The 68713-nt window shown below is 55.6% G+C and overlaps 2 protein-coding genes across 4 annotated transcripts; both read left to right on the top strand.

The window, feature by feature from the left end:
* The first annotated feature begins 9119 nt into the window (after positions 1 to 9119).
* NARS1 (asparaginyl-tRNA synthetase 1) lies at positions 9120 to 26846 on the top strand. Of its 2 annotated transcripts, none has more exons than XM_004601708.2 (15): positions 9120 to 9309; positions 9966 to 10048; positions 13242 to 13307; positions 13411 to 13503; positions 14097 to 14186; positions 15023 to 15101; positions 16352 to 16422; positions 18313 to 18399; positions 20541 to 20762; positions 20888 to 21087; positions 21372 to 21507; positions 22459 to 22572; positions 24246 to 24377; positions 24775 to 24906; positions 25761 to 26846. In XM_004601708.2, exons 1-15 carry the CDS (start codon positions 9267 to 9269, stop codon positions 25890 to 25892), a joined length of 1680 nt encoding a protein of 559 aa, XP_004601765.1. In that variant the 5' UTR covers positions 9120 to 9266; the 3' UTR covers positions 25893 to 26846. The 2 variants fall into 2 exon arrangements, with proteins under 2 accessions (XP_004601765.1, XP_054982282.1); XM_055126307.1 differs by having other exon boundaries at positions 9121 to 9309; positions 9969 to 10048.
* Positions 26847 to 33399: 6553 nt separating this feature from the next.
* Positions 33400 to 62350, top strand: FECH (ferrochelatase). Of its 2 annotated transcripts, XM_012934288.2 has the most exons (11): positions 33400 to 33556; positions 38617 to 38734; positions 41924 to 42043; positions 43433 to 43581; positions 46943 to 47077; positions 49585 to 49691; positions 54102 to 54200; positions 55715 to 55822; positions 56323 to 56487; positions 60747 to 60806; positions 61226 to 62350. In XM_012934288.2, exons 1-11 carry the CDS (start codon positions 33514 to 33516, stop codon positions 61358 to 61360), a joined length of 1239 nt encoding a protein of 412 aa, XP_012789742.2. In that variant the 5' UTR covers positions 33400 to 33513; the 3' UTR covers positions 61361 to 62350. The 2 variants fall into 2 exon arrangements, with proteins under 2 accessions (XP_012789742.2, XP_054985144.1); XM_055129169.1 differs by lacking the exon at positions 38617 to 38734 and having other exon boundaries at positions 33423 to 33556.
* The last annotated feature ends 6363 nt before the right edge of the window (positions 62351 to 68713 follow it).

Raw genomic sequence — 68713 nt, 5'->3', positions numbered from 1 at the left:
CATCATGTTATAAGGGAAATATTTGCCTCTCTCTCCCTTATGCCTTCTGTATGTTTTGTCTAGTGGCAATGTCTTGTTCACACAGACACAGAAAGATAGAAAATGCTACGCTTTTGTAATAAATAATTTGGGAGTTAATTAATTTCAAAATACTAGAGTGCAGGTGGATCCTGATAAAATCTTGAGCACCTGTCATATAAACTTGACTGAGTTTTGGGGGCCAGAGAGATAGTATAACGGGTAAGGAGCTTGCTTTGCACACGGCTGACCTAGGTTCCATCCCCGGCATCCCATACGGGCCCCTGAACACCGCCAGGTGTGATTCCTGAGTGAAGAGCCAGGTGTACCCCTGATCAAAAACTTGATCAAATCTTGACTTAAGCTTCAGTTGCCCCGAGATTGGCCTTAATTCCTAACAGCCCAAAATGTAGATTCCAGTCGCAGGCCTGAATGGATGTGGCACAGGCTCTGCGACACCCTGGCTTCCACAAGGGAGGGCTCAAGGGTCGGCAGCAACACTGTTCAGGCTGATCAAGAAGTGCTGTCAGAGGGGCCGGAGCGATAGCACAGCGGGTAGGGCGTTTGCCTTGCACACGGCCAACCTGGGTTCAATCCCTGGCATCCCATATGGTCCCCCAAGCACCGCCAGGAGTAATTCCTGAGTCCAAAGCCAGGAATAACCTCTGAGCATCACTGGTAACCCAAAAAGAAAAAAAAAAGCGCTGTCAGAAGAAGAATGCAGCAATTGACAGGGACCCTAAGGGACTAGGAAATGCCAAAACAAACTAGTCTGAGGCCCGTAGTTTGGGGAGTAAGATGTACCCAGGAAAAGTCACCCCATTTTTTTAAATTTACTTTAATTAATTAATTAATTTTTATTGAATCACTGTGAGATACACTTACAAAGCTTTCATGGTTGAGTTTCAGTCATACAATGATTGAATACCCACCCCTCCACCGTGCACATTCCCCACCACCAATGTCCCCCCCCCCGCCTTATAACCCTCTTCCTGCCTCTATGGCAATTTCCTCCATACTCTCTCTCTCCTTTGGGGCATTATGGTTTGCAATACAGATACTGAGAGGCTATCACGTTTGGTCCTTTATCTACTTTCAGCACACACCTCCCATCCCGAACAATTTCTCCAACCATCATTGACTTAGTGATCCCTTCTCTATTTCAGCTGCCTTCTCCCCCAGCTCACGAGACAGGTTTCCAACTATGGAGCAATATTCCTGGCCCTTCTATCTACTGTCCTTGGGTGTCAGTCTTACATTATGTTATTTTATATTCCAAAAATGAGTGCATTCGTTCTATGTATGTCCCTCTCTTCCTGATTCATTTCTCTCTTTTTTTTTTCTTTTTGAGTCACACCCGGCGATGCACAGTGGTTACTCCTGGCTCTGCACTCAGGAATTACCCCTGGCGGTGTTCAGGGGACCATATGGGATGCTGGGAATCGAATCGGGGTCGGCCGCATGCAAGGCAAACTTCCTACCCGCTGTGCTATTGCTCCAGCCCCTGATTCATTTCTCTTAGCATGATACTCTCCATGACCAACCACTTAGAAGCAAATTTGATGACTTCATCTTTCCTAACAGTTGCGTAGTATTCCATTGTGTAGATATACCAAAGTTTCTTTAACCAGTTGTCTGTTCTCAGGCATTCAGGTTGTTTTCAGATTCTGGCTAATATGAACAGTGGTGCAATGAACATATAGGTACAGATGTCATTTCTACTGTGCTTTTTTTTGTATCCTTGGGATATATTCCCAGAAGAGGTATTGTGGGGTCATATGGAAGCTCAATTTCAAGTTTTTGAAGGAATGACCATATTGTTTTTAAAAAATCCTGGACCAGTAGTCACCCCACTCTAACCTGAGGCCAGAGGACACTTTGGGATTCAATGTAGAGTTACTGACGAAAGGAATCTATGTGTTTCTCACTATGTTTGTGCAAAATAAGTGGTAGTTTATTTATTTATTTATTTATTTGTTTGTTTGTTTGTTTGTTTGTTTTTTGGGTCACACCCGGCAATGCACAGGGGTTATTCCTGGCTCATGCACTCAGGAACTACTCCTGGCAGCACTCGGGGGACCATATGGGATGCTGGGAATCAAACCCGGATGGGCCGCATGCAAGGCAAATGCCCTACCTGCTGTGCTATTGTTCCAGCCCCAAATAACTGGTAGTTTTTAATCAGAAGAAAGTTCAGCCCATCACTATGATTATTTAGTAGATCACCCGTAAAGATGGAGAGAACTCAGCTTCAGTAACTTGCTCTTCTGTGGACATTAGATCTAAGATGTATAGAAAGGATGGACTTAAGTGAAACTTGGCCTCCTGATGGTAGCAGCCTCGATCATGCGGGAAGCCGCTGCTGGGCAGGCTTGCAGCCACAGGCGCAGCCTGGAGGGAACTGGTCTGGCTGTCACAGCCCCACGATGTGGACTTGGCAAAGCAGCTAATGCCACGGCCTGCAGAGTCACCTAGTCTGCTTTGGCTCTTCAGAGCCAACCAGATTCTCCGGCTGCAGTGTCCTACAGAATTGCTGGAGCCTTGATCTGCCGAGTGCTGTGCAGGGGGCGGGAAATGGGGGTGCGGGGGGGGGGGAGGGCAGAGGTTATGTGTTCTCCAAAGGAGAGAGCTGTTCTGTGCCGGTAGGTGTAGTCCGGAAACCTTCCCTCAGCAGCAGGAGTGCTTAGATTGCAGGTTTCCTGGTGGGCTTTCTTTCTCTGTGATCCCCGTGGCTCAGCCCCTGAGTTACCAGTGTTCCGACCACGTTCTTCACTACCCAGATTGCAAAGATCAAGTTTCAGTTGCTCCTTACCCACTACCATCCCGTGACTACTGAGGACAATCCCTTTTCATTGGATGGGCATCACAGAGGGGAATGTGGTAGGAATGTGGTGGAGTCGGGGGTATGTGAGGGCTGGAGCCTTCCTGAGGAGAAATGCTGCAGAAAGCCCCACCCCCACCCCGTTGTCTTCCTGAGATCCCTCCCTGCACTCCTATGCCCTTGGTCTCCCTCATCGGGACTTTCTCACAAACGCTCCATCTCCTGCCCTCTTGCCTAATCCTCCCCAGGCCTTTAACTTTGCACAACCCTTATTTACATGATACATTCTATGAGGCTGCTTAGCCTCTGTCTGAGGCCTAGCAGAAAGGGCATGAGCTCATCTGGGTCAGCCTGGGTGTGAAAAAATCCTGCTTCTAAAGCTTTGTGAGTGGGTGTTTGGTTTTTCCCACTGCAGCTGGGTGGGGATCCTGCACACAAGGACTCGGGTCTCAGTCCCTGTGCAGCTCTCTTGGGAAGGCCTTTTATTTGCACTGACATGTTATTTGACTCAGAGCCTCCCTCGCTGCAGAAGTAGCTGCTCGCCTTCAGTTCTTTCCAACAGGCTTTGAGAGTTTGGCCATTGGGTCTTCCCAGTCCCAGACGCCAGTATGGGTACCTTTATAATCTACAGATACGCTAGTGTTAATCAAGGCTTACTGGGATGGAATTTACCGGCCAGGACTGCAAGATATATAGAAGGGCTCATTCCCAGTTCCTCTCTTAACTCCAATTGCCACTAAAGTTCCAGGAAATCCCAATTTAATCATCACTCTAGAGTGAAGAAGTAGCTCCTTCAATAGCAGGCCACTGAAAATCCTAAATGGGATTCTGATAAAGACAGTTCTTCATCAGTGGAACTATTTAGATTCCAGCACTAAACACAGGTCAAGAAATGGAGCTCAGGGGCTGGAGCAATAACATGGCGGGTAGGGCATTTGCCTTGCACGTGGCCGACCCGGATTCAATTCCCCGCATCCCATATGGTCCCCTGAGCACCGCCAGGGGTAATTCCTGAGTGCATGAGCCAGAAGTGACCCCTGTGCATCGTCGGGTATGACCCAAAAAGAAAAAAAAAAGTGAAACTCAACATCTAGATCTGAAATATCTCTTCAAAGCCTTCACTTAAGTGAATGCTATATTCTTATTTTCACTTGTAAATAGTTCTTCGGTCCAAACTATCTATATCTTTTTATGGGTGTAAGGGATCTCTTTGTAATGGGAATATTTCCACTAATGCTCTACAGTCATTAGTAAATTCCTTCTCAGCTATCACTTGTCTCCTATCCATATTTGTCTCCCCAGAGTTCTGGAACTCCAATGAGCATTTGCTCAGCCATCAGAGAAACTGGCTCCTTTATGACCACCCACCTAGGGAACAGGAGTGGTACCCGAGGGGCCCCAGAGAAACCAGTGCCCAATTGGCAGCAGGAAGTAGTTTCAGAAGAAGAACCTTTGGCCCTCATCCCTAAAAGAATTTAAGGACCCACTCCTAGAGAGGGCAACGATACAGTGGGAGTGGATGGGCGGAGCGCCAGGTGAACTAGCTTAGTTAATCAGTTTAGATATCTCCCACCAAAAAGTATCCAATCAAAACAGAGAAGGCTGGGGTGGGAGATGACAATAGATAAATGGAAGTCCCCGGCCAGGAGCTTTCTCTCTCTCTTTGCCCACTCACCTATGCCCAGACAGACGGCAGAACCAGGTAGGGTCTGTGCGCCTGGACAGAAGACAGAATGAGGCAGGGCTCAAAGGCCTGGGTAGGTAAAAGATGCAGGCAGTGCTCATATGCCCAGACAGATGGTAGAACCAGGAGCCGGGCAGTGACAAGTGCTGGACGGTGGAGCCTCACCCACACACTCAGGGCTGTGGCCAAAGACTTAAGAAAGACTTGTGACAGAGACTGAGAGAGGCCAGTGACAGGCACAGAGCCCAGGGACCTCACTCACAAGCATGTGGCCAGAGCCGGAGCCTTAGGAAAGTTGGAACACGAGGGAACATCTGGGGTATAGTTTGATGACAAAATATCAGACAAGGGAAGTGTACACCGGATAGAGAGTCACAGAGGGTCAAGAATAGGCCACGGTACTGGGAAGGAGAGCAAGTGGCGAGGGCCAGGACTTAAAAGTCCTACACTGGGCCAGGTACCACGGGACAGGATGAGTGATGTTGCATGCACTAGTTATAAAGGAAATATATAATCTTTTTTTTTTTTTCGTTTTTGGGTCACACCCAGCGATGCTCAGGGGTTACTCCTGGCTTTGCACTCTGGAATTACTCCTGGCAGTGCTTGGGGGACCATATGGGATGCCAGGGATCGAACCCGGGTCGGCCGCGTGCAAGGCAAACGCCCTACCCGCTGTGCTATCGCTCCGCCCCCGGGAAATATATAATCTTTAAATATATTTATAAAATATAATTTTTTATTTTATAGTAAAATTAATATTTTTTAAATTTAGGCCCATCTATTCAAACTAGACAATAAACTAACTTTTTAGCCTTCCAAGTTTTGTATGCAAACCTTTCATATAATTCTCAAGAGCCCACCAGCACAGCAGCTCTTAGGGGAAAAGAAACTGAGGCACAGCTCCCCGAGAAATCGGACAAAAGGGATCATCATCCATGCCATGCACAAGAGGACTTCAGGGGTGGGCTTGACTCTTGCCTCATGGGGCTGGTGGGACATGAACATCCGTGCACATAGGTGCTCTGAGCGGACTGTACCATTCCTGACCCGAGCCAGGTGTTTCCTGAGTGCGCGTGGCGTCACTCTTTCCTCGAGCCTTGCTCCCTACTTTACTGAGTCACCCAGGACCCTGAAGAACCAAGCTGCTCAGCCGAGACTCCGAGGTCAAGGAAGAGAGAGAGACCTCTGACCAACAGTCTGTCAGGTCCTGAGGCTATCAGGCAGGACCCGCGGGAGGCGGCGTGTTTGAGATTCCAGCCCAGGGGACACTGAAGAAGCCTGACCATAACAGTGAGAGTCCCAACTGATGCCTTCACTGAAGCTGTTTGGAGAGACCAGAGCGACTGGCCGTGCCCTGCCCAGATTGTTGGGTCAACAGATAATTTAAAAGGAAAACAAACTGTGCCTGGGGTTTGAGGCTAATTTATTTCTTTTCTTTTTTTTTTTTTTTTGCTTTTTGGGTCACACCTGGCGATGCACAGGGTTTACTCCTGACTCTGCACTCAGAAATCACCCCTGGCAGTACTCAGGGGACCATATGGGATGCTGGGAATCGAACCCGGGTCAGCCGCGTGCAAGGCAAATGCCCTACCCGCTGTGCTATCGCTCCAGCTCATTTTTTTTTTGTTTTTTATAATACTGGCTAGCTAACACAGGTGCAGTCTATCTCTGATCTCTTGCTTTGGGGGGGAAGATGGGAGTCAGCTGCCCTGTTCACAGTTAGGTGGGGAACCCACCCATCAGGCCGTGAGAACTGGCCATGTCCAGGTGGATGTCGCCTTCGGATGAGTCAGCCTCTGTGCCTCTGCTCTGTCACTCCCCAGTTTCTAGCTCGAAGAAACTGTGAAGCAACACATATTTGTTGTTTTAAATTCCTGAGATCATTTGCTTTGTTGCCACTGAAAATGGTATCTGGGTAAACAGAAAACATTCTGCACAGAGGGTAAGTCCATGAGATTGAGTCACATGTCCTTGTAACAAATATATACATCCCTCTCGGAGAGCCCGACAAGCTACCGAGAGTATCCCACCTGCACAGCAGAGCCTGGCAAGCTACCCGTGGCGTTTTCGATATGACAAAAACAGTAATGATAGGTCTCATTCCCTTGACCCTGAAAGAGTCTCCAATCGTTGGGAAAGACGAGTAAGGAGAGGCTGCTAAAATCTCAGGGCTGAGTGTCATAGAGATGTCACTAATGTCAACGAACAATGGGATGACAGTGATACAGTTCTTAAAGAAACACCACTGCATTGATATTCTTGCATTTATGTTTACTTTTTATAGGGACCACCCCTCCCAACCCTGGAAGACCTCCAGGGAGACCTGGGTTTTATGCTCAGGAGACCCGGGGTGGGGTGGGGACAACTGAGGATCAAATTGGGGGGAGGGGCTGTACAATGCCAGGGATTCACTCAACCACTTGAGCCCTCTCACCTCCCTGATTGGTATTACTGATTCACACACATGGAGGTTTTCTTTCTTTTATTTTATTTTTTTTACTTAAATGTTTAAGAAAAGTGTTTCAGGGCTAGAGATAGTACAGCAGATAGGGTGCTTGCCTTGCATGCAGCCAGCCGGAGTTCAATCCCTGAGTCCCATGTGGTTCCATGAACCCTGCCAGAATTGATCCCTGAGTGCAGAGCCAGGAGCAACCCCTGACCATCACCGGGTGTGTCCCCTCCCCCCAGATAAAAGTATTTCTTTTAAAACAAGAACATTTCTTTGACTCCAGGGAAGTCTCTTATATTCTACTGTGTTGAGAAGGAAAGCTATGCTTTATTTAGTAGCTGTGGCATGCAAAGCACTAAGTTTCTCTTATTCTTCAGAAATTGGAAGACTGAAACCAGGCAGGGTAGGCAATTCACCCCAGACACACAGGAGAAGGCAGCCAGAATCCCAGGCAGGTTGTACTCCAAGTTCGCACAAGAGCATCATTATAGCCTCCTTAATAGTGATCCTTACACCTTTCAATGAAAATACACCCATTTTCCTAGTTGTTAACACAGAAGTACATCCACTTATGGAAGTCAGAAAGATAAAGGATCTTTATAGATACTTGTCTTTGGGCCACACCTCGTGGTGCTCAGGAACCTCTCCTGGAGGTGCTCCATGGACCGTGCGATGCTGGAGATAGAACCCCAGGGGCTGCGAGCAAGGCAAGTGCTTAGCTGGATGTGCTATGTCTCCGGCTCCCAGTACCTTCATACTCTTCATATTTCAAATCAGGCCATTGCAGGTTAAAGTTGTTTTGTTTTCATGGTGCTCTACGACTTAACTACAGCCCAGACACGGTGCGCGACTCTATTTATTATTTAAATTCCTCGTCCTCCACCATCACCCCATCTGGTGGCTGGAGCTGGAACATTTGAGGATGATGTTAATTTCATAAACTTTTTAGCTTCTGGGGAGTAAGGAGGTGTGGCAAGAAAACCCTGTCCCGCACTGTATGACTGGAACCCAACTTTCATTTTTTTTAAAAATCCTTTTGAATTGGATCACAGCAAGATTCAATTACATAGTTACAAGGTTGTTGATGATTGGGTTTCAGTCATACAGTGTTCCAACACCTGTCCCTTCACCAGTGTACATTTCCTGTCACCAATGGTCCTAATTTACCTCTGGCCTCTATAACAGATGCTTCCTCTCTCCTCTTTCCTCTCTCTCCTTTTGGGCCTTATGTGAAATTCAACTTTGAAACTGTGTCTCACGGTTCAATAATGAAAGAAATTTTAAAAAAAAAGGAAAATTTAAAAATAATAAGAGAAAAGAAAGAGAGAGGACAGAGAATAAAAGCAAGAAAAAAAGGTGATTCAATAAAATAAAATTTAAAAAGTTAAAAAATATTTTTAAAAACAAAAAAAAAAGCAAGCAAGTAAGCAAGCAAGAATACCCTGTTCTGGTTTGCCTCCAGCTGGGGAGGAAGGGAGAAGAAAGGAAAGGAGAGGGGAGGGTAGGGAAGAAAAAGAAGGAAAGAGAGGAAGAAAGAGAGAAAGGACGAAAGAAAGAACGAAAGAAAAAGAAAGAAGGAAAGAAAGAAGAAAGAAAGAGAAAGAAAGAAAGAAAAAGGAGAGAAAGAAAGAAAGGAAGGATGGAAGGAAAAAAGAGAGAAAGAAAAGGAAGAAAAGAAAGAAAGAAGGAAAGAAAAAGAAAGAAAGAAAGAAAGAAAGAAAGAAAGAAAGAAAGAAAGAAAGAAAGAAAGAAAGAAAGAAAGAAAGAAAGAAAGAAAGAAAGAAAGAAAGAAAGAAAGAAAGAAAGAAAACAAGCAAGCAAGCCTTATTCTGGGGGCTGGAGTAATAGCACAGCGGGTAGGCCGTTTGCCTTGCACGTGGCCGACCAGGGTTCGATTCCCAGCATCCCATATGGTCCCCTGAGCACCGCCAGGAGTGATTCCTGAGTGCAGAGCCAGGAGTAACCCAAAAAGCAAGAATGCCTCATTCTGGTCAGCCGCACAGGAAGTCGCCAAACCCAGGAGGAATGGGTGGGGCCAGAGCACAGGCCCTCAGGGGCGCCGTCTCCCAAGAGCCTCTGCTCGGGGAGGCGGGGCTCCACACCCGGAAGTGGCCTCTGCCCGACCTAAAGATGGCGGCGCCGGCGCCGCTCGCCCGCGTCCCGTAACCAATGGCGCCGCGACGTCCGGTGACTCACGGGGCGCCCGCGGCCCGACGGTATTATGATGCAACGTCCGAGCGAAGGAAGCGGCCAGTGCATGCTGGAGTGACAAGGCGGCGGCGTGCCGTGGGGGGATGTCCTTGGAGGTGACCAGGGCTGTCGCAGAGATGGTGCTAGGTGAGCGGGGCCGCGGGGCGCGGCCGTCGCCCCGCACGGCCCCCCTGGGCGTCCCGGGGTCACCGTGGGCACCTGGGGGGGAGGGGAGGGCGCGGGGCCCGCACTGCGCGGCCGGGGCCTCCCGGGATCCGAGACCCCCGCCCTCCCCCGCGTGCGCATCCCCGGGGAGACCAGACGGTGCCGCCGGCCCAGGGGACCCGGATCCAGCTCAGGCTCCTCGCGGGGGCGCGCAGGGGGGACTCCCGGGCCCTGGCCCCCAGCTCTCGGACCTCTCCGGGACCCCCGATTGCCCTCTCGGGGTGGTTTTCCCGTCTAGCCCGCGAGAGCGGTGCCTCGAGCGAGAGCGACTCCCCCGGGGTCCCCCCCACCCCGCCCCCCACCTTCCAGGCGACGACGACCCCTGGGGTGCCTCTCTGGGCCCGGCCACTGGCTTTAGTTCGGGGGGCGCAGGTGGATGCAAGCGGCAGCATGCACCAGGGGGTGCCAGGTTCACTTTGAAAAGGCACGCGTGTCAGTAGTATGTTTCCGTGCGCCGGGTGCCCTTGGCGCAGGGTGGTGGGGGAGTGTATCCCCTCCTTTGGCGGGTCCTTGGTGTCAGTCATGCCTGCCCTGGTGCGGTGCCCCCAGGACTAACTCCGTCTCCTTGTCTAAACCAGCAGAGCTGTATGTGTCCGACCGCGAGGGCAACGATGCCACGGGGGATGGAACCAAGGAAAAGCCCTTTAAAACCGGCCTGAAGGTACAGTCTCTCGGATGACTTGGCATTGATTCGTGATTTGTGTCAACTGTTGGGTGGCCCGCTGAGAAATTTTGCGTCCAGCATTAGATTTTGGAGAGAATTCCCGGAGAAGGAAAAGTATGGAAGGTGCACGTGGAGGCGGCTGGTAGGGTGTCAGGTAACTTGGAGATTTCCACATGGTATCTCTTTCCTTCTTAACCTGACAACACCTCATCTCAGGATTTTCCCCTGCCATGAGTTAGAAGGCTGGTTCTCCCGTTAGTGTGAACAGGAAGTCATCTGTGCGCAATCACATCGAGCTTTGCTGCATCATCGAAGTCCATTCTGGGAAGACCTGATTTACATAAGCACCCCAAGAATGGACACTTGTCTGAGAGCACTCGGGAACCCCGGACCTGGGAGACTGGGGTGGATCTCAGCAGCACCCTTATTCCTGTGCTGCATTTCTCAGGCCCGAGGGCCCTGGCATGAATGAGTGTAGCCTGGTCTAAGCTAACTCGAATGAAAGCCTGGTGCAGGCAGAGGGTACTTGGAGGGTCTCCAAGACTGAGAGTGAGTCAGGTGACTGCGCCAGGTAGACACGGGGCCATGGCATCGCCTTTAAAGCTGGAGCTGGAGTGGTAGTACAGCAGGGAGGGCGCTTGCCTTGCACGCGACTGACCCAGGTTCAGTCCCCACCATTCCGTATGGTCCCCCAAGCACCACCAGGAGTGATCCCTGAGCATCACTGAATGTGCTCCCTGTCCATGGACAACCCCCACCTCAAAAAACAAGCTGCCTCCCAGAATGATGTAGGCAGGTAGACAGGGAAGACCCCTCCTGAGGCAATGGCAAAGGCCAGCCTGCAGAAAACAGGAAAAAACCGGAACTAAGGCCTGATAAGACCCTCACCTGGCTCCAGCAACACACCCAGAGAAGCTCCTGCAGGAACAAAAGGCCCGGAGAGGAATTTCAAAGAAGACCATCACCAGTCCCCAGCCCCCCTGGTAACCTCCTTAGCAACGGACTTTGACCTAGGTAGAAGCCCCATGTGGGGGCAGGTTAGAGAAACCCTATAAAGGCCACCTAGAGCATATGCTGCCCGAGCACATGTGTTGCCCGAGCACTTGTGGCGCCCGCGTCTCCCCACTTGAGATGTGGACTTTCATGCTTTCGTGTCCGATACTGGGATCTGTCTGGGGGCTCTTTCTCCGCCCTTGGAGAAGCCCTCGTTCTCTCTTGAGCGCATCTCTCTCTCTCTCTCTCTCTCTCTCTCTCTCTCTCTCGCTCTCTCTCGCTCTCCCCCTCTCCCCCTCCATACCTTCAGAAACCCTCCAAATAAAGTCTATTTACTTCGATGCTTGTCTACTCCTGAAACCCCTTTCTGAGAGGTGAGACAAGAACCCAGTAACCCTGGGTCCCAGTGGCCGAGACAGATGGGGAGAAAGTGACCGTCTCTCTCCTCCCCGCTTCACATAAGCCACCCGTGGGGCCCCCGACACCAGGGAGAGCTGTAGTATTGCGGGTAGGGTGCTTGTCTTGCACAAGGCTGGCCCAGGTTTGATCCCTGGTACCCATATGGTCCCTAAACCCAATGCCAGGAGTACCACAGTGCCTGGGCCCCTCCCGACCAACAACACCAAAGCCCCAGCAAGACCTCAAGTGTTTCCGGCTGCCTTGAGGAACACACCCTGTGCCCTCCTTGGCCAGGGCCGGGGTAGTTTTGGCCCACATCCGGTTTCCCGTCTTCCCTGCCTGCCCCGCCCCCTTTTGTGCCAGCTGCACCATTCGTGTGGGTTACCATCGAGGCCCGTCTTTGGGAACCTCCTCTTCTCTTGCCTGTCAGCGCTGTCTGCTTTGGTGCGTCGCTCACTTTTTCGCATTTAAGGGAACTCTTTCTCTTCCCGGCTTTGCTGACCCCCCGGAACCATCAGGGACTCGGGTGGTGGTTGCACCAAGGCTCTGTAACAAGCTGCTTGGGCTCAGGAATTCTAGTTTGGGGTTGGATTTCAGGCTTAAGGAGGCATCAGTACTGACTGCCCGGGGCGGGGGAACCCGAATGCTTGAGCAGCACCCAGGTCATGGTTTAAGATGCGTATAAAAGGTGAATTCTGGGGGCTGGAGTGATAGCTCAGCGGGTAGGGCGTTTGCCTTGCACGCGGCAGACCTGGGTTCGATCCCCAGCATCCCATATGGTCCCCTGAGCACCGCCAGGGGTAATTCCTGAGTGCAGAGCCAGGAGTGACCCCTGTGCATCACCGGGTGTGACCCAAAAAGCATTTAAAAAAAAAAAGGTGAATTCTGGGATGTTCTTAAAGTATTGCAATTTCTTACTCTGTAGCAATCTGAGTTGGAATTAATGTTGGCAGAAGTATTTGTCAGGTCTGGCAGCTCGCCTTAGGAAACTTAGGTTAATAAGTTTCAGAGCTTACAACTGGAGAGGAGTTATTTACATTTCTTGGTTAACAGTAATGGGAGAAAATGTGTAGGAACATTTGAAGCAGTTCATCAGTATCTCTTTGTTGTACAAAATCATGGCGCTACCTGATGTGTCCTAGTATTGGTTAAAAAAAAGAAAAGGAAGAGAAGGAAAGATACAGAGACCTAAGGAAAAATAAAAAAGTTAAGTGAAACTTTGCCTTTGATATATTTCACTATGTTACTGTTTTGGTGTTTTTGTTTGTTTGGGTTTTTTTGTTTTTTGTTTTTTCTTTCTCAGTAGAAAGATTTGGAGACTTGGGTTTCTTTGCTCACTTAAAACCTTGCGGGGGTGGGGGGGCTGGAGTGATAGCACAGCGGGAAGGGTGTTTGCCTTGTATGCAGTCGACCCAGGTTCTGTTCCCAGCATTCCATAGGGTCCCCTGAGCACCACCAGGAGTAATTCCTGAGTGCAGAGCCAGGAGTAACCCCTGTGCATCGCCAGGTGTGACCCAAAAAGAAAAAAAAAAAAAAACCTTGCCAGGAAACTACCTTCTGAGTCACCATAATTACTGGAAACCTTTGGGAAAGGGTCTGAGTGCTTCTACTTTTTTTTTTTTAAATAGTCTTAGTATTTCAACCAGGCAGGTAAAATTTTGAGCATGGGGATTCTTACATTTTCTTCTTGTACTTGATTGTCTCCTAAGTGATTGAATTTGTGGATTGAATAAGTGCCTTGCTCTGATTCGAAATACTGCACAGTACTAAAGAAATTTCCCTTCCCTCCCCCTTCCAGGCCCTGATGACAGTAGGAAAAGAACCGTTTCCTACCATTTACGTAGATTCGCAAAAAGAAAATGAGGTAGGACCAGAGACACACTTGACATACTGGGTGTGATAGATCCATTTTTATCTGAACATGGATGTTGGGAAAAACTAAGTGTCTGTCTCGTGTCTCCCCCTAGCGGTGGGACATCATTTCTAAGTCACAGATGAAGAACATCAAGAAACTGTGGCACAGGGAGCAAATGAAGAGTGAATCGCGGGAGAAGAAGGAGGTGAGAAGTGCCTCTGACCTTCCTGGAGCTAAAAACGCAAGACGTGGGCCTGGGGGGTAGTTCGGGGCGGTGGAGCTCAGCTTGCATTGTGAGGCCCGAGTTGAATCCTGAGCACCACCGTATTAGCCCCAGTGACCCCCCCCCTCCCAACCCCAGGAACATCACTTCTGGGGGCCCAAGTGCCAATCCCTTAGACCCACAAGGCCAGGTCAGAAGTGGCCCCTGGGCCCTGGAACACCTCTGGGGAGGGGACCCGAAGGGCTGGAACAACCTGGAGTTCTAGTTTTGATCCCAGTCATGACATGGTCCCCTTCCACGAGTGACTCTTGAGGGACAGGAGCTATAGCACAGCGGGGAGGGCATTTGCCTTGCATGTGGCCAACCCAGGTTCGATCCCCGGCATCCCATATGGTCCCCCAAGCACCGCCAGGAATAATTCTTGAGTGCAAAGGCGAGAGTAACCCCTGAGCATCGCTGGGTGTAATCCAAAAAGCAAAAGAAAAAAAAAAAAGAAAGGGTGACCCTCAAAACCAGACCAAAAAATAACACCAAAAGTTAACCACGCTACCATGTTGCCCTGTCTGTAAAATTAGGCTGAAGACAATCTGCGAAGAGAAAAGAACCTGGAGGAAGCAAAGAAGATCACCATTAAAAACGATCCAAGCCTTCCAGAGCCGACATGTGTATGTGAGATGCGTGCAGTGGGGCGGGCGTGGTACTTGGGGTCCCACACGTGTGCCCTGGGCGCGCGCTGGGCTTGTTATTCCTGGGCTCTGTTCCTGGGCCCGGCTCTCCTGCTTTCCTTTTAGGAGGGATGATGAGAAGGGCCTTAGGGTTAGGCTGATGCGCCCCGGGCTTCCTTGTGTCCTAAAGGTTTACAGTTCTATGTCGGGCAGAGTCCTTCTCGGGTAGAAGCTGGCAGACCGGGTGCCCGGCTCCCACGTGTCGGCACAGCCCCCTCCCCCAGCATCCGGGTCCTTGCTACAGTGGGTCAGAGTCCAGGATCTTCTGAACCCTTTCATTGCAGTCAAAATTGTGATTTAATGAAACTGGACTCCTGTTCACCAGCAGACCAGTGAAGCTGTCCACCCGGCTGCACTCCCCCTGTCATCTTGTCTGCTATACCTCCTTCCTTTCCCCCCACCCCCCATCACACACACACACACACACAGTGACCACCCTGCTCCCTTTCCACAATATTAGGGGCGGGGAGGCTGGGGAAGGGCTTCCGTGGGGTGACTGCTGAAGTAAATTTGTTGATTCTCAAATTTGTTGTTGTTTTTTTTTTTTTTCCAAGACAGTCTCTGAAATTCTGGGGTGTTCCTCATAGGAAAACCGGGTATTTTGGGAACCAGGCCTTTGGGCCGAGGTCTTTTGGTCGTGGCCCACAGGTGCAAGAGCGACTGTATCTTTTCACTGCCGTGAATTTTAGCGTTTTGTGTTGTGTGGCCATCCAGTGGGGACATTGGTCTGTGGTGAAGGGCTCCATCAGTCCGGTGTCATTTCTTCTGACGTACAGGTGAAGATCCATTCTCTGGAGGGCTACAGAGGCCAGAGAGTCAAGGTGTTCGGCTGGGTGCACCGGCTGCGCAGGCAAGGTAACGCACATCCTAAATTCCTTCCCTTTTTTTTCCCCCACGTCCTAAATTTCTTAGCTAATTACTCTAATTCTCTCTCTGGAAGCAACCCTGACTTGCCTAATTAGCATATTGGCATCTGATCCTCCCTCATCTCACACACACACACACACACACACACACACACACACACACACACACACACACACACACACACACACACACACACACACACACCCCTGAGGTTTTAGTTTTCGCTTTCTCCTTGCGTTATCTCATGTGTGCATTACTGTAAGAGATTTTCAAGTCTTTAGTAAAATGCGGTCAGGCCCTGATGAGCTGAGGGGGTCCCTGTCACTCCCACCGAGTGCAGTGACCCTCCCTGCCTCCCATCTGCAGGGAGAGCGTTCCTGTTGGGTTGTGACCCGGGAACACCCCCAAACTCCCCGTAGACATCAGTGGAGAGGTTTGGGGCCACCCTCGGCAGGCGCTGGCTCCTGAGGCAGATGTGTCCCGCCCGGCTCTCAGTGATCGCTCGTGGTGTGTCGGGGATCAAACCCTTGCGAACCACATTTCCAGAGCACAGAAATAAGCTGCCAGATCACGACATAAAGGTGGGCTGTGTTTGGGGGCCCCACCTGACAGTGCTCAGGGGCCACTCCCAGTGCTGCCGGGGCTCGTGGGGCTGGAGAGCGAGCCCAGGTCAGGCCACGTGCAGAGTGAGTGCACGCCTGCTCCAGAATGGTGTCCCGGGCCCAGAAGGTTCTGGAGCCGGGAGACACACACACACACACACACACACACACACGTGCGCGCACACCCATGCACCTGTCCTGTGCAAGGCGTGAGCCCTCCACGCCAGTTGCTGCTGTTTCTCCATGATTATGTGGGTGAGAGCGATCATTTCAGATTTGGACATTCGAGGAAGTGAAATGCTGCAGATTCTGTGCAGTAATGCTTCTGGCAGATCTTTCTTGTGTTTTGTTTTGGGGCCACACCCGCCCTGCTCAGGACTTATTCCTTGCTCTGCTCTCAGGAATCACTCCTGATGGGGCTTAGGGAACCATATGGGGTGCTAGGGGTCGAACCCATGTTGGCCGTGCGCCCTGCCTGCTGTGCTGTAGCGCTGGGCTCAGCCATCGGGTGTTTCAAGGGAAGGGGCTGGCGGGGGCTGCTGAACTTTCAACGTTTAACCTTGGAGCTTCCTTTCTAGGTTAAATTAGGAAATACTTTGAGAACAGTTTGGACAAATACCTCTTTCTTGTTTTCAGGGAAGAACTTGATGTTTCTGGTGCTGCGGGATGGTACAGGTTATCTTCAGTGTGTCTTGTCTGATGATTTGGTAAGTATTTCACTTTAGACTGAACATTTTGAGTTTTTTTCAGTAATGTTTTTTGGAAGTTTTGAGACTTATGTACTTCTTTAAATGGCAAATACAGAAAGCTTCAACATAGAAAATGGAAGGCAACTTAAAAACTGTTTTTCAACCTTTTTTCCACCCCTGGATCCATGAAGATAGCATAAATATTTTGCAAACCACATTAAGGCAGAAATAGACATTACTAATAATAGTATTTATAACTATTAAGGACAACTATATAAGGACTAGAGCGATAGCACAGCGGGTAGGGCATTTGCCTTGCACGCGGCTGACCTGGGTTTGATTCCTCCGTCCCTCTCGGAGAGCCCGACAAGCTACCGAGAGTATCCCACCTGCACGGTAGAGCCTGGCAAGCTACCCGTGGCATATTTGATAAGCCAAAAACAGTAACAAGTCTCACAATGGAGACATTACTGGTGCCCTCTCGAGCAAATCGATGAACAATGGGATGACAGTGACAGTATTTACAAAAATATTACAAAGTAATTTTTTAATCTAACATTGTAAAATAAAATTGTTTTTGTTTTATGGGCTGGAACTGGCAGTGCTTAGGACTTACTCCTGGTGCTGTGCTCAGGGTTCACTCCTGGCGTCTTTGGGGGTCACTTAGGTGCCAGGCGCCAAACCTGGGTGGGCAGTGTGTAAGGCAGGCACCTCACCCCCTGCACTGTCTCCCAGCCCCCTCACGGGAGCTTGTACGCAGGCAGACCACCTGTTAAGGGTCTTGAACCTATTAATATATGCCCACTGGCTGGAAGTTTCTGCAGACCCCCGCATCCACAGACAGTGGGGTGGTGACCGCTGGGACCACGAGCCCTCCTGTGCAGGTCACCTGCTTCTGGCAGGCACCGCAGTGGCCTGCAGTGAACCGGTCAGGTGGGGGGGTCAACTCTCTGTCTCCTGAGTGCAGGGCACACACGCGGCCTGTCAGCTGTCTCTCCGGCCCTTCTTTGTGTTTGTGGTGCCAGGATCATAACCCAGGGCTTTATGTGTGAAAGGCCAGTGCCATACCACTCAGCTAAGGTGATTTTTTTTTTTTTTTTTGCTTTTTTTTGGGGTCTGACCCGGCGATGCACAGGGGTTACTCCTGGCTTTGCACTCAGGAGTTACTCCTGGCGGTGCTCAGGGGACCATATGGGATGCTGGGAATCGAACCCGGGTCAGCCACATGCAAGGCAAACACCCTACCCACTGTGCTATCGCTCCAGCCCCACAGCTAAGGTGATTCTAATGGCATCTCAGGCCTGTCCAGGGTTTTTTTTTTTTTTAACTTATTATTATTATTATTATTATTATTATTATTTGCTTTTTTGGGTCACACCTGGCAGTGCACTGGGGTTACTCCTGGCTCTGCACTTAGGACTTACCCCTGGTGGTGCTCAGGGAACCATATGGGATGCTGGGAATCGAACCCGGGTCAGTCGCGTGCAAGGCAAACGCCCTACCTGCTGTGCTAGAGCCCCCTTGTCCAGGTATTTTCAAGCAACGTGGCCTTATCATGTATATGTATGTATGTCTGTAAAGCATATATTTTCATACTTGTGTATGCTTCTAGAGAGCGAAATCTTCTTTAAAAATAGCTTTTGATTAATGAAAATGGATAGCCAGGATCCTGGCAGCTGGCTCTCGGAGGGCTGACACGTGTGCTTTGCCTGCTGGAGGCCCAGCTTCTGTCCCCAGCACCCACAGGCCCCCAAGTACTTCTGGGAGTGACCCCTCAACAAAACAGGGTGGCTCTCTCCTTCCTGGACCGGCAGAGCAGGTTGCTTGTTTGTAACTAATTCTGTGGCCTCCTCAGGCTAGAGCAGCTTGATGTAACTGTAAGTTTTTGTGCTTTGATTTTTTTCACAGTGTCAGTGTTACAATGGGGTGGTCTTGTCCACGGAGAGCAGCGTGGCAGTGTATGGGACGCTGAATCTCACCCCCAAGGGCAAGCAGGTGAGTGTCTGGAGAGCCTCACTGGTCAGATTTGGGGGTTCCACTCTCTTCATTGGCACTTGCGGTATATCTGTCCTCTAGACAAGAATACTGAACTGGTTCAATTTAGTGTGGTTTTTCTTTTTTCTTTCTTTTTTTGGGGGGGGGGGGTTTGTGGGGGCAGGGGCATACCCTGAGATGCTCAGGTTCCTCGTGGCTCTGCACTTAGGGATCACTCCTGGCGAGGCCCAGGGAACCGTAGGGGTGGCCGGCAGTCGAGCCTCGGTCTGCTGCATGCAAGCTGTGCTTATGTGCCGTGCTGTCGCTCCAGCCCGTACCTTCTCTTTTTCCGGTGAAATATTAGTGGCGAACTCAGGCACTGCCAGCCTTCCAGAATTCCCAGACGGTCGCCCGAGACCATCCTACACCGTCCTAGAACCAGTGGTGTGGATACAAATGCTGTGTGGATTTTTGATTTATTTGCAAATAAAAATAGCCTCCTATTCAGAAAAAACTTATGTTCACAGATCCACGTGTTACCCCTGAGCACTGGCAGGTGAGGCTCCTGAGCACTGCCAGGTGGGACCCCCAGCCCCCCCCAGTTTTAGACAAGAACAGTGGTTTAAAGCTGGAACTTTCCAAATGGTATCGGGAAGCCTCCCCCTCCCCAGTAGTTTCACGTAGTGGATTATCAGAGCTGTCCTTTCCCCCTCGGTCGGGCACACTGTATACTGGCAATCCCTGTTCGAGAAACTGCCATGAGGTTTTGAACAACATATTCGTTGGCTGAGAATGAGAATAAATGTGGGCGGCGACATGACCCTTGGGGCTGGAACTCAGACTGTCCATGGAGGAGCCCCCAGGGGCTTTGTCTGGGAATGGTCCCTTCTCCCCCTTCAGAAAGGAACACCCACGCCTAAGACACTGTCCACCAGAAGTCCCCAGTAGACATGAAACACTGATGAGTTGTTCCAAGTTCATGTCGAAAGGCCCTTCTGATTCAGGCTGGCCTCACTCTCCCCTGCTGGAGACGGGCTTGCAGGTGGGGTTGCTGGTCCTTGGTGCAGTGCTGATGGCACTGGGCAGCGTCTGGGCTGTGGGTGCGGCAGCCAACCTGAGTGCAGTTTCCAAAGAGAAACTTGGGGACCGCAGAACCTGGCGGGAAATCGAGTTTTGTTTGGCTTGGAAACACCCGGCAGTGCTCAGGGCTTACTCCCGCTGGGCTCAGGGGATCAGAGATGGTGCTGAGGATGGAACCGGGCCAGCCGAGGTACCCGGCGAGCACCCTACCCACTGTACTCCCGCTCTGGCCCGGTGACTCTAAGTGAGTCGATGTACCAGATGGTTCAGTTGTTTGCAGCTGTGTGGTGCTTCCACATTGTGGGCTTATGGTTTGTTTTCTAGTTTGTGTTTATTTCTGTTTTGATGATTTTTTAAAAAATTTTTAAATTTTATTTATTTTTCTTAGTGGGGCAGGTGAGTTTGGTGCCATACCCCATCCTCAGGGTAGGGTGCTCCCTGCACTGTTCTGGGGACCGTGTCATGCCAGTGCTGGTGATCAGGCTGGGGCTGCCTGCGTTCAGAGCATATGCCTTTCTGTTTTGTCGGTTTTGGGTTTTTTTGAGCCAAACACAAACTGTGTTTTGGCTGTGTGCTCTGGGATCACTCCTGGCAGTGCTCAGGGGACCATACGGGAGGCTGGAGATCGAGTCTGGCTTGGCCACGTGCAAGGCCAGCACCTTACCCGCTACTCTCTCTCTGGCCCCTCTGCTTCTCTGTTTTTCAAGTGTGTGTGTCCTGAAAACTATGTGAAAACTTAACATTTGAATTTGGGGTCTTTGTTTAGAGAAGTGTCGGGTAGTGATGGCGAGGCTCCGTGGAATCTCGGCTTACCAAAACCGTGGATTGACTGAAAGTGTACAGGGATGTTGGTTTGGGCTGGGGGACAGCACAGGAGGGAGGGCGCCTGCCCGCCCCGCATGCCGCCAGCCTGTGTGTTCCCTGGCGCCGCGTCGGGCCCCCTGAGCACCGAGCCCAGAGTGATCCCAGAGCGTAGGGTGAAAGCCACGAGCAGCTCGGGGTGTGGCCCTGACGCCCGAACAGAACAATAACGGGGCGTGTGTCCGCCCTCCCCTCCCTCCCCTGGCCTCTGACTCCCGCAGGCTCCAGGGGGGCACGAGCTGAGCTGTGACTTCTGGGAGCTGCTGGGCCTGGCCCCCGCCGGCGGGGCCGACAACCTGATCAATGAGGAGTCGGACGTGGACGTGCAGCTCAACAACAGGCACATGATGATCCGCGGCGAGAACATGTCCAAGATCCTCCGCGCGCGCTCCGTGGTCACGCGGTGCTTCCGCGACCACTTCTTTGACAGGGGCTACTGTGAGGTGCGTGCTTCCTCCCGGGGCGTGGGCGGCGGCCTCCCCGCCCGCCTGCACCGGCTCCCCGGCCCGGCCCGACCCGGCCCGTCGTGCTCACGGCGGCGCCCTTGTTGTCCCCGGGCTCTGCGCAGGTCACGCCACCCACGTTGGTGCAGACGCAGGTGGAGGGCGGCGCGACGCTCTTCAAGCTGGACTACTTCGGGGAGGAGGCGTTCCTGACGCAGTCCTCGCAGCTCTACCTGGAGACCTGCCTGCCCGCGCTGGGCGACGTGTTCTGCATCGCGCAGTCCTACCGCGCCGAGCAGTCCCGCACGCGGAGGCACCTGGCCGAGTACGCGCCACCCCCGGGCCCCTGTCCTTGACGCGGTTCAGCACTGGAGAGGCCGTGTCCACGGCAGGGCCCTGTGTCCTTGGGAGGCAGCGTCGTGGCCTTGGGCCCCGGGAGGGGTGGGCGTTAGCAGGCTGCTGGCGTTTTGCCTCTTGGGCTTTAGCCAAGAGGTCTGTGGGCCAATCCTGGTCCTGTGTCCCGGCGGGAACTGGCCCCCGGGGAAGGGCGTGCCCAGGGGGGTGGTGGGCGGGCTGGGAGGCGGCACAGCTGAGCGGGCATCTGTCCAGGTACACGCACGTGGAGGCCGAGTGCCCCTTCCTCACCTTCGAGGACCTCCTGAGCCGGCTGGAGGACTTGGTGTGTGATGTGGTGGACCGAGTGCTGAAGTCACCCGCGGCCAGCATCGTCTACGACCTCAACCCGGTAGGCGCAGGTGCCGGGGTCGAGGGCGCCCCCTACAGGCAGAGCCACCGGGTCCGGCCAGAACCCGCTTCCCAGGTTTTCCCAAGCCCTAAGCGTCTGGCCTGAGCCACTGATGTTCGTTTCATAGTATCTGAGTTGTTTTCGGTGTGTGCGGCCACACAGCGGCCACACAGCGGTGCTCAGGGGCTCCTCCCGGCCCTGTGTCAGGGTCGCTCTTGGCAGACGCTTGCAGGACCCTGCACAGGTGCGAGGACCAGCTTGGGGCTCCTGCTTGTGCTCAGAGGTTGAACTCTCCCCAGCCGCTGTCTGCATAGTATTTTAATTTACACGGGGCGCAGCTCATGTTTTCCTTCTTATTTATCTTTATTTGGGGGCAATACAGCTCGTTGATTTCTGCTCTCAGTTTTATTACTTCTTTCTTCCTGCCTGCTTTGGGCTCCTTTTGTTGGTCGTTTTCTAAGATCTTAGGCTGTGAAGTCAAGTGATCTGCATGGGCCCTTCCTTCCTGAACTTACCTATTTTATTTTATTTTTTTAATTTATTATTATTATTTTTTTGCTTTTTGGGTCACACCTGGCTCTACACAGGGCTTACTCCTGGCTCTGCACTCAGGAATTATCCCTGGCGGTGCTCAGGGGACCATATGGGATGCTGGGAATGGAACCCGGGTCGGCCGCGTGCAAGGCAAACGCCCTACCCGCTGTGCTATCGCTCCAGCCCCAAGAACTTACCTATTTTAGCAATGAGTGACTACTTTGTTTTTCTAGGCCAAAACCAGAAATTTTTTGTTGTTCTTAAAGTGATGTTTGTCGGGGGCTGGAGTGATAGCATAGCAGGTAGGGCATTTGCAAAAAAAAAAAAAAAAAAAGCAAACAAAAAAAAAGTGTTTTGTCTTCAAAGGGCAACCTGAACGTTAATGGTGATACTTATCCTTGTCTCTCCTACTCTTAGAACTTCAAGCCTCCCAAACGGCCTTTCAAGCGGATGAACTACTCGGATGCCATCGTGTGGCTGAAAGAGCACAACATTAAGAAAGAGGACGGGACGTTCTATGAGTTTGGCGAGGTGGGCTCCCTCCCTAGGCCCCTGCGCGTGGCTGTCATGCTCGAAGCGGTTGGCCGGGGCCCCGAGGTGGCCACCGAGGGTGTGCGCCCTGGAAGCTCACGCAGAGCCTTGGCTGTTCTTGGGTTCGACTTTCTGGAGAAAGTGGCGGGGAAGGCCCCCGCCCCCCAGAATGTGCGTTACTGCGTTGGAATTAAACTAAATGAATTGGAAGAAAGGCCCTGAGGGGGTCTGGGCCTGGGGCTGGGGCGGGCAGGCCCTCCCACCCAGCTTGAGGGCCTCTGTCGAGGGACTGTCCCTGGCCTGTCCCCTGTGCCTTTGGCTGTTCCTTAGATTGCATTTGCAAAGCAGGCCGGCTTGGTGGACCGTCAGGAACTATTGCCAGCTCGGGCTTTGGTTCACGGGTGTGTTTGGGGGAAGAGGCTCAGCAGCGCTGCTGGCTACTCCCGGCTTCCCGTGTGGGGGCCCCCGTGGGCCCCCGTAATGCAGAGCTCTCCAGCCCTTGGGCCTGTTTCCCTGCCCCACTTTTGTTTTCTGAAGGAATCTAGTGAGGACACGTTAGTGCTGGCTCTGTGAGTGACCTTGCCAGGCCTTTCAGGCTCCTGGTAGCCACCTTGAGGTCCCAGCCCCTTTTCAGGACCCTGGTGCGACCCCCTGCATCCTGGTCAACGTCTTCCCGGCACTAGGCCATCCCTGACAGGTGCCGTGCGGACGTGTGTGAGTCTGGGTCCCAGACTGCTGGCGAAACCTGCTCCTATACTAGACGGATTCCAGGCCGCACCCTCACTGCCCTTTGCCGCCGTGTCCCAGCCCATCGGAGAGTCTTGCCCAGTTCCCTCCATCTGTCCGTCAGCCTTTGCAGGGACAAGAGTTCTCTGTTTCAGCCTGAATTCATGTGTGCTTTAGCACAGGGTGTTTGGAGAGAGAAACACGGATTGGATTCATTGCCAGCATCTAACACTCCTCGGGCTCACTAGCCTGTGTGCAGCGGCACTTCGTAATTGGACGTTGGTTATTTGCTTTGGAACTGTGCCTCCCCCATACACCCCCCCGCCCCTGGCTGGCGTCCTGATGGAGTCTAACTGGGCAGAAGCTGTGGAGGCAGCTCGGGAAGGCGAGCTGGTTATCCGTGCCTCACGGGGCCGGGTGGACCTGCTCTGCTTTGGAGCAAGGCATTACTGGCCACTTAAGAGTGGACGCTATGGGGCTGGAGCGATAGCACAGCGGGTAGGGCATTTGCCTTGCACGCGGCCGACCTGGGTTCAAATCCCAGCATCCCATAGGGTCCCCTGAGCACCGCCAGGGGTGATTCCTGAGTGCAGAGCCAGGAGTAACCCCTGTGCATTGCCGGGTGTGACCCAAAAAGAAAAAAAAAGTGGATGCTATGGAGTGACCGTGGCAGTCACTAGGTTCTGTCCTGCTTGGGGTTTGGGTTTCGTTCCCCAAGCCGCGTGTGCTCCGTTTGTGTTGGTCCCCAAAGCTCTGCCGTGGAAGGACGCGGACCTTTCTGATGAGCTCGTTCCGCGTGTGTCCTCAGTGCGTGTGGTTTTTAAGTGTTTGGTTTTGGAGGGAACGTGTCTGGGGGGAATCCCCGTTCCCCGCCCAGGGTCGAGGTGCTGCTCCCACTCGGCCGCCCCTGCAGCTGGCGATGCCAGTGAAGCCCCCTCTCCCCTCAGGATATCCCGGAAGCGCCCGAGAGGCTGATGACGGACACCATTAACGAGCCCATCCTGCTGTGCCGCTTCCCCGTGGAGATCAAGTCCTTCTACATGCAGCGGTGCCCTGAGGACGCCCGCCTGACGGAGTCTGTCAGTGGGGGACTCCGGAGTCCTGGCTTTGCATTTTGGGGCGCATGCGTGAGGGAGGTGGATGGGCCACTCACCCGGCAGTGCTCTGGGGAACCTGCCAGGCCGGGCGGGGATGGACCCCGGGACCCCCACATGTACCGCTTGTGCTCCAGCCCTCTGAGCCGCCTCCCCTGCCCTTAATTTTGCTTCTTCAAGGGGTGGGGGCGGTGGCTGGGGAAGGTGACAGCTTGTGGCCGATACTTCATTGTCCAGAAGCGGGTTCGTTCTTCCCTCTCAGGGCATGGCCCGCGCTGCTCAGTGCTCCGTGGGCGGCATGAGCACAGTCTGGGCTTTCCCCGGGCCCGGCGTGCTCTGACCGCCTGGAGCTGACCGCTTCTGCTTCGTGCTGTCTCCAAAGGTGGACGTGCTGATGCCCAATGTCGGCGAGATCGTGGGAGGCTCGATGCGTATCTGGGATAGTGAAGAAATTCTGGCAGGTTATAAACGGGAAGGAATCGACCCCACGCCCTATTACTGGTATACGGACCAGGTAAGGCCGCTTTCAAAACACAAGCTGGCTCGCGCCTCTAGCCCTGTTCTCCCTTGAACCCGGCTGTGCTCAGGGCTTAGTCCTGCTTCTCACTTTGCCCAGGCCTCACTTCTGGGGATGCTCAGGGAGTCGTATGTGGTGCTGGGATCAAACCAGGTCTGGTTGCGTGCAGAAGTACTTGACTCCTGTACTTTCTCTCTAGCCCACTACTATGTCTTTAAAAATCAGCTGGCAGATTCTGTCTTCTATCTAGTACCATCTTTCATTTTCCTCTGAAATAGACACTGACTTAGGATTTTTTTTTTCTTTTTGGCTGGGGAAAATGGGCCACACCTGACAATACTCAGGAATTACTCCTGGGGGTATTGGGGGACCACATGGGATGCTGGGGATTGAACCAAGGTCGGAAGCATGCAAGGCTAACACCCTACCCACTGTACTATTGCTCTGTCTCCTTGACTTAGTTTAAAGGTGAGAAGTCTCGGGGGCTGGAGCAATAGCACAGCGGGGAGGGCATTTGCCTTGCTCGCAGCTGACCAGGTTCAATTCCCAGCATCCCATATGGTCCCCTGAGCACCACCAGGGGTAATTCCTGAGTGCAGAGCCAGGAGTAACCCTTGAGCATCACTGGGTGTGACCCAAAAAGAAAAAAAAAAAAAAGTGAGAAGTCTCTTTCCCAGGGCGATCCCGAATCCCTGACTTGTCACGTGTAGTTATTTCTTCATGATCCATGTAGGTCTGTGTAAAAGTTGATGTCTGAGTGACAGTGAGGTAAACTTGCTTCATAGTCGAAAGTCTCGACTCCGGCTGATGGATTTCGAAACTGAGTGTTTATTCCTCTTGCTCTCTGACAGAGAAAATACGGCACGTGTCCGCATGGAGGATATGGCTTGGGCTTAGAGCGATTCTTGACCTGGATTCTGAATAGGTATCACATCCGGGATGTGTGCTTATACCCTCGATTCGTCCAGCGCTGCAAGCCCTGACCGCTGTCCCCTCCTCCGGAGCGTTTGGGAATATGTGCAAGAAGGGAGCAGCTTGCCTCTGTGACGCAGAATAGACCCTGGTGTTTGCCCCCCACCCCACCCCGGGGCATGTCCGTTTCTGTCTGCTGGTTCTGCACTGCAGAAGCCGTCCCGATGACCCGGCTGACCAGGGGCATTGATGTTTTCTGTTTGCGAAACAAGATTCGTTAACACAATTTGGGGAACACGTTCACGAATACGTTTGCGCATTTTACCCAATGATAGGTTACCTACTTGGTGTCCTGTGTATCATATTCGATTAAACAGTTTTCATTGCAATCTAAGACATTCTATAAAGTCATCTGTCCTTTGGTGTGCAACTGGAATTTTTTATATCATTGGATTGTATTGATGAATTAGACATCTTAAGATGCGGGAAATTGGCACTATGGTGTAAAAATCTGCTACTGTTTGAACATTGTAATTCAATAGTAGATACCGGGATCAAGTGAATAGTCCTTTGCATTAGATTAATCTTTAAAAAATCTGTATAGCTGCTTTTAATTCTCAGGCATCCGAGTTGGCCTGGAAGGAGCTATAAAAATGAAATTGCCTTATTTGAAGTAAAAGCAATTCCATTTTAAGCAGGGGAAGTTGTGGGGTGCTGTGATCAACAGCATATTTCCTAGCATCGGTTCAACTCGAAAGAGGCAGGCTGATCTCTCTTTCCTTCTAGCTCCTTAATAATTAAGAATAAATAAGTTCTAAGACAAATGGCAGCTGGAATAATGATGGCTGTGACATTTGAGTCATCCCTTCCCTGTCCTCAGACTTCATCTGTGCTCCCTGATTAACTCTCAGCAGGCTCATTGAATGACTTCCTTTAGATTTGGTTAATTCCTCCCCAAAATGCATGTCGTGTATTCTCAATAGGCTGTATTCCCAGCAATCAATAAATGCACAGGCGGAAAACTCCTTGCTGCTTAATTTATTTTAAGCTCAACATCTCTGTCTCTCAAGCCTTTTGCATTTTTAAGAATCTTTTTAATTTTCACGAGCTGTTTATTTGAATTTAGATGTTACTAAATTTAGTAGATGTGACGTTCAGGAGTACTGGAAGGAGTGATAGCATAGCAACGTTCTAAGGAGTGACTCTGCCGGTGATAGAATCAGACTGTTGGCACAGGCTCCTGTCCATCTCATCCCAGCCTCTTACATCTGCACTGCCAAGGCACCTGGTACATGAACCTCCCTACACCCACTGATTTTTTGGTGCAAATCTGGGTGGTTCTAAGGACGGCCAGATTGAAGATTCATTCTCCTTTTCACTTAACTTATTTTGGAGGGTCCCAGACCCAGCAATGCTCAGTGCTCAGGGAGCCAGACAGTATAAGGGCTGATTCCGGACCTCCAGCAAATAGAGCTTAATGCCCTCAGCCCTCTCCAACCCTTTATTATTTTATATGAAACTTTAAGCTCTGATTTATAAAGTTGTGCACATGACAGTTGTCTTGGCACTCAGTATTCCAACATGAGTCCCACCACCAACGTGCCCTTCCATCGTCCCCAGTGTCCCACCCCCCCTCAGCCCTCAAGCAAACGGGAAATAATTCACTTTATATTGCTTGCAAAAATACATATAACAGTGTCACTGAAGTCATGGCCTGTGGACCGAGGTGCGAGTCTGGCCTTCTGTGTTCCTGTTTTCACTTCTTGAGTTTAGTGGGCATTACACAATTTCGCCATCTGATTTCCTCTGCTTCCTCTGGGCTGTGAGCTCTGAAGTTTGCAGGCGTTGAGGGGCCACATATGTAGGCACACGCTTCAGTAACTTTGGAGCTGGGACAGTCAGCTGCTGGCAGCTCTGGCGTCTCTCAGATCAGGCCTGAAGCTGGGCTGTTTCTGCGGCAGCAGTGGAAGCCTGGTGTGGGTAGCTGGAGCGGTGGGCCTTTGGCAGGGTGGGGACTTGGTTGTCTCCATCCTGCTGAGACTTGGTGGTGGCTGCGCCTTCCTGGGATAGCCCAGCCGCTCCGTCCGAGATCAGTCGTCACCAGCCCTGGAGTTTGCTTCGCAAATTCCCCTCCCAGGGGCTGGAGCGATAGCACAGCAGGTAGGGCGTTTGCCTTGCATGCGGCTGACCCAGGTTCGATTCCCAGCATCCCATATGGTTCCCCAACACTGCCAGGAGTAATTCCTGAGTGCAGAGCCGGGAGTAACCCCTGAGCAATGCTGGGTGTGACCCAAAAAAGCAAAAACAAAAAAAATTCCCCTCCCAGCTTTTTGCTGCTGCCGCCATGATGGGAGCACATGTTCTTGTAGACCTGGGCACGATCACACCTGGCCATAATGTGCTCGCACACGCCTGGCTTGGATGCAGCAGCGTGCCCCACCTGGCACCAGGGATCCCGGCATGGCCGTAATGTGTTCCTGGCTCGGGTGCACCGTGTGCCCAGCTCCCTGGCACTGGGGACCCCAAGTACAGAGCTGCCGGGACCTCGCTGGGAGCCTGTGGACACTCCAGAGCTTGAGCTCAGCCCCGTTTGCAAGGCCTGTAGGAGCTCGGGCTGTCCGTGCCAGAGCACTCCCGCTGCTGGGCTGGCGAGGTGAAGGCAGGACTGTCCTGGCGGCCTGGGTGGGCCCTTCCGCTGTCCAGCAATGGTGGGGACAGTCAGTCAGATGTCTCTGCACGCTCATTCCAGTGTCCGTGGCCGTCGGCCTCGGTCAGCCATGGTCTCTGGCACTGAACACCCCTCCCCCACCTGCCCTGTTGTTTTACTGATTAAGGAGACAGAATCGAGTAATCAAAATGTAGTTTGTGTAGCTCAGAGGTGCCAATCATGGCCAGGACTGAATTAGTGAATTCCACCTCCCTTTCCCCCTACCCTCTCTTCTCCGAAGCACTGAGCTGAAACCAATAAAGTCACATTTTCTTTAGGATCACAGGCTGGACTTGGTGTTTGCCCTGACAAAGCCACCAGGCTCAGAGTGGCCACTGCAATAGTCAGGGGCCGCTTAGCTGAGCTGCCCAGGGCTATGTCTCTGGCCTTCTGTGTGCTAAAGGGATCGGTCTGTGATTCTGTCACATCCACGGGCCAGTAAAGAGATGCATGTGTCTCTAGACACAGGCGCACGTACATATCCAGGGGTATGCGTGCATATTCTCATAATCCACACATTTCTTCAACCTTTCAAGGACTTCTCTGTTTTGTTTTGTTTTTTTTTCCTTTTTGAGTCACACCCAGCGATGCACAGGGGTTACTCCTGGCTTTTCACTCAGGAATTACTCCTGGCGGTGCTTGGGGGACCATATGGGATGCCTGGGATCGAACCCGGGTCGGCCGCGTGCAAGGCAAACGCCCTACCCGCTGTGCTATTGCTCCGACCCCCTCTGGTTTCTTAGTAAATCAGTACTGAAGAGTTAGTGAATTCTGTGTTGAAGACTATTTTCTCTCAGTCTGGAAAAGGACCCGTATAAAGCACATTTGATCTGTGTCCATTTCATAAGCACATCAAAATGAGCTTGTCACAAAGCTTTTATGTTTGCGGGGCTGGAGCAATAGCACAGTGGGTAGGGCGTTTGCCTTGCATGCGGCCGACCCGGGTTGATTCCCAGCATCCCATAAGGTCTCCTGAGCACCGGCAGGAGTAATTCCTGAGTGCAGAGCCAGGAGTAACCTCTGAGCATTGCCAGGTGTGAGCCAAAAAGCAAAAAAAATAAAAAAGCTTTTATGTTTGCTGTCTTTAGAAGTCATAGATTAGAAATAGTAATCCTCCCTGGACTCTGGAAAGGAGAATAAGTCTTTCACTTAATTCTATTAATCTTGGTAGGTGCATAAGCATCATCCGACTCAACTCCTGTTTACTCCCAACAGTCACCCACGCTGGGTTCAAGAAAGGTATTTTATCTTGTAGATCAATGTTTCTCAGCTTTTTTTCCCAATTATGGCCCCCTTCTAATTATGTTTCCTTCTCCCTATCTCATGTTGAGGACCCCCCCCCCATTTATGCAACTTTCACCTGTGGCCCCTTTGCAATATCTTGGGGGCCCACATGGGGCCATATGGCCCCTGACTGAGAGATGCTGGTGTGAAATCAGAGTACAGCGAAGAAGACATTTGCTGTGCACTACAGATGATCCTCCAGCCACTGTCGGGAGTGATCCCCGAGCACAGAGTCAGGAGTAAGCCCCTGAGCACTTCCTGTGCACTCCTCCCCCATTTCCCCAAGAAAAATGAAAGCACGAGATAAGATAGGAACAAAATGAACAAAGTGTCAATTCTCTTTCTCTTGGTTTTTGGGCCACACCTGCAAGTACTCAAGGTTTACTCTGGCTCCGTGCTTAGGGAATCACTCCTGGCAGGGCTTGAGGGGGATCATACGTGATGCCGGAGATCAAGCACAGGTCAGCTGTGTGCGGGACGCGAGCAGGGCTGCACTCTCTCCCCGCTATCTCTTGGGCTCTCCTCTCTTTGTGAAAATGTCACTATGCTGATACATCAAATAAAGCGTGTGTTGCTAGTTCTCATCTCCCTTCTGGGCAGGAATAAATTGAAGCTGCTGTCACTGCTGCTGATGTGAGATTTGGCTCCTGAATGCCTCGTCACTAATCAGCTGGCAGTGGCAGGAGCTGGCTGTTATCTGCACTCGCCAGAAGCCACGAGCCCAGGACGGCCAGGTCTCAGCCAGGGCCCCAGGAGGGACAGAGAAGAGGCCAGAGCTGGGCTGTCTAAACCCTCCGCCTCCTGGGCCTCCTGGCCTTGTCTACGTTGTGTCCACACACTGTCTCCAAATGTGGAGCCTGTCGTGAAGAAACAGGTTCAGACCTGAGAAGAGAGGTAGATTACGAAGATCTCTTCTCCTAATGGCAATTTCAAGCTAACAGTTTTGTTGAGAGCAGATTGAAGGAAGCATATGATACTTGGGGCAGATTTTACTCTCCGTTTCTGCTTAGACATGAAGATCACGTAGGAAGTAGGAAAGGCAATTCACTGGATCTGCTATTTAAAATTGGGTTTATGATCATGAGGACTAACTAATTTTAAAAATTCAGGGCCTCAGAGAGATAGTACAGGGAAGTGAAGGCACTTTGTATGCAGACTCTGATTGGATCCCGAGTCTGTGGGGTCCCTGTAGTCCCCGAGCACCCCTGGAGTAACGCTGAGCATCCCTCTTAAGCTGACTCAGGAGCATAAAAGTTAGAGGAACTGTTTTTTTTTTTTTTTTCTTTTTGGGTCACACCTGGCAATGCACAGGAGTTAGTCCTGGCTCTGCGCTCAGGAATTACTCCTGGCAGTGCTCGGAGGACTATATGGGAATCGAACCCGGGTCAGCTGCATGCAAAGCAAACGCCCTACCCGCCATGCTATCACTCCAGCACTAAGGAACTGGTTTTTAACTCACCTTTGACTCTTTCCAGAATGTTCCACAGGGGCTGGAGCGATAGCACAGCGGGTAGGGCGTTTGCCTTGCCCGCGGCCGACCCGGGTTCGATTCCTAGCATCCCATATGGTCCCCTGAGCACCGCCAGGGGTAATTCCTGAGTGCAGAGCCAGGAGTGACCCCTGTGCATCGCCTGGTGTGACCCAAAAAGAAAAAAAAAACAACAACAATGTTCCACAGGGTTTGTCCTTGTCTGTCAGGCTTTTTGCCCACGTGTCGGAGAGGGCTGATCTGACCCATCGATTTCAAATTATATTAGCTTGTTTCTCATCCTCTTCTGTCCTTATTTTGGAGTTGTTGTGTGGTGGGGGTTACACCCAGTGTGCACGGGGTGGGGGAGGGCAGCATCACTCCTGGTGGGCTCCAGGGTCACTGGCTCCTCTCAACAGATCTGGTGTGTAGGGTGGGGACAGGTGTCGAGCCCAAGGAGTGGACGCAGGGCCTACATCTCTGCCACTCGAACCACATCCCCTGGTCAATTCTTTTTGTTTCTAGTGCCAGCCAGGGCAGGCCGCAAAAGCATGCATCCTACCGCCAAGCTACGCCCCAGCGGCCTCACTTCATGTACTAATGTAAGGGCCAAACTGACGCCATGACAGGTGGCAAAAATGAGAAAAGTCAGGCAGGTCTCAGTTTAGTTCCTGGAACTGAAACAGATTCAGTTTCCCAGCAATAAAACAGCGTAACTAGCCAACCTGAACCCACCTGGGAAAGTTCCCGGGCTCAGCAAGTGGGTTCAATGAGTCAGTTCTCACAGTGCCCCAGAAGTTGCTTGTTGTTAACCCAAAAAGAACGAGACGTCTATGTAATCATAAAATTGGTAGTGCTACTGGAAATTATTGTTTAATTGTTGCCTGACTATTGTTACCCTAAACACTTGCCAAAATACCTTTGTTTGGTAACTAAGATTCTTTTCTGAAACAATAAGGCATGTACTGGTCATGTAATCAAACCCTATATAAACTGCCTGCTGCCTGAAGTCGGGGTCGCTGTCAAGAGACCACTCTGGGGGTGAGATAGTTGACCCCAGTATACTGGAATAAAACTCTTACTGCTTTTGCATTATTGTGTTTGTGTCTCTGTTCCTCTTGCCACTTGGGAACCCAGGATCCCGGGCTTAACATTAACACTCATCGCCATCCCGAACTTTTGTCTCTCTCCAAGCCCCCAAGCGAGCCCACTTTCTTCTCCGTCCACCCCACTGCTGTTCCCCCTCTGCACACAATAGGCGCTCAATGTTTAAGGAATGAATGACCTTGTGATGGAGACCGTTGTCTTTTGTGAAGGATTCAAGGACAAGATGGGCTCTGAGGAGGCTCTGAGGTGGAAAAGACTAGAAAAGGAGGCGTCTGCTCCTTGAGCTGGACTGCAGGCACGAGGCTGCTTGGCCTTTGCTTTCCCTAGGACGCAGTCAGCTCAGTCTAGCCTACGGGTGGGTTTTCTGCTGCAGAGAAAACGGGGACTTACATCTCCTCGGATCATTCCTTTCTCAGCTCTGGAAACAGTGTGGTGGAACAGCCGTGCCCTGACTAGGCAAGCAAGCCAGGAAGAGGGACAGTAACTTCCCTTCCAGGACATGGGGGAAAAAAAGGAAATGTTGGGGCCCCAGTGGGGAGGGAGCTTGCTTACTGGCAAACGACCCGGGATGGGCTCGATGCCCAGCACCCCGTAGGGTCCCCCAGAACCCCCAGGAGTGACCCCTTAGTGCAGAGCAAGGAGTCAGCCTTGAGCATCCCCAGAAGTGACCCCCTTGCCCCCCACCAAAAAAATACCTGAAAACAAAAACCCAAATGAAATGTCTAGAAAGGCCTCAAGTTCTTCCTAGAGTTGTGCAGTGGTTCTAGACTGGGCCGGACTGACACATTCGCACAGGGAGCTCGCCTGGGAGGCTCACTGACCGGTCGCGCCGGTTATTACAAGTGTCTTAGAATAACCCCGGGCCCAGGGGGCGTGTCTTCCCAGCGCCGGCCCCGCTCCGGCAGGCCAAGGGGCGTGTCTTCCCTGCTATGGTCCCGCCCCTCCTGGACTGCAGCCAATCAGCGCGCGCTCCGTGAGGCGCGGGGCGGGGCGCGGGGCGCGGGGCGGAGCGGGCGCGGGGCGCGGCGTGGGGCTGCGGTCCGGGCGGTAGTCGGCGCGCTCCCGGCGGCAGGAACGTAGCGGCCCGGCGCGCGCTGTCCCGGGAACGCTTTCCGCGGGCACCAACATGGCTGCGGCCCTCCGTGCTGCGGCCGTCCTCCGCGCCCGGCGTGAGTGGGGGTGCCCGGGCCTGGCGGGGCGGCGGGCAGCGCGGCCTGGGGGTGCTCCGTGCGCCCGGGGTGCACCCGGAGGGGTCGGAGGGCGCGCGCGCCGCTGGGGACTGGACCCAAGTGGGCCGGGAGGGCTCGGGCGGACTCACGGGTGCCCACCGAGGGGCGGGACCCGAACACACGGGGAGGGACCCGAGGGCGCCTCGCTGTCCTGGGCGGTGGGACCCGAGTGGGCCGGAGGGACCCGAGGGCGCATCGCTGTCCTGGGCGGTGGGACCCAAGTGACTGGGAGGGGACCTGAGGGCGCATCGGTCCTCTGCGTGGCGGGACCAGAGTGGACCGAGAGGTGACAGACGATTGCATGGGTGCCCACTCTGTTTCCGCCCGGGAGCGGACCCGGAGGGGACTGGGGCAGGGGCCGGCTGGAGCGTCGCCACACTTCTCCGGACTGCCTCCTCTGTGCAGTGGGAGTAACAGTGCCCAGGGCTGTGAGGCTGTCCAGACGGAGGGCATGTTGAGAGCCTGGCACCGAGGAAAGCCAGTATTAGTCGCCAACTCCGCGGGCATCGGCCCTGGGATGGGGCCAGAGTGGTGCCCACTGCCCCATGCCACCAGCCCTGGGGCCTCACTCGCTGCTCCCTCCCTGGCCCTTGGCAGCAGGACCTGCAGTGGGTCAGCCTGGGCCTCTGGAGGTGTTTGGAGGGACGAGGAAGACCAAGAACAGGGCCGGGGAAGTTTGCCTTGCATGCAGCAGATGGGGTTTGAGCCCAGGCACCGGACTGATCCCCGAGTGCAGAGCCAGGAGTCAGCCCTGGGCACAGCTGGGTGTGGCCCCCAAACCAAAAACAAACCAACAAAATGACTCATGCATGGCCCATCATGCATGCCAGGCACAGAGTAGACCCATGGCCGCCCCAAGGTGCAGTTGCCGCCAGGGCCGACGAGCTGGTGCGTAAGGCTGGAGCACAAGCTCTGCATGCAGAGGATCCAGTTTCAATCCCTGGCACCACCTGGTCCCCCAGGGCCTGGCACCTGGCCTGGAGCAGCTCCCAGAACTCCCGGGCACAGCCTAAAATCAGCAACAGACTTAAGGGATTTGAATGGTGGTAGACACTGACTTGACTTTTTGGGGTTTGTTTGTTTTGGTTTTCGGGCCACACATGGCGGTGCTCAAGACAGTTCGGTCCTCAGGGGACAGTATGTGGTTCTAGGAATTGAACCAGGGTGGGGGGCATGTGCATGCCAGTGCCTTTACCTACTGTCATCTCTGACAGGGATCCCCCCTGTTCATCCTAGTGGTCCCTACCTACTAAGGGATGGAGAGCACCCACTCTGCAGCTCCAGGCTACCCCCATCCGTGTGTGTGTATGTGTGTGTGTGTGTGCATGTGTGTGTGTGTGTGTGTGTGTGTGTGTGTGTGTGTGAGGGGCCAGGGCCTGTGTACAGGGCCCTAGACCCATGGGGACAGCCATGCCTTTTTTTTAAAAAAAAATTTTATTTTTAAATTTTTTTGCTTTTTGGGTCATACCCGGCGATGCACAGGGCTTACTCCTGGCTCATGGACTCAGGAATCACTCCTGGCGGTGCTCAGGGGAACCTATGGGATGCTGGGAATCGAACCCGGGTCGACCGCGTGCAAGGCAAATGCCCTACCCGCTATGCTATTGCTCCAGCCCCCCCCCCCCCCCAGCCATGCCTTTGAAGACAGTGCCAGTCCTGGGGCAGAAAGAAGTGCCACTGTCATCCCCTCTCTTTCCCACCCCTGCCGTGACAGCATCGGGTCATGGCACCACAGAGCCTCTTTTCGATCGTTGACCAGCTCGTGCGTGACGCTGCCGCAGGATTTGGGAGTCGTGGAGGTAGATTTGCAGCCCGATGGCACTTCCGTCTCCCATCGGAAGAGAGAGCACCTTCGTGTCCTGTCTGGGCTGCTAATGAGTTCTGAAAGAAATCTCGGGAAAGCAGAGTTTCGCCCGCTCTCTCCTTCCCCCCGCCCCCCCCTCTGCAGTCAGAAGGATCCTGGGTGGGCCGAGAGGATTATCAGGGCTGCCCCTGCCCCTGCTGGGCCCGTGCTCCCCTCTTGCTGCACGACGTGTAGTCTGCCTGGCGGTGTTTGGGCGCTGGCCCCAGGTCCTTCACTCCCCCCTTATCTTGACAGCAGCTCTGCGGGGCGGGTCTTATCTGCCTTCACAGAGGATGCACCCAGCCTCGCACTCGCTCAGCAGCTGGTTCGATCTGGCATTTTCGCTCAGGTCTCTCTGCCTTCAGAAAACAGGCTTGTCTGTCCCGGGGTTTTCCGCCACCAGTTATTACCCCTGCAGCGTGGAGCCGGGCTGTTGGAAGTGCTGATCTCACAGTACCCTTGTTAGTTGGGTTGCTTTTGGGGCACACGTGGCTGTGCTCTGTGCTCAGGGATCCCTCCTAAGGACCCTGTGGGGTCCTGGAAATTAAACCTGGAGCAGCTGCATGCAAGGCTGGACCATCTCACTGGCCCCACATCTTAAACATTCTTGTTAAGGGGCTGGAGTAATAGCACAGCGGGTAGGGCGTTTGCCTTACACGCAGCCGACCCAGGTTCAAATCCCAGCAACCCATAGGGTCCCCTGAGCACTGCCAGGGGTGATTCCTGAGTGCATGAGCCAGGAGTGACCCCTGTGCATTGTGGGGTGTGACCCAAAAAGCAAAACAAACAAACAAACAAACAAAATACATTCTTGTTAGAAGTCACGGTTCAAGTTTCTGCTGTAATAGTTCATGAAATATTGCTCTACTGAAAAGTGAAACGTCCTTCCTGAATTCACTTTTCTGCAGGTGGTAGAACGGTTGAGAACCATGGGTCTCTCTGGGTTTCTCTTTGACTGTGAGCCTGTTTTATTTAAGAGTCTTGGGGTCGGAGTGATAGTACAGCAAGCGGGCCGGGCGCTTTCCTTGCTCAAAGTCAACCCAGGTCCCCTGAGCCTGCTGGGGCTGATTCCAGAGCCAGGAGTTACCCCAGAGCACCAGAAGGGGTGTGGCCCAAAACAAAGCGACAAGAGGGTTGGTCTTTCAAATGATTGAACTCCTTCAGCTAGGTCAGAGGTTTCAAAACGGACTTGGCCTATGCCTTTTCGGGGGAAAAAAAGAAAAGAAAAACCAAAGTGCCCCCCACTCCCAGAAATCTACCTTCTTTAAGCAAATAGGAAACAGGATTCACCCCTAAACGTGGCCTATTACTGCTCTGCACTCCCCTCCCCTGCCCCCCCTCCCTGCCCCCTGCCACCACCACCGCTGCCCTTCCAGGGTACACCTACTTGGGTGAGCACTGAGCTAGGAGAACCTGATCTAGGGGAACCTGATTGTTCCATCAGGATCTTGTCCTTCCTCTAGCCCCTTTGATGCACAGTGGGAGGAGAGCCAGAGAATTCCCAAGAGGTGGGCGTGGCCAACGAGGGGTGGGCGTGGCCGACCCGCCAGCTTGCAGCTTCCCTGGCTGTCCTAGGACATGTTACTGTGCTCTTTGGGGATGCTGGTCCACAAGCCTGTCCCTCCCCGCAGCCCCCACCCCGATGGTCTTCTGGGAAACCTGGCTTTCGTGCCAGCACTCCAGACACGGTGGCCTCAGGTCTTGTCTAGGTGTGTGGACTAGATAGTTCCTCCCACCCAGGCCCGGCCCCTCTCACTGGCCCCTCAAGCTTGTCGCCCCCACACGCCGGTCTGAGACTTCCCATGAGCGGCCTCACCCTTTGTCTGTCTGTCCTTGCCCTCTGTGTGGAGCCCACGAGGAGTATCAGGGGCAGACTCGCATCAGGGGCTCGCTGGGAGCGAGCGTGGTGGTCGGGGGGCTGGGAAGCCAACCAGGCACGCGCCAGGGTTTCAGAGACAGGAAGGAAGAACCCCGGCCGGCGGGTCTGTGGGGCTGATGGTGTCCCGGGACTGTCAGGCCGAGTGGCGCTTGCGGGGTGAGAGCAAAGCCCTGTCCCACACGGCGCCCTGGGCCTGTTCTCTGCATGTGCTGCCCCGTGGGTGACCGGGGCCCCCTGGGCGAGCCCTCCAGCCAGGGGGAGCCGTGTGCTCTGGCAGTGGCTTCAGGGCTGCCTCTGCTCTCAGGCTTCCCGGCTTGACATGAGATGGTCCGTGTACGCACACAAACATAACCGTGATGTGCATTCACATGCCATGTCGCACATGTATACACAATAGCCCGTGTACACTCATAACCTATGTTGTGCATATGTGCACATGTAGCCCACGTATTCTTAACTGATGCACACGTGTGTACACACAGCCTGTATACACGGCCCATGTATACTCACAACACATGTCCACATGTCCACACAATCCTTGCATACACATGCTCACAGTTTATGTACACATGACCCATGTAGACTGACAAACTTGTTATGCACGTGTAAACATGTCACCCACATATACTCAACCCACGTACACATGTGTAGACACAGCCTGTGTATATAGCCCATGCACACTTAAAATGTGTACACATGGTCTGTGCACAAACAGCCCTTGTACACACATAGTCCATGCATATACGTGCACACACAGCCCATGTACACTGTATACTCATGGGCACACACATAGCCCATATACACACATGCACATCACTGTATACACACACCGGCCTGCCAGATTCCCCCAGCCCCCTTCAGGCCAGTAGTGACTATCAGGCACCAGCCACCCCTGAGAGGAGGAGCCAGGCGGAGCCCGCTCAGAGGATGTGGGGGTAGGGCGCGGGGGCGGGGTTTCTGGGGGCCCGGATGCCAGAGACTAGTATGGAACAGGGGGCGTGAGAGGGCGGGGAGGGAGGGTGGTCTGGGAATCCTTGGGCGTGTAGGCTCGTGGCGCAGGGGCACTGGGGGTCCTCTCGCAGGGCCCTCCTTGTCAGGGCTGGTCAGGGCGGGGCCGTTCTCTGTGCAGGAGGTGAAGGTGCGCGTGGCTGGCCGGCAGGAAGCCCCGTGGAAGCCGCCACCAGCCTTCGCCCGCCCGCCCGGCTGTGGGCCCCGAGGCGCCGTCCCAGGGCCTCGCCCCCCGCTGCAATTCACACTTCCTCCTCTCTTTTGTTCCAGTGGTGCAGGGCGGCTCCTGGGCTCAGCAGCTGCGGAGATGCCAGTCAGGTGCAGCGCCCGCCACCAGGGCAGAACCGTGTGCCCGAAGCCCCCAGCCTCAGGCCCACCCGGGGAAGAGGTAGGCACGGGAGGTGCCGGGAGACCCGGGTGGGGGAGCCGCGCCGCTGTGCCGGGGCCCGTGCATGCTGGGCATATGCCCTGCCCTTGACATCCCACCCCGTGGGGGTCGGGACAGGTTCTGCCCATGCGCGCACACATGCATACCCACCACACACACCACAGATACACAAACATACATGCAGACACGCACACACACATCACACGCACACACACAAACGCACACACCACCCACTCAGGCACACATACCGCACACACAACACACACACGCACATACAACACACGCACACACCATACACACACATGCACGCATGCACTCATACACAGACACAGATACAGGCAAACATCATTTGGGTTTTTTACTTGAGTTTTATAGACTTTTCTGCCCCTCCCCCCACTTTTCCATGTTTTATCTTCGGTTTATTTAGTTTGGGGGTAGCAATGCTCAAGGGGTCCCCCTGGCCTGGTGCCGGGGGTAGGGGGGTCATCCCGGAGGTGCTATGGGGCTTCTTGCGTGCAGAGCGTGTGCCCTTCAAGCCATCTCCCAGGCTCACTGTCACTTTCCCCCCCAGCTTCTTTGCCGTGTTTTGGCGTGTGGGGCCAGACCTAGAGGTGCTCCGGGTTTATTCCTGGCCTGGTGCCCGGGGACATGCCCGCAGGGCTCAGGAGGCCAGGTGCCGCCGGGCAGAGATGGGCCCCGCCCTTAAGCCCTCCCTCCCCTGCCCCAGCTTTCCCGTAGGACCGACCTGACTCCTGGGTCACGGAGTTGAGCCCAGTCTACAAATCACGTCGGAATTCAGTTCTGGAACATGTCACAAATACCAGTCCCGCGCACGCTGGAAATGCTGTTACGGGCCTAACCCAATTAGGGCGATGAACTCTATGTCCTGGACAAGATAAAGACTGACTCAGGGACCAAGGGTTCCTGCAGTGGACTCGGTCATTGTTCTTTGTCTGTTCACAGCGAGCGTAATGATGACGGACAGAGGACGGGGAGGATGGTCCTAATTCATGGGGGAGATGAAGCACCTGTTTGGGGCCGCAGCTGCCTGTGGCCTGGCCAGGGACAGGCGTGGCACCGCGCTCGCCTTCACGGTGCCCTCCGGCCTCTCTCAGGCACCCGAGCGACAGCGGGTTTTCTGAAGGGGCCTCTTGGCTCTGAACGTAGCTCTGACGCTTATTAAAAGCAGTCCTCTTTCTTGAGTTTTTTGTTGTTGTTGTTGTTTTTGCGGGAGGGGCGGTGGGGTAGTAGGGGCCGGGTTTGGACCACACCCAGCAGTGCTCAGGGGCTACTCCTGGCACTTGGCTCCGGAGTGCCCCCTGTTGATGCTGGGGGACCCCATACAGTGCCAGGGGTGGAACCAGGTGGGCCACATTCGAGGCTGGTGCCCCCCGGGGTGTCTCTCGGGCTCTCTGTCTTACTTCCTGTCCTAACATTCTCGTGTGTTCCAACAAGGCGCAGGGATCGTTGATCTTGGTTCTGATTATAGACAGGAGAACCAAGGAGGCGCGGAGGGAAAAAACAAACCGGACAGTCCCAGAGTGTTAAGCTGCTGCATCGGGGGGCCCCTTTGGGTGTGTTGGTCTTGCTACAGTTTGCACACGACCCCTTCTGGTTCAGACAAAGGGAAGCTGGCAGCTGGGCCGGGGTCTCAGGTGCTCTGTTGGGGGCCCGGGCTGGAGCCCCCCTGGAGCCTGCGCCTGGCGCTCTGGATGGGTTTCGAGAGGCCTAATGCGCGTGTCCTCATGCACAGCACAGCCACCCTCAGGCCCGCGTCTCGGGGCCTCTCCCGTGGCGCGTCAGCCCCCACGGGCCCCCCGGCCGCTCACCTCCCGCTTCCCCCCGCTCTTGTCCTGAGCTCAGGTGTTAGGGATGAAAAGCAGGGCTAATCCCGTTAACACCCGGACCCTCCGTGCCGCCTCGGGTGGGTCTCGGGGCCTCGGGGTTTTCTTCCCCGGTAATCTGGTCTCTGGCAGCCGTCCACGGCACGATGCCCTTAATTTATTTGGAGTCACAGAGTTGCAAGGGGGACGGCGGGGATCCCAGGAGAACAGGGGGGAAATGAGAGTCCAGCTGCACGGGATCGTGGCCCCGGCCGGCTGGGCCCAGGGAAAGGGGGCAGGAGCCCGAGCTTTGTTAAGAGTTGCTCGGCCTTGTAGGCAGAGGCAGGTGACGAGCCGGGTAGAGGGACAACCTCAGGGTCGCTCCCGGCCCCGTGAAAGACTAATTCTGCCTCCTGCAGTGATTCTCGGCATTCGGCCGTGTCTGGAGACACTGTAGTTTGGGCCGTGTCCCCCGGTGCTGGAGTGGGGGCCCCGGCACCACCTGGGTGTGGGCACTTGGGGGCCAGGTAGCTCCCAGAGGCGTTTGGGCCGCCAGGCGGTGCCAGGGATTGAACGCTGTGCTCAGGGCGTGTGCTCCAGGCCTGCAGGGGTGGTGAGCCCAGCCCAGCAGTGCCACGGCGGGGGGAGGGGCAAGCTTGATGGGAGACGACGGGGGGATGGGGGGCAGAATCCAACTTGGCAGCCATGGGAAGGAGCTTAACGGGCAGGAGTACATGCTTGCTTGCTTGCTTGCTTGCTTGCTTGCTTGCTTGTTTGTCTTTGGGCCACACATGATGGTGCTCAGGGTTTACTCCCAGCTCAGTGCTCACGGATGACTCCAGGTGGGCTCGAGGGACCCTCTGGGGTGCTGGGGATTGAACCTGGGTCAGCCACATGCAGGCAGACGCCCTAGCTGCTGTACCGTCACTCGGGCCCCTGCAGTTCAGGCTTTGATCGTGGGAGCCTTGGGCTTACTGGATCCCCGGCACCGGGCCAGGAGTAGCCACCGGCGCTGCCGGGTCTGGTTCGGACACCGACCGAGAGGAAAAGCAGAGCTCAGCCTCTCACGTCACTGCCCTGAGTGTTTACCTGCCGTCCGCCCTTCACCTGGGCTCAAGGCTCCTGGCGGTCTCGGCTGCATCGCCACAGGCTCCCCGTGCGTGCGCGTCTCGCCCCGCACTTGCCTTGGGCACTGACGAGCGGCAGGAGGCGGGTGCCCGGCTGCCTCCCTCCCGCTGGCTCGGCAGTGCCTGGAGCGTGTGTTCACCGGCTGGGCGCCCCTCAGTGCTGGCTGAGTCCCGACCCCACCCTGGAGCAGAAGCGCGGCCCGCGGAGCCGTCCGGTCACCGCCTTGTCTTGCCCGCAGGAAGCCCAAGACTGGAATATTGATGCTGAACATGGGCGGGCCGGAGACCCTCGCTGATGTGCACGACTTCCTGCTCCGGCTCTTCTTGGACCGAGACCTCATGACCCTTCCTTTCCAAAGGTAAGATCTGCGCGGGCCGGTGAGATAGGCTCGGAGCGTGCAAGGGGCCTGCATAGGCGGGGTGTGGGGGGTGTGGGGGGCGTGGGGGAGGGAGGCAGACCCCAAGCCGGACACCTCTTGGTCCCCGACCACTTCTGGGAGGGAGCCTGAGCCCGAGCCAGGAGTGGCCCCCGTGCGAGGCTGATGCAGCTAAACTGTGCCTGTTCACATCTGGGCAGTGCGTTTGCTCTCCCCGCATCTGAATTCTGTGGGTGAGAACCGGCTCAGAAGCCTCCGAGGTCAGGGTTCGAGCAGTGCTGTGATTCCTGCCCGCTCGAGGGGCCTGGTGTTGGAAGCCTTGAGGTGGGGGAGGATCGGGTTGGTGAGGCTTCCCTGGAGCACCCCCCCCTTCGTCATTCTTCGGGAGGGGCCAGGTTTGCTGAATGGCAGCACTTCATCTTTCCCGAGCGCCGAGTAGCACTTCCCCTGGCACCGACCAGAGCCCTCTCCTGCCGTCTGCAGCCGGGCATTTCAGTCGTCCTCTGCACAGGACTTGGGGTCTGAACTTGCAGAGCTGTTGGCAGAGGTGGCCCCCTCAGCACTTTCTCTGCAGTAGGGCCGGGAAGGTGGCTGTGGTCTAACTAAGATCTGGTAGAGTGTTTGTTTGTTTTTTTGCCTTTTGGGTCTCACCCAGTGATGCTCAGGGGTTACTCCTGGCGCTACACTCAGGAATTCCTCCTGGCGGTGCTCAGGGGACCATATGAGATGCCGGGGGATTGAACTCCAGTCGGCCGTGTGCAAGGCAAACGCCCTACCCGCTGTACTATTGCACTGGCCCTAGAGTTTCTTAAAATGTTGCTTATCCTCTTACTTTTTCATATCCCAGCTGTGCTGGGTGCCGGGGGCTGGATCCTTCCTCTTCTGCTGAGCTCAGCCCTGTCTCGTGTGTGTGTGTGTGTGTGTGTGTGTGTGTGTGTGTGTGTGTGTGTGTGTGTGTGTGTGTGTGTGAAGACTGGGTATGACTTACAGCTCTATGATTGGGGGTGGTGCTTACGGGTGTGTGTGTGTGTGTGTGTGTGTGTGTGTGTGTGTGTGTGTGTGTGAAGACTGGGTATGACTTACAGCTTTATGATTGGGGGTAGTGCTTACGTGTGTGTGTGTGTGTGTGTGTGTGTGTGTGTGTGTGTGAAGACTGGGTATGACTTACAGCTCTATGATTGGGGGTGGTGCTTACGTGTGTGTGTGTGTGAAGACTGGGTATGACTTACAGCTCTGTGGTTGGGGGGGGGGTGGTGCTTATGGGGCCCGGGGCAGCATGATGAATCCCCCCAGCCCAGAGCCCAGTCCCTGCCCGGCCGGCATCTCTCGGGCCGCGCAGGCCCAGTCAGGTCCGCTCTCCCTCCTGTCCAGCAAGCTGGCCCCGCTCATCGCCAAGCGCCGGACCCCCAAGATTCAGGAGCAGTACAGCAAGATCGGAGGCGGCTCCCCCATCAAGAGGTGGACGTCCACGCAGGGCGAGGGCATGGTGAAGCTGCTGGACGAGCTGTCCCCCGACACAGGTAGGGCGTCGCCCCGCCCCCGCCCGAAGGGCGCCCCCTGCTGTTCCAGCTGCGGTGTCCCCGCCTCACCCGGCCCTGCTGCAGAGCGTGGCCTGCCCCGTGCTGCGGCCCCGGGTCGACAGGGGGAAGTTTTGGGTCCGGGAGGCTCGCTCAGGGTCCCGGCCCGGGAGGGGACCAGCTCTGGGGGCCTCCAAGACACTCCTGCCTGGGGAACTGGGTGTCTCCGCTTCTTGGGGCCACGCCTGGCGGAGCTCGGGGGCCGGTAGTGGTGACAGCAGGTGAGCCTGGGACTCTGCAGCCCTTGCTGCCACCAGCGTGCCCCGAGAAGGGCCTTGGGGACTCCCAGAGAGGGGCCAGCCCCACCTGGTGTCGGGGACGGGCACAGCGTGCCTGTAGGAAGTGGGACAGTGCATTGATGCCAGGGCGCCCGGTGGCTCAGCAGGAGCCGCCTTGTCCGCCGCCCCCACTTTACGGCTGGGGGCGCGGGCAGAGAGGCAGCCCAGGCCTCAGGCTGGGGGCCGGGACTTGCCCCCCACCCCGGGGTCTGGCTCATCCTTTTTGCTCTCTGTGTACCTTCCCTCTCTCCCCCCACCTCTCCCTCCCTCCCTTCTTCCTTCTTCCTTCCTTCCTTCCTTCCTTCCTTCCTTCCTTCCTTCCTTCCTTCCTTCCTTCCTTCCTCCCTCCCTCCTTCCTTCTTCCTCCCTCCTTCCTTCCTTCCTTCCTTCCTTCCTTCCTTCCTTCCTTCCTTCCTTCCTTCCTTCCTTCCTTCTTTTCTTCCTTCCTTTCTTCTCCTTCTCCTTTTCCTCCTTTTCTTGTTTCTCTTCGATTTCTTTCTCCAGCCCTCTGCCTTCCTGTGCTTTCTCCCCTAGGAAGTGACGGCATTTTATTTTCAGTTATGTCTATTTAAGAAAGATTCTCTTTAGAGATGGCACATGGTGGACCCAGCTCAAATCCCGGCTACCACACGTGGTCACCTGAGCACAGTCAGGAATAGCCCCCGAATGCCATTGGGGTGACCCCTCCACTCCCGTCAAAAAAGTCTTTAGACAGAAGTGACGAGGGCCAGGATTTGGGCTTCTGTGAGATCCGGGGTTGGCCCCTGGCACCCCCCCCCCCCCCGCCCCCAGAGTATACATATGTAAATGGGAGGTTGGGGCTGAGACCGGGACTGGCCAGTGCTCCGAGGGAGAGGGACCCTGAGGGACCGTGCCCGGGACTGGGTCCGTGGGTCTTGCCCTGCCTACCGTCACCTGGGCGCAGAGGAGAGGCGTGAGGAGTCTCAGCCCTCGGGAAACGCAGTCTCCCCCGAGCCTGGGACGGTTGTTCCCGGGGCTAGATGTGCAGCCCATGATTTGTCACAGCGTCCACCCCGCATGCCCCGGGCGGTGACCACAGGCCCTGGCTCACACGGTGCCCTCTACCAGCCGAGGGCTCGGGCTGATTCCCGAACCCTCGCCTTGAGAGTGGGGAAGCGGCCGGGCCAGCTGCGCGATCAGGCTGGACACTGAGTCAGACCGTCCTCGCCGGTGGGGCAGCGCAAAGCTTCAGGAGCTGACGCTCTTCCCGTCCACGGAAGGACGGCCGGACGCTGAGTGAAAGGGCTGCGCACGCCTCGGGGTCACTTGTGACGGACCCCGCTCCTCTGTCCCTCCCTCTCTCTCCTTTTCTGGGTCCTAGCCTGGCCCCGAGAGCAGGTGTTGGGGCCCCCTCTGGCCCGGCCGTGAGGCAGTACGGAGCTGCACAGGGGACCCCCCTCCAGCCCACACCGAGGGTCTGTACTGCCTCACGGCCCCTTATCTGTCCCGCCCAGGCCTCTCCTTCCAGCTGTGCCCCCTCCCTCCCTCCGGGTCCTTATCTGCCGGGCAGCGGGCAGGGGCAGCTTAGCTGACAGAAAGCAGGTCCCTCCCCGGGCCCCGCCCTCCGCCCAGCGCCCCCTCAGAGGCCTTGGTGCCCGAGAGTTCACGGGGAGGGTCCGAGCCACCTCACCTCAGACCGGCACTGTGGTTCGTGCTCAGGGGCGAGTCCCAGTGGCCTTGCAGCCCACTCACCATCCTCTGCAAAATCCACAGCTGGAAATGGTCCGACTTTGTTGCTCCTTCCTCCCTCCTTTTGCCTTTCGGACCAGTGGAGAAGATTTTATGTGAACTCGGTTGCCCTGAGGCCCAGCAGGAGAAGGGGGGCGGGTGGTAACCGCAGGGAGGGTGCGTGGCCTTGGGGTGGGGAGACGCAGCCTGTCATTTTAGCTCGGCCCTCTGCTAGGTGGGACTTGGGGCACGTTCATGAGCCTTGGAGAGTCTCTGTTTTCATGATTGGGAAAAAGGGGAGGCCTGAAATGGGAGGCAGGGTAAAGGCAAGGGCCTCCCAGGGGACGGGGCAGAAGAGGTGAGCCTTTAAGGATATATGTTATTTCTGGGGCCAGGGCCATAGTGCAGCAGGGAGGGCGTTTCCCTTGCGACCAGCCCACCCATTTTCGATCCCTGGCATTCCGGCATTCCGTATGGTTCCCCCAAGCACCACCAGGAGCCATTCCTGAATGCCCAGGTGGAGTAAGTCCGGAACATCGCCCGGTCTGGCCGAAAGACAAAAGTCAAGAACAAAGACGACATTATTCCAGGGGTTGCGGAGATAGTTCAGCGGGGAGGGCTCTTGCCTTGCCCTCAGCTGACCCCATTTCATCCCTGATATCCTGTGTGATCCCTATCCCTACTGAGAGTGATCTCCGAGAGCCCTGAGCACCACTGGGTGTGCCCAAGAAGTTAAAAAAAAAAAAAGAAATATTATTCCTTTCTTCTAGTATCCAGCAGAGTAGGAAATAACGGCACAAAAGCTTTGGTTTCAAATGCCATTGTGCTAAGAGGACTCTGTGTGTGTGTGTGTGTGTGTGTGTGTGTGTGTGTGTGTGTGTGTGTATGTGTATATATATATGTATGTATGTATCCCCTTATCCCTGTGTATATGTGTATATGTGTCCCCACATCCCTATGTGTATATGTATGTGTATGTGTCCTTGTGTCTGTGTGTATGTGTGTATGTATGTGTCCCTGCATCCCTGTGTGTATGTGTGTGTATGTATATGTATGTGTCATTGTGTCTGTGTATGTGTGTGTATGTATGTGTCCCCCTGTGTGTATGTGTGTATGTATGTGTGTGTATGTATGTGTCCCCCTGTGTGTATGTATGTGTCCCCACATCTGTGTGTGTGTGTGTGATTCCATGTCCTAGCTGCAGGCTGGATAGGATCCACAGCGTATTTGATCGTGCCAGGGCAGGAGCTGAGGCTCACCCTTTCTCTGCTCTGGGCCCCGCCCGGGAATCCGTATAAAGACGATCCTCCCCCCTTCCCACACGTGCTTCCCCACAGCCCCGCACAAGTACTACATCGGTTTCCGGTATGTCCACCCGCTCACGGAGGAGGCCATCGAGGAGATGGAGAGGGACGGGCTGGAGCGGGCCATCGCCTTCACCCAGTACCCGCAGTACAGCTGCTCCACCACGGGTAAGCGCGGGCACAGGGCTCTATCCGTCACGCGCCCTTTGCATGGCAAATCCGCCCTGTCGGCTTTCAGCCCCAGAGCCCCGGCCAGCCCCTTTGCAGTCGCATGGTTCGGCTGTCCCTTGAGTTGCCGGCCGGTCGGCTGGGAATCACAAACGGTGGCGGGAGGCAGCGGCTGGCACTGGCGCTTGGCGGCTGGACAACAGATCAGGGATGAGCTTTGTCCCCTATGAGCCTGGTGGGCAGCGCTTGTGTCTTCATCCTTATTTTTATGGCGACTCTGCTAGTTTCTGTTTGCATTTGGACTGGGGCCGCCTTGAGCACTGGCCACCTGGGTGTACTGATTTTTTTTTTCCTCTTTCTTGAGTCACACCCGGCGATGCTCAGGGCTTACTCCTGGCTCTGCACTCAGGAATCACTCCTAGCGGTGCTTAGGGGACCCTATGGGATGCTGGGAATCGAACCCGGGTTGGGAAGGCCAGCGCCCTCCCCGCTGTGCTACCGCTCCAGCCCCTGGACCGACTGTTCATTTTTGCTCCAGCGCCTCTGGAGGCTCTGCAGGCTTGGCTCGGGGTTCTAGATTTTGCACAGAATTCCTGCCCGTTGTCCGCTGCCTGCCCGGTGCTGGTGTATGATGTTCTCCTGTCCCCGTGTCACTGGGGAAGGCTTCTGTGTCACTGCCCAGTTGGTGTCTGCATCCTCCCGAGGCAGGGAGCGAGCCCAGCACACTCCGGCTTCGAAAGTCGCTTTGGGATCTTGGCGTGTTGCTTCCCGGACGCTGCGGGGAAACTCCGGTTCCTGGGGATACGCGTTCAGTATCTGTGCCGGGCAGTCGCAGCGGGGTGGTGGGGACACCTGTCGTGGGCGGGCTCGCCCGACGTTCCCCGCCTGGCCCTCCGGGTCGGAGAAGGCGTGCAGGGCTGCCGCCCCAGAGTCCGCCTGCACACCCAGATGCCTGCTCTCGGACCCGTGCCAGGAAGACAGTGATGGCCGGCCGGCTGTGACTGTGCCCTGGCCGGCTGACTCCCTCGTGCTCAGTCTCCATGGCGTCTCGGCCGACTCGCATCCACGCGGACCAGCCTCACTGGACGCCGGGGCCTTGGCAGCCCCCCAGGGAGCGGTTTACCCCAGGGGCCTGAGACGTGCGCTTTGGGGCTGGAGCTACCGTTAGCAGCGCATACGTCAGAGCAGTTTGCTTTTGTTTGGGGCCACACCCAGCAGTGCTCGGGGCTTGCTCCTGGCTCTGTGCTCAGGGATCACTCCCCTAAGTGGTGCCCATTATTGAACCTGGGCCATCTGCATGCAGGGCAAGCGTCTGACCCGCTCTACGAGCTCTCTGGTCCCGGGGGCGTTCTTTTTAGTTATTTTCTTGACCGGGGACTGGGTCACTCCCGCCAGTGCTCAGAGCCTGCTCTTCTTTCGGTGCTTGGGGTTTGCTCCTGACAGTGCTCTGGGGGACCCTGGGTGGGGCGGGGGGGGGTCTTAAAGCGAGGTCGGTCGCTGAGACGGGTGAGTCCCTGAGCTGCCTCTCAGGTGCCCGTGGGTCCTCTCTCCGCTCTCCATTTCCCCTGCTCATTGACTGAGTCTGAGAACGGCCCTGTGTGACTCTGGGGAGACGGCGTCTGAGCCGGGAGGGGACGCAGTTCCAGGTCATGTAGGACTCGGGGTTGTCCACTCAAAAATGGCCCTCCATTTTTGTTCTGGGTTTTTCTTTAGGTTTGGGTCTTTGAGTCCCAGTGGGAGGGCACAGTGGGTTTGAATGTGGCTTTGCAGTCATCAGTGGTGGGTGTCCGGGGAGCCCGCTGGTATCTAGGGACACTTGTCCGAGGTGGAGCCTGAGGACGAGATCCAGCGCCCGGTTGGGGTACGTGTCTGGGCTTGCTCCGGGTCCCCGTGCTGGCTCTTCGGGGTCTGGGGTGAACTGCAGGCTCCTTCTGCCGTATTTTAGATGGTTAAGTTTCGGTCTTGCTCGAAAATACACTTTTTTTGATTCCCTGGAAGGGCAGGGCCTCCTCCGAGCTGCTCAGGGAAACCTCAACCGACTCATCTTCCCCAGAGATGTTAAAAAAGGACCGTTCCTTCCTAGGAAGTAAACAGGCCCGATACTCGAGACACAGCACTGCAGAGATGCTAGGATTCTAACTTTGCAGGACAGCACAGCTCTGAAGGAGAGGAAGCAAAGGGGAGCGGGCCCTTATAGACTCAGACTCGCCCGTGAGCACCCCGGGCACTCGGCTCTGCACCCGTCTCCCCACACTGCGTGTTCTGTCCTAGGCTGATGCCGTTCATCCTGGGCCCAGCAGCTGGGCACGTTCCCCCTCTGAGACATGGTCCCCGAAGAGAGTGACTGTGTGTCCCTCCCCTCCCTGGCTCCGGCCTGGACTCGCCTCCCAGTGCTCCTTTTAGCCATCTGCGTCCAGGATGGCGGTTCCCCGCTGCGGGCGCATCCTGGCCTGGCGACCTCTGTCCCTCTGCCCTGCTGCCGCGGCTCAGGGCCCCGTGTCTTGCAGGCAGCAGCCTGAACGCCATTTTCAGGTACTACAGGGAGACGGGACGGCAGCCCGGGATGAAGTGGAGCACCATCGACAGGTGGCCCACGCACCCCCTCCTCATCCAGGTAAGCCCCCCCGCCTCTCTCCCACCCCTCCCACCCCCTCGGGGCGGCAACCCTCGGCCTGTCCCTTGCTTTGTGCTGTGGGTTCGGAAACGGTGTGAGGGTCTTGCTTTATGAGGAGGGGTGGGAGGCGCCACCCTTCCCTGTGATGAAGTCACAGACCTTCGCACGGCGTTTCCGGTGCCACCGTCTCTGGAGTCCATGAAAGACGGGGAGGTGTTTCTTTGCTTTCGCTTTGGAGCCACACCTGGCAGGGCTCAGGGCTTCCCCCCAGCTCTGCGCTCAGGGATCACGCCGGTGGAGCTCAGGGGCACGTGTGTGGGGAGCAGGCCTGGGTTCCACCCAGGTTTCGTGGGTGAGGTTAGCACCTGCCTCTGTGCTGTCTCTCGGGCTGCCAAGCAGAGCGTTCGGGATGATTCACGTTCACAGACTGAATGACCAGCCAGTAGCCCTCTGTGCTGAATCTTGTTAAATGCCAAAAGAGTCACTGATGTCACTGTCACTGTCATCCCATTGCTCATCGATTTGTTCGAGCGGGCACCAGTAACGTCTCTCATTGAGAGACCTATTGTTAATGTTTTTGGCATATCCAATACGCACGGGTAGCTTTCGAGGCTCTGCTGCGCGGGCTCGATACTCTCGGTAGCTTGCCGGGCTCTCCGAGAGGGGCGGAGGAATCAAACACGGGTTGGCTCCAGGCCGCCAAAAGAGTAAAAAAAAAAAAAAAATATTTTCAGTCACATCCAGTGGTGCTCAGGTTTACTCCTGGCTCTGTGCTCAGGGACCATTCCTGGCAGGGCTCGGGGGAACATACAGGATGCCAGGGATTGAACCCAGGTCAGTTGTGTGCGAGGCAAGTGCCCTCCCCGCTGTACCATGGCTCTGGCCCCGAGAGTAAACAGGTTTAAAGGTAATACAACTAACTACGTGGTCTGAGATATGAAAGTTAACGTTTCAGTTGAAAAGCGTTTCTGATGTTAAACTTTCAATTTCTCTTGTGTTATTTACAATCTGTACAGTCAATGACGCCTGAGTTTTAGGAGTCAGCTAAAACTGCAGTTCCTCGGGCCAGGGTGAGAGTTCAGAGGGCTGGAGTGTGCGCTTTGCACGCGGGAGGCCCAAGTGTGTCCCCGGCGCCGCATGGTCTCCGGAGCAGCAAGCTGGCCATAGTCCCTGAGTACTGCCAGGTGTGGCCTAAAATCCAACCTCCCTGAAGCCCCTCAAAAAAAAAAAAAATTAAACCCAACTATGGCTCTAAAGCCTGGTATGAATTGGCGTGATTATGGGCTTTCCCCTTGGGGTACTAGAGTCCTGTTGCTAATGGCACAGTTTCCTTCCATTGGTGGAAGTCTCTGCCTAACAGTTATTTTAGGTAGAAGAAATATTAAGTGACTAAGGTTTTGTGCAATTTATGTTTTCATTCTTTGAACTGTCGGCAAACTATTGGCCACTAGGTGGCGCTGCACTCCTTGCAGCGGGCCCGCGCCTCTGGGTCCTCTTGTCGCTTAGGTGGAGCAGGACTTAGCATTGGGGTGAAACCCCCAGGGCCCCTTTGGTTTCTGGTAGGGGAGGGTCTCCCCAGCAGTGCGCAGGGCTACTCTGGAATGCCGGCCTCAGGAAAGGGAAAGGCCTGGGCGTGAGGCCACACCCCGGGGGCCGGAGGGGGTCGCATGCGGTGCCAGGGATGGAACTGGGGACCGGGCGTGGGCCAGGCATGTGTGCCAGCCCTCGAGCTGCCCTGCCGCCCCCTGAAGCTGGGCCCTCCCGGGCATGGAGGTGTGCACCTGCTCTGGGCCGAGTCCAGCCTGCAGCCTGCAGCCGGCCCTGACCGGTGCTTCACGGGAAGGGGCTTGTTTCAGGCCAGCCCTGACGTGTGGCAGCAGCCACGGACAGACAGACAGACAGACGGGGCCCTGCCCAGCGTCTGCCTGCCCCACCCAGAGAGGAATTTGATTTGCATGAAAATCCAGCCCTTGGAGTGGGGGGCAGGGGGAGGAAGCCTTCATCATCCTCGGGGCTGGGGTGGGGTGGGGGTCCTGCCCGGAATCGCCCTGCAGAAGGATCTGAGGGGGTTCCAGGCAGCACTGCCGCCTGCCCACCGCCCCTGCAGCCCCTCCACGCCGGCGGCGGCGAGGGCTGAGAGTCGTCCTGGGTCGCGCAGCTTGTTTCTGCCGGAGCTTCTGTCAGACGGGAGAGGAGCTCCCCGGGCAGTCTGTCTGGGTCTCACTCTGAGGGTCGGGAGGTGGCAGGAGGTCGGTAAGCAGACAGGGATGTTTCATTTATTTATTTATTTATTTTTGCTTTTTGGGTCACACCCGGCGATGCACAGGGCTTACTCCTGGCTCTGCACTCAGGAATCATTTCTGGCGGTGCTCGGGGGACCCTATGGGATGCTGGGAATCGAACCCGGGTTGGCCGCGTGTAAGGCAAACACCCTCCCCGCTATGCTATCACCCTAGCCCCAAACAGGGATGTTTTAAAATACACAGGCACGCACACACACACACGTGTGCACGCACATGCACACAAATTCTTAGACCCTAAACCAAACTCAGAAATACAGCTTTAAAAGAACGGGGTCTGTAAAGCTCCGTTCCCCCCTGGCTGAGGTGGATGTCCCTGAGGACACTCCCTGCGCCGCTCCTGCTTCTCGTGTTGCTTCCTCTCCCGCTGGCTGTCGGAGGCCCAGGGAGCTCTGCAGTGGCCTCCTGACCTAGGCTGCTGCTGCCCGACTATTGTCCCCCTGAGGAGCCCGAGGAGGAGAGATGCAGCCACCAGGGTGGGGGGCTGCTGTGTCTCCTCTGCAGAACCCGGGCTGGAAGGCCAGGCCTCCTCCATCAGACTCCTCCCTGCCTCCTCTCTCTGGTTGGCACCATCCCATTCCAGCCACTAGGTGCTGAGACATCAGGGCGCAGGGGGCATCTTTCGCCTTCCTCCTTATTTGTCATTTAAGTCACAGAGCAGAGGCCACGAAGGACAGCGGCGGGTCCACGGAGGGCGTTGGGGGGATGGACTTAGAGGACATAAGTCCAGGTAGCTGCATTCATGGTCACGTCAGCGAATACCCCACAGCCGTGGAAGGGGTGACGTGGTGTCCTGTGGTATGCCCAGCTAAGGTCTGACGCCCGTACGGACACACAGGGGCACGCGCAGCCGACGCAGGGAACAAGTGGCTAGTCCCAGTCAGTGAGTCTCGGCAGCAGGGAGGGGGATTCCGTGACGCCATGCGTCCGTCTCGTCACGCTCGGGGCATGCTGGGAGTTGGTTCCCAGTAAAAAGTGTTTTGGTCTTTGTGGATGACGGGCAGTGAGCAGAATTACATGTGGACGCATCTTTATTTTAATATGTACACACGTGTAGAGCAAACTGTTCCCTACCCTAGTACATGTCAATTCCCACGTCCCTCTCGGAGAGCCCAGCAAGCTACCGAGAGTATCGCGCCCGCACACAGAGCCTGGCAAGCCACCTGTGGCGTATTCGATGAGCCAAAAACAGTAACAACAAGTCTCACGATGGAGATGTTACTGGTGCCTGCTTGAGCAAATCGATGAACAACGGGACGACAGTGCTACAGTGCTACCTGTTGAGAACTTTTCCATCTTCCCAGACCCCCCTGAGGCGTGGCCCCTCAGCACCCTGTTGGACAGACAGCCGGGTTTGTGGGTGGCCTCGGGCGCGTTTGGAAACCGTAGCTGTGCAGAAAGGACGAGCGTCGTCCTTGTCGGGGGCCGGGGGCCCCTTTCCTGCTCTAGGAGGGATTTCGTGAGGTTTGTCTCTGGGAAGGTCCCAGGGGCTCCGGAGGAAACGGTGGTAAAAATAGACCCGTATTTTCTTACTCCGCTATTTCTGCCCTTGCGTGTTCGCCTGAAAGCCGGCGTCAGAGCCGGAGAAGCAGCCGTAAGCGCTTTTCCCGCTCGCGGGACCAGGTGGGAGGCCTGCAGGCAGCGTCCCCGCTGGCTCCCCGCTCCAGCTGCAGCGAGCCCCGGGCCTCCCGAGGGGCCGTCCAGCCATTAGCCGGCCTCAGAGGTTACCTGTCTAATTCCCCTGTTCCCCCCCCCCCCAACCGTTTGGATGATGGCCCCGAAGCGGGAGGCCACTGCGCCGCTGGCAGGTCTCGGTCCGGGTCGCCTCCACCCAGCGATCGCCCTCCTCTGAGAAATGTCTTTTTTTTTTTTTTCTTATTGGGTCACACCCAGTGATGCTCAGGGGTTACTCCTGCCTCTGCACTCAGGAATCACTCCTGGCGGTGCTCGGGGGACCATATGGGATGCCGGGATCGAACCCGGGTCAGTCGAGTGCAAGGCAAACCCCTCCCCTCTGTGCTATCGCTCCAGCCCCATCATTTTTTTGGTTTTGTTTTTTTTTTCCTCGCCTTCATCTCCCGGCCTTGCTGGTCTCTCTCGCTCTCCCCAGTGCTTTGCGGAAAGCATTCAGAAGGAACTGGAGCAGTTCCCGCCCGAGAAGCGAAGCGACGTGGTCATCCTCTTCTCCGCTCACTCGCTGCCCCTGTCGGTGAGTGAGGGGGCTGTGGGGGGCGGCCCCTGCACCCCCGGCGCCCCCGCAGCTCAGCGCCCTCCTTGGAGCCGAGTCCTGACTCCGGGGTCCCCTGCGAGCTGGCGGCGGGCCTCGGTCCCTTCCTGGGCCTGGGAGGTAGAGGGATGTCTGAGAATCCCTGCTGGGCGCCCTTGGGGGCAGGGCTCGCCTGGGGGGGGGGGCCTGGCCCGGGGATCCTGCGTGTGCAGTGCAGAAGCCCTGGGGCCCGTCTGGCCTTATTTGGAGGGGGCGGAAGGTGGGAGCTGCTGGGTTCAGAGCGCTGCTGCCCCGGTCTCGCCCCAGCCCTGCTCTTCAGCGGAGACCGAGCGCGGACCCCATTCCCCAGGGAGAGCCAGGCTGTGCGCTGGCGCTGCCCCCGTTTGCCTCATCCCGCTGGTGCTGCCGGAAACCCGCGTCTGCGTGGACCAGGCGGGCCGTGGCCGTGGACATGGCTCTCTCGGCTAAGGCCCGTTACCGGTGGCCTCACTGCCATGTCCTGGTGCTCCGGCCATCACGGGTGCCAGCCCAGGGCTCGGCAGTGAGGGGCCCGTCCCCTGTCGTGTCCCACCCCCCCCCGCCCCGGTCCTGTCTCAGGGGCCTTTGGCGGGAGGTCAGTCAGCTCGCAGGGGGCCCCGTTGGCAGTGCCTCTTCTTCCCGTTAGGTGGCATTTCTGGTTCACCGCCTCTGAAGTCCCTCCGTGCGGTGTTTCTGGGTCTTTGGGTCCTCGGCTGCTGTTAGGCCCAGTGGGGCAGACTCGTGTGTTCTGTTTATTTATTTATTTATTACTTTTTGGGTCACACCCACGATGCACAGGGGTTACTCCTGGCTCATGCACTCAGGAATCACTCCTGGTGGTGCTCGGGGGGGCCATATGGGATGCTGGAAATCGAACCTGGGTCTGCCACGTGCAAGGCAAATGCCCTACCCGCTGTGCTATCGCACCAGCCCCTATTTATCTATTTTTATCGGTTTGTTTCTTTTTTGCTACACCCGGCTGTGCTCCGGTCTTCCTCCCGATGGTGCTCGGGGACCATATGGGATGCCGGGGATCAGGCCCAGAGCCCCATCCTCTGTGCCGTTGCTCCTGCCTAAAGTTTTGGGATTGTTCAAGTTTCTCTTTTTTTTTTTTCTGGCTTTTTGGGTCACACCTGGCGATGCATAGGGGTTACTCCTGGCTTTGTACTCAGAGATCAGAGATGCCAGGGATCGAACCGGGGTCGGCTGCGTGCAAGGGAAACGCTCTACCCGCTGTGCTATCGCTCCAGCCCCAAGTTTCTCTTTTTTCTCCTGGTCCCTAATAAAATCTTCGGGAAGTAATCTTGATTCTTTGGAAAAGGGCTGTTCCTCCTCTGACCATTGTCCCCTGACTGACCCGTTTGGGGGGGTGTCGCGCCTGTAGGAGACTCTGTCTTGGTGGTCTGCGTGTCCCCCACCCGCCTGCTCAGCCCGCGCCCTCCCCCGGGGTCACTGAACGCCGTCTGTCTCTGCTGCAGGTGGTCAACAGAGGGGACCCTTACCCACAGGAGGTGGGGGCCACTGTCCAGAGGGTCATGGACAAGCTGGGCTTCTCCAACCCCTACCGGCTGGTGTGGCAGTCCAAGGTGAGTCTCCGTCTGCCGGCACGGCCGCCTGGGAAGGGGGGCGGGAGCGCGGTAGAAAACCGTCGGGGTTGGGGCTGTGCACTGACGGACAGACAGACAGACCTGCTGTGCCCTGAGCCACAGAACCTGCCGCAGGGGTTCTGTGGGAAGGGACCGATACGGTCACTGTGTTTAGTGGATAATGTTGGTTTTTGTTCGGACCCCACCTGGTGATGCTCGGGGCTGGCTCCTGCTCTGTTCAGGGACCCTGTGTGGTGCGGGGGATTCGAGCAAGGGTCAGCACGCACCTTGGCCCCTGGACTCTCTCTCCCGCCCAACCTTCGGGGCTGTAGTTTTTGATTTTCACTCACCATGGCAGAGACGGTCGTGTCTCCTCCGCCAGCTGCCATGAGGCGGGCCTTGGTGCCAGGTCAGCCTTGGCGTACGGCTCAGACACGGGCCGGAAGCGAAGCCTGCCACAGCCAACACCCACCCCCCCCCCCCCCGCCCCTTTTTCCCAGGTGGGGCCGATGCCCTGGCTGGGCCCTCAGACGGAGGAGACCATCCGGGGGCTGTGCAAGAGGGGCCGGAAGAACATCCTGCTGGTCCCCATTGCCTTCACGAGCGATCACATCGAGACCCTGTATGAGCTGGACATCGAGTGCTCGAAGGTGCTGGCCCAGGAGGTAAGCGCCCACCGGGGGCTCAAGGACACTGGGTCTCGGGGGAGGGGGGCCTCAGGGCGAGAGGTGGGTGCACCGGCCATGCATGTGGGACACGATGAAAGGTACTAGCAGTGTTGTAAAGCTCAGAATCGCCATCAGTAAAAGCGGGGTGGGGTGGGGTGGTGTTTGGGTGCCACACCAGTGATGCTCAGGGGTGACGCCTAGCTCTGCACTCAGGGGTCACTCCTGGCAGAGCTTGGGGAACCGTATGGTGTGCCGGAGATCTAACCTAGATCGACTGTGTGCGAGGCAAGCGCCTTAACCTACTATACAGGCCAAACATTACTTATTTTTAAATTTTTCTTTATTTATTAAGCGTCATACCCGGCGATGCACAGGGGTCACTCCTGGCTCTGCACTCAGGAACTACTCCTGGCGGTGCACAGGGGATCATATGGGATGCTAGGAATCGAACCCGGGTCGGCCCAGTGCAAGGCAAACGCCCTATCAGCTGTGCTATCTCCCCAGCCCCATTTTTTTAAAAAAAAGTTTTAAGAGAAGGTGTAAAAAAGAAACCGGGGATGAAAACAAACAAAACACACAGTTCGGGTCCAGTTTTGCCAACACCTTGGGCGGCGCATGCTGGGGGGACCAGTCCCCGCTGAGCCCCGGGGGAAGTCCGGGCGCTCCTCATTCATCCCAAGCCTGCGGGGACCCGAGGGGGATCAGAGAGTGCAGACGGTGCTCACCCTGTACGCGGCCCACCGGGGTTTGATCCCCGGCATCACACACGGCCCCCGAGCCCCGCCAGGTGTGACGCCTGCGCGCAGGGCAGGGAGAACGCGCCAGCGTTTCTGGGTGTGGCCCAAGCCCCAACCCTCCCCCTTAAATAAAAGGAAATGAATACAAAGTTGCATTTCCTTAGGGAAAGAAAAAGCCCTTGTCGCCAGTGAAGAGGAGGGAAGTGTGGGGAGCGAGACCCCCTTAGCCCTCGCGACCGCCCGGGACCTCCGCCCCGGTCCGCCTCCAGGGTCTGGGGGCCACTGCGCTCCCCGGGCTCCGGCGCCTGCGCGACCCCTTCACGCACCCCGTTAATCAGCCGCCGGGGCCGGGCCGCGATCAATCTGGTTATTGAAATCACGGACGCCGCCCCTCCTGCCGGGCGCGGAAGATGGATGTGGCTTAGCAGGCAGAGGCGAGAAAAACTCCGCGCGGCCTCCGCCCGCCCGCACCCGGGGTCCCCATGCCCGGCCCGCCCATCCCGGCCTCCAGGACGCCCCCAGCCCCGGTCATCCGTGTGTGGTCGGTGGGGGGCTGGCCTCGGAGTCCCCGTGTCCGAGGGGCGGGGGCAGGCGCGGGGCAGGATGGGGAGTGGGGAGTGGGGGCGTCACCTGTCAGAGCCCAGTGGGGTGGGGGTCCCAGGGCGGGGAAGGATGCAGGCTCCCTGTGATGGCCTCATGGCTTCGCTGATGAATAGACCGGGTTAAAGAATTAAGAAAATCTTTCCTTTAAAAGGGAGCTGGAGCCTATTGGCAATAGTACTGTAAACCACATCATTTTAAAAAAGTAGATTTAAATATAAATGTGAATATATAAAGATCGTACATATAAATTTATATATAAATTACATATTACATAAATTTGTATTTAGTATATGCTTTATAACTATACACATATATTATATAAATTTATATATAAACCTAAAATAAATTATATAAATCATATGTTTATATAGACATTTATATACACATGCTGGAGATTGAACTAAAGTTGGCAAGGCCCGCCCCTTAATTCTGTACTATCTCTCCTGCCCTCAAACTACCCTATATACATATATATGCATATTCTATGAAATCGATATTTGAAGGCCTGCTTTTGTAATCTGAGACTGCAGAGCACTGCACCAGTTAATACTCCTCCTTCTAATGTCATGCATTAACCTGTTTTCATGGAGCGGTTGTTCAGAATTGGCAGGTTATCACATTCTGTTCAGTTTAACCAATATTGGTTTCTCCCTTCTAGTGAAGGGTGTTTAGCTTCTTGAATTGTGCTACAGAGAACTTGGTAGCCATTTGTGTGTGTGTGTGTGTGTGTGTGTCTTTTTCACATGTGTGTGTGTCTTTTTCTTTTTGGGTCACACCCAGCGATGCTCAGGGGTTTACTCCTGGCTCTGCACTCAGGAATTACTCCTGGCGGTGCTCGGGGGACCGTGTGGGATGCTGGGGTCGAACCTGAGTTGGCCGTGTGCAAGCAAAGGCCCTCCCCGCTGTGCTATAGCTTTAGTCAGTGGCGTCTCAGCACAGAAGGTATTTTGAGGGCCACAGAGGCAGTGGTGACGGCAGGAGAAGGTCGTTGGAGCACCAGAGCAAAGGGGCTGGTCTTTGCCCAACAAGGGTGGCCCTAGTTAGTCCCTGGTACCACACGTGTCAGGAGGGACCCCTGAGCACAGAACCTGGAGTGCAGGACACTGCTGGCCTGGACTTCTACCATCCCCGCGACAGAAATGGTGTGAGATTTTCCCCATATGGAAATACCTTTGTTGGTTTTATTTTTTTATTTTTATTTATTTATTTTTTTGCTTTTTTGGGTCACACCCGGCGATGCACAAGGGTTACTCCTGGCTCTGCACTCAGGAATTACTCCTGGCGGCGCTCAGGGGACCATACGGGATGCTGGGATTTGAACCCGGGTCGGCCTCGTGCAAGGCAAACGCCCTACCCGCTGTGCTATCACTCCAGCCCGGTTTTATTTTTTAAATAGTGGAAGTAATAGTTCAGAGGCGTCTAGGGGGTAGAAACAGCCCAGTCTTGGCCTCGAGGAAGAATATTTGCGTCTTGCTAAAGTAACCTCTGGAAAGGATACTGTTGGTCCCATAATAAATCCCTTCCATCTGAATGTTGCGTTTTAGGACAGGTCGTGTTCTTTCACATCTGACCTTGGCTTTGTCTCTGTCTGGGGGTCATACCCGCAAGACCGAGGCCTCCTGCTGCTCTGCCTGGTGGGGGGCTCTGGTGGGGAGCACCATCGCCCCTGGGTGCTGGAGCAACGCCTGCCACCCCACATGCGCCGCCGCTCCCAACTGTTGAGCCCTCCCCAGCCTCCTCTGCACCTTCTTGCAGAAATAGTGTTGAATTCATGTCGTCCCCCAGCCCTGGTCCTCTGAAAAATAGGCTATGGACCCAGGTCCATAAAGCTAATTCTACATCATTCTTTGATTAGGGGCCAGAGATCTAGTCCGGGAGGAAGACACTTGCCTTGCATGTAGCGGACCTAAGTTCCGTCCCCGGCACCACGCCAGGATTGCTCCCTGGGCACTGCCAGGTGTGGCCCCAGGCCCTTCCCGAATTAAAAAGAAACAAAACAACATCCCAAACCGTAACTCGCCGGCATTGGCTTCCCCGTGGAGTTTAGGGTGCGCTTTGTAAGGGGAGAATAGGCAGTTCTGACTCTCGGCGTTTCCCCTGTGGCATCTGACGCCCACGCTAACACAAAGGGTCAAACGGCGGGCCACCAACTAGCGTTTCGGAAAGAGAAAGGGAAGAAGTGCTAGTTGTACCAGTTGCCCAAGAACGTAACAGTGACGAGATACTTCTCAAGTATCTGAGGAGTCACTAGGCAGATGTTTCTGGAAAGGGAGGGGGAGCAGGAGTGAAAGTGAAATATTCCTCAGATCCATTTTTCTCTCGTCTCGATGCTGGGACACACCAGCTCCGTGCTCGGGTCATTCCTGGCGGTGCTGGGGAGAGCCCTGCGGTGTCCGTGATGGAACCTGGACCTCCCGGGAGCGAAGCCCGTGCTCCAGCCCAGGGACTCTCCAGCCCACATTCTCAGATTTTTATTTTTAATTTATTCTGTACAACATTATAATGCATTTTAAACCGACAGCTTTAAATTGGACCCAGTCTAGGTGTAATCTACATCCAACCCTCTCTTCTTTTGCCACCCGGGGCCATAGAGGGTGTCCGAACTTCCCCGAAGCAGCTTCCTACTGCAGGGGGGAGGCTGAATAAGCCTGGCGAGGCATTGAGGTTCTGGCGGGCACGGCCTGGCAAGCAGCCGCGTCCCGTGGGAAGCAGGACTTGGTGGCGGCTCAGCGGCAGGGCAGATGCCCTGACGGGACTTTCATTTCCCAGCAGGGGCTTCTGAAGCCAGGTTGAGTTGTAGATGCGTGTCTCTGAGTGTGTGTGTGCGCGTGCGTGCGTGCGTGTGTATGTGTGTGTGTCGTGCTTATTGCAGAAGACATGCGTGTGTTTTTCACCTCCCTTTCTCCTCCAATGCAGTGTGGCGCCGAGAGCATCCGCAGAGCCGAGTCCCTTAATGGAAATCCATTGTTCTCCAAGGTACGCGCCGCGCACGCCCGTCCGCGTCCAACGTCGGGAGAGGCGCCCTGAGAGGCCGGCGCAGAATATTGGCTTTCTCACCTGTTAGAACGTTCCGAGTTCCGATTAATCACGGACATAAAATTGAATTCCGTCTGTGCGCCTTCCTCCCCTTGGCGGGTCCCCTGCCCCCAACCCCCTCCACTTCTCATTTCCTCCGCCCCCGGCTGTGGCCCACCCTGAGCCTTTCAGAGTCCCGGGTCGGGCAGGGGTGGGGGGGTAAGAGGCTCTGCTCCCGCTGGCCCCCTCAGGGGCGGGGCCCTGGGAAGGGATGCCTGAGTCAGACCCGGGGAGCCCCTAACCGCGGCGCGGTGTGGTGTGCGGGGAGGGAGCCCCGTCCTGCTCTGACACCCCCTGCGTCTGCGTTTGTGTCCCCGCAGGCCCTGGCCGACCTGGTGCACGCGCACATCCGGTCCAACGAGCGCTGCTCCACGCAGCTGACGCTCAGCTGCCCGCTCTGCGTGAACCCTGTCTGCAGGGAGACCAAGTCCTTCTTCGCCAGCCAGCCGCTGTGACCGCTCCCCCGACCCCCCACCCCGGGTTCAGCGGGGTGCTGGGGCTCAGCGGACGCCTCCAGAGACAGGGGATGGTGCCTTGGAATCCAGGCAGGCGGCGGCCTCGGCCTGGGCGTGTTTCCTGAGTAGACATTTGACCTTCGAGTCCGTTTTATATGCCCGGGCCATGGCCATTTCGATTTCTTCTCTCTCGGTAAAGCTACTCGTTTGGAATGTCCACTACGCTATTTAAAAAAAAAAAAAAAAAGACATTTAAAAAATTTTATCTCCTCAGCTGTGCGCATAATTTTAAATTGAGCTTTCTGGCTTTACCGCTGAAAATGCTGTCTGCCGGGGTCCTGGGCGACCCCCTCGGTGGGGAGGTGGGAAACGAGATGTCACCTGAATTGGAAGATGTTCCCTCAGCCTTTCAGGTCACCGGGGGCCAGGCCCCATGGGGGGCCCGGGGTCACTTTGGCCCATAAGGGCCCCCCCCCTCACGTGTGAACCTTCCCTCCTCTCCTCGCCTCCAGCTGGAATCGAGTGCGGGCTGGAGGTGCTTCTCAGACAGGGGCTGGGCGTGGGCGCCACGCCCTCCTCAGGGGCACCCCAGCTCCCGGTTGCAGGGGTCCCCACATGGGAGAGGCGAGCACACGTCTCACCTTCAAGGCTGCCCCTCCTGGGGTCCCTGGGGTGACGCCCGCTTGCTGTGTCTCGGTGCGAAGGTTCTCCTGTGAGTCGGCCCAGCTCTGTGCCCCGAGTCCTTTTCTTGGCGGGCCCTTAGGTGGTCTTGCTGCCAGCCGCTTGGGAGCCAGGGTGAGGCAGCCGGCAGCCGTGGTGCCGTCTTTCACGCCTACCTTCCTAGTGGATTCTTTTTTTTAATGCCATTGTCACCTTGAATTGGTGAATGAAACATTGTTCTCCAGATGGAGAAACCGCGGGAGATCAGAAGCTGGTCTTTCCTGACCTGGATGGAAATGGATTAAAGCAGAATCTCTGATGGACCCGCCACGAATGTGTAACGATTCTTTTCTCCTTGCGTCAAGCCCCCAAAACTTTGTTCTTCAAAGGGGGCCCCGCTTTGATTCTTCCAAAGCCGCTTCCTGAAGCGAAGCGTCTGCAGGACTGTGGATCTTCCCTGTCCGCACTCACCACCGGCGAGCGGCCGCACCCCCTTACAGCCTCCCCGCTTGGCCTCTTGCTCCCAGTTCACTCGGGATAAAAATGGCCAAACTGGAGGGATTTGCTTGTTACATGGAGAAACCTGGTGAGCGCCTGGGAGTGCTTATTCCTGCTCGGAAAGAAGCAGCTGCTCCATTTCTTTTTCTTCCTCTTCCTCTTCCTCTTCTTCCTCTTTTTCCTCTTCTTCCTCTTCCTCTTTTTCCTCTTCTTCCTTTTCTTCTTCTTCTTCTTCTTCTTCTTCTTCTTCTTCTTCTTCTTCTTCTTCTTCTTCTTCTTCTTCTTCTTCTTCTTCTCCTTCTCCTTCTCCTTCTCCCCCTCCTCCTTCCCCTCTTCTTCTCCTCCTCCTCCTCCTCCTCCTCTTCTTCTTCTTCTACTTCTTCTTCTCTTCCTCCTCCTCCTCCTCTTCTCCTCCTCCTCTCCTTCTCCTCCTCCTCTTCTTCTTCTTCTTCTTCTTCTTCTTCTTCTTCTTCTTCTTCTTCTTCTTCTTCTTCTTCTTCTTCTTTTTCTTCTTCTTCTCCTTCTCCTCCTCCTCCTCCTCCTCCTCCTCCTCCTCCTCCTCCTCCTCCTCCTCCTCCTCCTCCTCCTTCTTTCTTCTTCTTCTTCTTCTTTTTTTTTTTGTTAGTGGGGCACACGCAGAGCTGCTCAGGACTTGCTCCTGGCCCTGTGCTCGGGGATCACTCCTGGGGTTCGGGAGACACTGTGTGGTGCCTGGCTGGGATGAAACCCAGGTCACTTGTGTGCAAGGGAAGAGCCTTAACCTGCTGTCCTATCTCTCTGGTCCCCACAAAGTTTTTTCTAGTTTTTCTCTGATGATTTTAAAAAATGAATTTCCCCTCTTTTTTTGGGGGGGTTGCCACACCCCACAGGGCTCGGGGATCACTCCTGGTGGTCCTCACAGGACCGTGTGCCAGGAGCTGAACCCAGGTTGGCCACGTACTAGGCAGACGCCCCCTGCCTGCTTGCGTCTCTCCGGCCCCTTGAACCCTTTCTAAGGAAAGCACACTGGTTCGAGAGGCTGGGTCTCTGAACGAAGATGCCATGTGTCTTTCTCCCTCCACTGAGTCTTACAAGTTGGGTGTGTGTTTGGGGCTGGGGCCTTTCCCCCGGGGCCCCTCCTGGCTCCATGTGGCCCTCGGAGAACGTGGCCCCTCAGTGCTCAGACCCAGCTGCAATGACCCCTCCCCCCGCCCCCCAGCGGCACCCAGGGATCAAGCTCAGCTCACAAACATGCACGGCATGTGCCCCAGCTCTTCCAGAGACCTCCCGGCCCTTAAACGGGGGGCTCAGTGGGAGCTTTGGGAGGCGGGTGGGGGTCAGACCTAGGGGTCTGTACGTGCAGAGCACGTGCTGGGACCGCTGGCCCCCGGGTGTGTCAGGAAAGCCTGCCCTTGGGGCACTGGCCTTCCCCGTGGCTCATTGCCTGCCTCGGTCCCCGTCTGGACCTCCAGGCACCTGCAGGGGTCACTCCTGAGCACAGTAGCCCTGAGCACTGCTGGCTAGAGTCCCAGCACCAAAACCAAGCCAGCGGCCCGAGCTGAAGTGGGAGTGCGGCCAGCCTGCCGGGTCACGTGGCGGGCAGCGCGGGCAGGCGCGGGGCAGGGAGGCAGCAAGGCCGCTGCGGCCCAGATGCGGGCAGGCGCGCGGACCTGCAGGCCCAGGCCCTGTGCGTTGGCTTCCTGTCCTGGGGCCGATGGGCAGTGGGTGTAGCAGTCGCCCAAGGCAGCGGTGAAGGCTGCTCGCCTGTGCTGCGGGGAGCCGGGGGCCCCTCCGGCCCTCTTAGGACCACCACGCCCACAAGCTCTCAGCCTTCCTGATTTCACAGCATCACCGCAGGTCGGTGTGTACTTGGGGACCACACCTGGTGGTGCTCGGGGCCGACTCTTGGCTTAGTGCTCAGGAATCACTCTGGGCAGTGCTTGGGGGACCATATGGGATGCCGGGGATGGAACCCTGTGTCGACTGTGTGAGGCAGGTGCCTACTCGCTGTTCTTTCTCTTGGGTCCCAGTCACCACAGATGTTTATGTCGAATCCTTAAAAAAGAAAAATGCAGGGGCTGGAGCAATAGCACAGCGGGTAGGGCGTTTGCCTTGCACTCGGCCGACCCGGGTTCGATTCCCGGCATCCCATATGGTCCCCTGAGCACCGCCAGGGGTAACTCCTGAGTGTAGAGCCAGGAGTAACCTGGCTCTAACCTGGCCGGGTGTGACCCAAAAACAAAAACAAAAAAAAAAAAAAAGAAAAATGCAGGGTGAGACCACCATAGAAATCTTAAAATGGTGCCATTTTCTTAAAAATAACAGCACGTAGGCATTCAAAGCACGGCGACTGGGCCGTGAGACTTGGGTAGCACCAGAACTGCTCCACCGGGAGCAAGAGGGCAGGGGGCTCTGGACCCCGCCTGAGAGGTCGCATCAGGCGCTGCCCCCAGATGGCGTCCTCTCTCTTTTTTTTTTTTTTTTGCTTTTTAGGTCACACCCGGCGATGCACAGGGGTTACTCCTGGCTCTGCACTCAGGAATTACCCCTGGCGGTGCTCAGGGGACCATATGGGATGCTGGGAATCGAACCTGGGTAGGCCGCTTGCAAGGCAAACGCCCTACCCGCTGTGCTATCGCTCCAGCCCCAGATGTCGTCCTCTCTTGGTAGGATGCCGGTGGTCTCCCGCAAGTCCCCAGGGGCCTGTGATGCCGGAGGGCCCCAGGGAGGGACTGTGGGCATTTCTCCCCAGCTCCAGCCCCAGCACTGGGCAGCAGAAAGGCTGGGTGAGGGGCTTGGTGCTGTGCGTCCCTCCGGGCCCAGGGGCACGGGCGTGAGGAAGGACCACAGTGGGGGTCCCTGGCCCCCAGCAGCTCGCTCCATGTCATCACACCCCTCCCTCACCCCTCCCTCTGCCTGGCCATGGGCTGCCCCTGAGGTTGGAGAGAATGGGGGGAGGGGGTGAGGGGCACGGTGCCAGGCTGGCCCCAGAACACAGCCCTGCACCTCCCGCTGTGCCCTCGGACCCTGCTCTCAGGTGCCACCGTCTTGCTTCTGTTGCCGTGGGAGGGATCAAGCCATGAGACACATCTCTAGCCCCCATCGGTGTTTTTGGTGTGTCACTTTTTTTTTTTGGCTAAACCTGGCTGGGCACTTGGGGGTCACCCCTGGGGTTGCTTAGGGAACTGTGGGGTGCCCGGGGTCAAACCCAGACCTCCAGCATGCAAAGCATGTGCTTAGGCAATTGACCTGGCTCTCTGCACCCCTGTATTTTGGGGGGATATCTATTTATTTTATTTCATTTCATTTTGGCTCTTGGGGTCACACACGGCGATGCTCAGGAGTTACTCCTGGCTCTACATGCAGAAATTACTCTGGAGGTGCTCGGGGGACCGTATGGGGTGCGGAGATCAAACCCAGGCTGTGTGTAGCTGATCTCTGAGCACTGCCAGGCGTGATCCCAGGGCGCAGAGCCAGGAGTAAGCCCTGACACCACCATGGGTGTCCTGAGGCCATCGTAAGGAATACATCGAGGTAACACTGGTTTAGAGTGGAAACGCTTCTGTGTGTTAAGGATGCGCACAGCACACCACACCGTCACCAATAGACGTGCAAGGTGCCTCCACCCCTGCCCACCAGACCCACCCCTCCCACTCCCCACCCTGGGCTTTGCTTGCAGTGCCTGTCACTGGGTTCCTCTGCTTCTTCATACTCCACCTCTGAATGAGAGCACCAGGATTTTTTTTTAACTTTCCCCTTCTGAACTTCTTTCTCTTTTTTTTTTCTTTTTGGGGTCACACCCGGCGATGCACAGAGGTTACTCCTGGCTCATGCACTCAGAATTTACACCTGGCGGTGCTCGGGGGACCATATGGGATGCTGGGAATCGAACCCAGGTTGGCCGCGTGCAAGGCAAATGCACTACCCGCTGTGCTATCGCTCCAGCCCCTGAACTTCTCTTACATGACCTCCTCTCACACCGTCCGTGCTGTGCAAAGCTCGTTTCCTCTCGCAGCTGCGTGCATGCGGCCTCTTCCTTCTTCCTCACCCACTTCGTCGCCACCGCCGCTGGCTGGCACTCGGGCCGTTCCCAGGTCCTGGCCGTCGTGTGTCACCCAACCCAGAGCGTGGTTGTGCACGTCCCTTTTTGGAACCACGCGTCTGTGTTCAAGAGAGATACCCAGTTCCGGGTTGGCTGGCTTTCCGAAGGACGGCCATCTCTCCTAGGGCTGGGCTGGGTTCTTCAAACAGTTTTATTTATTTATTTATTTATTTATTTATTTTTGCTTTTTGGGTCACACCCAGCGATGCTCAGGGGTTACTCCTGGCTTTGCACTCAGGAATTACTCCTGTCGGTGCTTGGAGGACCATATGGGATGCCGAGGATCGAACCCGGGTCGGCCGCGTGCAAGGCAAATGCCCTACCCGCTGTGCTATTGCTCCGGCCCCAAAACAGTTTTATTTTTTGAAAAAAAAAAAAAAAAAAAAAGATTTGATTTGGGATCTCTGAAGCAGGGCTCTGATTCACGGCCAACCGGGCAGTGCTCAGAACGGCGCCCAGAGATGCTTGTGGGTGCCCTAGGCTGTGTCGGGGGTGGACCCCGCGCTGGCAGCACACGGCTGGACTAACTCCCTGGACCCGGGCCACCCTCCAGCAAATCCCGCACCCTTGGGAGTTGCAGGTCTCTGCAGGCTTCAGGCTGCCCTCGAGAGGAAAGCCGGGCGGGCCTCCCCCTCCGGGGACCTGCATCTCGGAACAAGGCGCCCCTGCGTGGTGTCTGAGACACGGTGGAGCACTGGGAGAGCCCATGGCAGCTCGGTTACAGTCTCATCTCAGAAGAAATTTAAATGGATTCCCCCAGACGGCCGAGGCGCGCAGCCCCGCACGGCTGCCCGGCCCTTCTGTCTGCATTAGCACCATCTGGAGCCAATTACTTCCTGCTCACATTTCACTCCCGGAGGAGCTGTCCCGCAGGGCAGAGAGAACAGAGATGGCTCAGGCAGCAGCGCCGGCGGAGGTGGCCCAGACCCGTGAGCCAGAGCCCAGGCAGAGGGGCCGCCTTGCCCAAGGGACGCTGGGCACCGGACACAGAACCCCCGTGGCCCCACTGCAGTGGAAGAGGCCCGTGGAAGAGTCCGAGAGGAGGGCGGGGCACGGGCGCATTGGCACGGCTGGTAAATGACTGGGGAAGTTTCCTGAACAGTCGCTCATTTGGGGTTTGTTTCTTGAGTTGTTTGTTTTTGGAGGGAGTGTGGGAGTTTGGGCCACGGCCAGCTGTGCTCAGGGCTCAGTCCTGGCTGTGCTCGGGGCGACACATGCGACTGTACACACTTTCCACCTCTCCCAGCCCTAGGTTGTTGTCATTGTAAAGCACCATTTGGGCTGGCAAGGAGGGAGCCCAGGGCTACAGCCCAGGCCTGGTTCCCAGCACCCAACACAGAATACGTGCATCTGGCTTGTGTCTAAGCAGACACGTTTGGTCAAGGCTCGGGCAGGTCCGAGCTGTGGACCTGCAATCCAACACAGATGTTGGCAGTGGCTCTCTAGTGCCTGCCGCTCTCGGGGGTGGGAACTCTCAGCCCGTGCCGGTGCCTGGGTCCTGCCCTGGTGCCACCCAGGGCCGAGGGAAGGAGAGAGGCTCGTGGATGGCTCTGGAGAGCCGGCACAAACCCAGCTGCCACCCTGCGGACTCTGTCCCTGCTCAGAAGCTGCCCGCCGTGCTCTGGAATGTTCCCTGACCCTGCGCAGAGGATGCTGGAGATTTATCGAGGAGGGCGGGGGGTGTGAAAGCAAAAAAGTGGGCCCTGGGGCCCGGGGGCACAGCAGCGGGAGCTGCCACCCACAGCAGCGGCCGGAGGTTGGAGTTCACCGTCCATGTGGTCAGTCACCCAGGCCGGCTTGCTCTGGGACCATTTTCGCAAATGTTTAAACAAAACAAAAGGCTTTTTAAAAATCGTGGTTGTGGGGCTGGAGCCATAGCACAGCGGGTAGGGCGTTTGCCTTGCATGCGGCCGACTTGGGTTTGATTCCCAGCATCCCATAGGGTCCCCTGAGCACCGCCAGGAGTAATTCCTGAGTGCAGAGCCAGGAGTGACCCTTGTGCATCGTCAGGTGTGACCCCAAAAGGAAAAACAATATCAAGGTTGAGATTCTGTGATTACAAGGCCTTTGAGAATGGTTTCCCATGCATGTAGTTCCAGCACTGGACATGCCTC

Source organism: Sorex araneus, chromosome 2 (assembly GCF_027595985.1).
Source record: "Sorex araneus isolate mSorAra2 chromosome 2, mSorAra2.pri, whole genome shotgun sequence".
In the NCBI taxonomy this organism is placed as follows: domain Eukaryota; kingdom Metazoa; phylum Chordata; class Mammalia; order Eulipotyphla; family Soricidae; genus Sorex; species Sorex araneus.
The sequence above is the reverse complement of the archived record's forward strand: the minus strand, read 5'-3'. Positions and strand labels throughout refer to the sequence as shown.

Excerpts from the sequence above, each read along its gene's own strand:
- FECH (XM_012934288.2), top strand. The coding sequence starts at position 33,514 with ATGGCTGCGGCCCTCCGTGCTGCGGCCGTCCTCCGCGCCCGGC. Across the intron at positions 43,582-46,942 it reads CGAGCTGTCCCCCGACACAG|CCCCGCACAAGTACTACATC; the intron begins GTAGGGCGTCGC and ends GCTTCCCCACAG. Across the intron at positions 60,807-61,225 it reads GAAATCCATTGTTCTCCAAG|GCCCTGGCCGACCTGGTGCA; the intron begins GTACGCGCCGCG and ends GTGTCCCCGCAG.
- NARS1 (XM_004601708.2), top strand. The coding sequence starts at position 9,267 with ATGTCCTTGGAGGTGACCAGGGCTGTCGCAGAGATGGTGCTAG. Across the intron at positions 9,310-9,965 it reads TGTCGCAGAGATGGTGCTAG|CAGAGCTGTATGTGTCCGAC; the intron begins GTGAGCGGGGCC and ends TGTCTAAACCAG. Across the intron at positions 21,508-22,458 it reads TCGTCTACGACCTCAACCCG|AACTTCAAGCCTCCCAAACG; the intron begins GTAGGCGCAGGT and ends TCCTACTCTTAG.